The 72,089-nt window shown below is 33.4% G+C and overlaps 1 protein-coding gene across 2 annotated transcripts; it reads right to left on the bottom strand.

The window, feature by feature from the left end:
• Nucleotides 1–37,022: 37,022 nt before the first annotated feature.
• On the bottom strand, nucleotides 37,023–59,465 carry LOC107887131 (nuclear exosome regulator NRDE2). 2 transcript variants are annotated; one of them, XM_041096433.1, is made up of 10 exons: nucleotides 58,706–59,465; nucleotides 57,678–58,446; nucleotides 56,390–57,008; nucleotides 54,214–54,385; nucleotides 52,706–53,066; nucleotides 51,152–51,262; nucleotides 50,086–50,437; nucleotides 39,052–39,277; nucleotides 38,121–38,342; nucleotides 37,023–37,455 (listed from the first exon to the last, which is right to left on the bottom strand). In XM_041096433.1, exons 1-10 carry the CDS (start codon nucleotides 59,194–59,196, stop codon nucleotides 37,302–37,304), a joined length of 3,477 nt encoding a protein of 1,158 aa, XP_040952367.1. In that variant the 5' UTR covers nucleotides 59,197–59,465; the 3' UTR covers nucleotides 37,023–37,301. The 2 variants fall into 2 exon arrangements, with proteins under 2 accessions (XP_040952367.1, XP_040952368.1); XM_041096434.1 differs by having other exon boundaries at nucleotides 56,390–56,925; nucleotides 57,733–58,446; nucleotides 58,706–59,408.
• Between the last annotated feature and the right edge of the window lie 12,624 nt (nucleotides 59,466–72,089).

The raw sequence follows: 72,089 nt of genomic DNA, 5'->3' as shown, positions 1-72,089 counted from the left end.
AAGATTGTAGGTGATTTTCTCGCCCATTTTTAGTAATTTTTATATTTTTGAGCTCGTATTAACTTAATCTAGCTAACCCAAGGACTAATTTGTAAAACTTTCACACGTTTTGAATTATTCGATCGATGAGTTTGGATTATTCTTGAATTTTTTGATAGATTCCTAAACTTGGTTGTTAGATAGGACTATTTTGTAAAGTGGTTTTTGATTATTTTAATGTTTAATGACTAAATTATTAAAAGTGATTAAATTACTTGTACTTGATGTGAAATAATTGAAAATGTGGGCTTTAGAGAAGTCCTTGAATAATCAGCTAAGCTTATATTTGAATAAAAAGGGTTAAATTGCATGTTTTGGACTTAAGGACTAAATTGTAGAAAAGTAAAATACTGGGGGTAAATTTGTAAAATTTTATAAAAGGATCGAATAGTGTAAAATGAGTGATTTTTTTTGTTAGAATTAGTTAATTGAATGGAATTATTATTATAGATCAAGAACGAGCTAAGAATCGTGGAAAAGAGAAAGTTACAAAATAGACCTTGTACTTTGGTTGTTACTACAAATCAATATGGTAAGTTCGTTTGGTTTAATTAATATATGTATTTAAATGTATATTAGATGAATTAAATTTCTTTGGCTTGAAATTATGATAAAGCTATGTATATGAGAATCAAAGTAATGGATCGTTATGGCACTGATTATTGATGAAATGATTATAGCCGGATGAACATAAGATAGAGTACGATTGGCATGCCAATAAGTTATTTTGCACACAGTATGGGGTTGATATGAGAAGTGGAGATGATTTCTGTATATTCTATGTCCGTTGGATATGCCGAAGTCCAACATTTGTTGCAGACTTTCGTGTTATATTACAATGTTATTTGGTGTGTTGGTTGGTTTGGCTTATACGAGCATCTGGTGTGCTGGATGGTTAACTGTGTACTTGTATCCACTTATTTTTAATTGGCTATGTTTATCGGTCTCTGAAATTTATTCAAATGTTGAATTGTTCTGTACTATTTTACTGAGCATTACTCACCTGTTGTGAGCTATGATTGACGGGAACTCTGTTTTTTAATCTTGATATATGAATTTTTATGTTTAATTCGGTAAGATTTATTATTTAATTGGTGAACTTACTAAGCTTTATGTAAGCTTATGTCTGCCTTATCTTTCCTTTTTAGATTTCATTTTTATGGAACTAAGAGATTGGATCAACTCGAGAAGATCACACTATCTAGACCCTTTTTGATAGATTTTGATTTAAATTTGGCTTATATGGCATGTAATAGGATAATTTGGCTATGTTTGTAATGGTTCATAAGTTTTTGTGGTGTGTATGTGTTATGCTTTTGATATGGTTTTGAACAATTATATAAAGTATGCATGGGTGATTCAAGATTGATGCTTAAGTAGCTTAACACGAAATGATAATTGTCATGTTCAAGATATGGTGTGGTGAGAAGGAATAGGTTAGTTGTCTATATGATATATGGCTTGTAGGTAATAGCTATGATAATGTAGGATATGTGCATTTTATTAAGTTCCATGTATGATACATTGGTTTGATCTAGTGAATGAAATTGACATGTTTTCATTATTCTTAAGTGGGATTATAGTCTTGTGATCATGTGTTATGAATTGGTTTAGATACCTACACAATTGGATGAAAAATAAGCATGATTTAGGTCACTTTGGGGCACACATGACCTGGGACACAGGTTGTCACACGGCCATGTGTCACACAAGGGTAGCCCACACGGGCGTGTTGTAACACCTCTAACTCGTATCCGTCGTCGGACTAGGGTTAAAGGCGTTACCGGAACATTGGAAACATTTTACATATAATTCACATACATTATCCACAATCATAATCAAGCATGATCATAAAGTCCCATATATAGGTCATCGAGACCTTAAACATGCTTTAGAAAGGGGTCGAGACTAAACCGAGCTCATACAAAATTTTTTGATATTTAAACATTTTTCAAAGTTTTACAGGTCACACGCCCGTGTGAACAGGCTGTGTGCCTCACACGGCTTTAGATATGCGCATGTGTCTAGATTATGTCAAAACAGGGCATACATACTGACTAATCCACACGGCCACAAGACACGCCCGTGTGCCAGGCCGTGTGAAAATTAGGGAGGCTACTGACTTGGGTCACACGGCCAGTCACATGCCCGTGTGTCTAGCCCGTGGTCGAAACTGACTTGGCCACATGGCCTAGCACACGCCTGTGTGTGCGACATTATGTTCTTTCCAAGCTCATTTCGAAATGGCCCTTGAGCAACACGGCTGAGACACATGCCCGTGTCCCTGCCCGTGTGGGCAAAAATAGGCGATTTACAAGGCCAACTTGCCACCCATTTTGAGTCATACCTACAAGCATAAAACCAAACACATTTGCACTATAATTTCAGCCAATTTCAAACCCAAATCATGCATCTTCCATGCCATTTCATTATCAACAATTTCACACTTGTAACACATATCAAAACATATCATTCTATAAGCCAAATACATACCAAAACAAATGATTTATAACCTTGATATTCACATTCAATTTCACACCACATTCTTACCAATTCCACAATTAAGCACATGCCAAACTTACCATTTCTCTTAGCTATTCATGAATACATCAAACATACCACAATTGCATCACATAGCATATACCAAAATCAAACCATAAGTTCAAACACAAACTAGCCATATCACATGGCTAAATATATATTCATTACAAAACATATCCAAATATTTCTAGCCTATACATGTCATACTTTAATATGTACACTTTCAAAAGGTGCCAAATTATAGTTCAATGGTGTGGTGATGATCCGTGATGATCCCCAAGCTCCCGGTAGCTACGATATCTATAAAACAATGCAAACACACACAAAGTAAGCTTTCAAAAGCTTAGTAAGCCATATGCAAATAAACTTATCATTTAAAGCATAAGAACATCATCTAAATACATATACTCCATAGTTAAATACTATCACAATCCACATAATTCATGTACATTTCTCATATACTCCATTCATTTCAACAATTAACTTACTTTCTCATACTTATATCACATATCATAACTTGTACACATACTTACCTTTGTTCTCAAACATATTAAACATTTCAAACGTACCTGAATCGGATATACATCTCATATATTCATTTGTTTCTCAGAATGCCCGTTGAACCGTTCGGAATCATAAGGATACGTAGATAACTCGAAAAACTCATAAACGCCAACGTCCCAGACGTGGTCTTACATGTAATCAAATATCGATGCCACTGTCCCAGACAGGGTCTTACACGGAATCAAATACGATCCCAACGTCCCAGACGTGGTCTTACACGCAAATCATAAGTCGATGCCAACGTCCCAGACGTGGTTTTACACGATAACACATATCGGATCCTATGTCATGACATATGTATCCTAACTATTCCTAAGGTTCGTACGGGGCTTTTCGAATGTCAGAACTTTGTCAGAACTTCCTCGGACATCTCATAATCAGCTCTCATATTATCATTCATCACAATACAATGACATATATACATGAATAAATCAATTCAAACACATTTATTTGTATATCGACTTACCTTGTACGGATTCAGATAGACGGAATCGGCTACTCAACGACTTTCGACTGTCTCCGATCTAATTTCGTTTTCTTTTGTTCTTGATCTATATAAATTCAAATTTAGCCCTTTTATTCACAAAACCATTCAAATCAATCGATAAACACATATTTAGGGCATTTTAAAAATTATCCCTCACATTTTCACATTTTGACAATTTAGTCCCTAATCAAAAAAATCACAAAATTTAGTCCCTATTCCGGCTACAGAAACGGGTTATGGTGTTATATCAATACACTCGATCCACCACTATACTCTCACCCAAAGAACTCATAATTGTCACACCCATACTAATAACTTCTACAATCGTACCTAATTCACTAGCCAAGTCATTCAAAATATACGAATGAGTAGATCATGAATCATCCGGCAAAAATAAGGAAATAGATTGCAGCATGAATGTACCAGCAATCATGTCAGTCGATTCATAATCCTTCGACTTCCAAACTGCATAAACACGTGTTGAACCTCTAAACTCAATTAGTGTAGCTATAGCATGAGCGACAATCCTCTAACCCATCGGTCTCTCATTAACACTACGACCTCGACCACAGCTTCTAGCAAGTGTGGTAGTCTGAGCCAACTAAACCCTCCTCAACCAGTCTCATAGATGGTGCTCCACATCATAAACATGCCCCAGATACTTTCCAACATACTCCCTGGTGTCTACATCCACAATGCTCACAAGATTTTACCTCATTCGATCCACCTATAGTAACCACTACGTTGCTCTGCTATTTAGACTAACTCAATTAAAAACCATGTCGAGCATTCCTCCCGAACTTTTGAGAATCACAGCCTCTCTTACTCCACCTCCTTAAACCAACTAACTGATCAGAACCCCTCCTTCCGGACTTAGATACCACTGGTCTCGATGTCTCGATTAGGGTCTCCTCAACAACCTTAGCTTTCTCAACCAAATCGTCGAAGGCCACAATACTCTATGCCATTAACTACACACAGATATCCCAGTTTAGTCCATACCAAAACCTCTTACACTTATCCTTCTCAAGTTGAACCATATCTGGAGCATATTGGCTGAGCTACAAAAACTCCAACTCATAATCCACCACTGTTATACCTCCCTGAACAAAGTTAAGAAACTCTCTCTTCCTCGTACCCAGATACTGGTCAACCAAATACTTCCTCTAGAATAAGTTAAAGAAGAAATCCCAAGTCAATCAATCAGCTTTGGTCCCTCTCCTCACTGTGTTCCACCATCGATGAGCTTCATTGTTAAGTAAGGAACTGTGCAACCAAACTTCTCCTCATCCGAGAAACTAATCCACTCAAGGATCCACTCCAAACTCTCCAACCAGTACACAGCAACGGTCAGATCAATTCCTTCGCACCATGAAATTCCTTACCACCCAAGGCTCGAAGACATTCAAGTGGCAAACTTTTGTTAGCTAGGGCATGGTTTCCGCCTGCTATCCTTTCAAACACCCCAATTATTGCTTGCATCAGGGGTTCGACACCAACTTCGGGTGCAGCTTGTCTCGAAGAAGGCTCATCCGACACATGAACAGTTGAATGCCCATCTCTAAGAGGCATTTTAATATACTATAAACATAAAATTAAACAATACGAGAAAGTGTGATACAATGCAATTCCTGTAAAGAAAACATTTTAAAGAAGGTAATTTGTTCCCATTCCTACTCCACAAACAAGTAATTTCATACAAGGGTATTTTCATCCAAGAATTAAATATTCCCAATTCTATTTCAAAATCAAATCATTCACAAATATTTAATGCTTTTAAAAAAAACTGGGAATTAATAAACAACTTGACAAAACCTGTGGCTCTGCCCCGTTTTTTACGAAACTTAGCTCTAATACCACCAAATGTGGTGCCCCAAACCCGTTCAGGACGATCCTACCCAAATTTCGAATGTTACATTAGCCACTGAAGTGACTTTCCAATCAACAATCACCAAACACACCAACCAACCTATCACACCTCACAATTATTTAATCCTTATATAAAAATCCTACAATCATACTTCTGTAATTAAATTTATCACATATTAATCAAAATCCTTCAGATGTACAATAGTTTCACTAACATGCTTTGCATGCATCAATCGAGTTCGCTCGACTCTTCACAAAGTCAACCCACACATAAGGCAACAAACATAGTGAAATACACACAACGTAAAACAATTTAGTTCCGTCGAGCTCCTAAAGTCTAACATTTTTAGGCTCGCAAGTTGGCAAGGTTTGCACGTTGCAAACTCTAACTTCTCGTCTGCCACTTTGAAGATGACATTTGGCGAACTCTACAGAAGTCTGTTTTGTGAACACCCATGAGAAAGAAAACATGCGAACCCTTTTTAACAAACAATGCATTAAACATATAACTGGCATATTGTCTCACGTACAATCTATAGCGAACCACCATTTTCTCATGCTAACCCTATACTAGCGAACTGTATCCCTCGCATATTTCATTTTTACTTTACAAATTATTTAATGCTTCTACATGACAACCCTTTTATCATTTTACGAAACCTTTACTCTTACGACCCCTAACATGTTTATACCTTCTCATTCATTCATCAATTAGACAGCTTGTAGGCATCAATAATTTCACGCAACAAGTCAAAATTTATCTCTCATGCATACCAAGCATCAGATTGTCTCAAACATACTTAAACAATTTGGGGACATACCTCAATGCCCAGCAAGCTCTTCTAACTACAATTACATGTTAGTCAAACAATCAAACATACAAGCTATCACGCATTTATAATTTCAGCATTCAAACATTCATCCAAAAATTTATAAAAGTTCTAAAAAAAGAAACAAAATTTAAACAGCCCATAATGTCAATTTACAACCCATCAAATTTATTTAAAATCTAATTCTAAATCTAATATAATCCCTTGGAATAGTCCCACATTGCCTTCACCATTTGGGGTTGAAAAACACCTCAACATATTCAAATTTCCTTATGATGGGTCACTTGGAAGGTTCAATTTGTCACTTCTTCCACGAACTATTTTTCTAACACACGTTATTAAACAGTTCGCATACATTCTCATATGGTCATAGCATGTAAATAAACAATTCGCATAACCTTTAAAAAACCTAATAACATACTGTAACTTAGAAGCATATATATAGTATAGTACATGTCATACTCATAACGCATTATACTGATATATTAGCAATTTGTGATGGTGAAACATAATCATAAATCATATGCATTAGATAAACAGATGTCCAAACACACTAAATGACTCAAAGAGTCCTACTTTATCTCCAATAAGTGTAACACTAGTGCTAACACTCTCCAAACACACCACACTATCTTCAACGAATAGAGCTTAACTCTACATTCCCTTGTCTCTCTAATGCTATCTTTGGGCCACAATGCCCTATGACAACAATAAAGGTGAGTACTCACAATCCTATGGCATACCAATGATATCCAACAGTTTCAAGGGTTCACAATGCCAACATATCACTTTTAACTCATTCACAATTCGTAATTAATATAGCTCGCAACTTAGTAAAGCTTGTAAAATGGCACAGTTTACAGTGTATAGCTCGCATTACATATAGTTAGCAATAAGGCATAGTTTGCAATACACATAGCTCGCAATACATATACCTCACATATAATGGTTCGCATATAGCATAAATAGCACAATAACATAGCTTGCATAAATAAAACACAGTTCGCATAATCATAGTAGAGCTCGCACAGTATAGTTCTCATATTATCATAGCTCACATAGACATAAACACTTACTCTAGGAACTTAGTATAAGTGTTTAGACTACTTATGCCTCCCTTATCACGTGAACTCGTGCTTAATTGCAACACTCATGACCACTCACCTTTACTATTTTGCTTCTTGCTATTGAACCTAGGTAAGCTTTTGCTTGCCTCTGTCTTTACTTGATGAGGCTTCTCCTTAATTTGTCACTTAATTTGAAGATTTCCACGATTTTTAGATTGATTTAAGAAAAAAAATGTCTTAAGAAATTATAGAAAATTGAAAGAGAAAAGATGAGTTTCTTTCGAAATTGGAGAAGAAAAATGTGTTTGGATGCTTAGAAAATCAAGATGGTTAAGAGAATTTTGAGAGAAAGCTTCTAATTTGGATCTAATGAAAATTTTCAAATGAGTAGAAATATGGAGGAAAAGGACTATGGGTGTTCTTATATAGCCAACAAATTTTCAAAAACTAGTTTATTTCCCTTGACGTCCCTCCCTATTCTCTCCCTTTCTTTACTCCCATTTTAATTAAAACTCATTATTTTCACATTTGACCTCTAATTTAAAATCCATTTCAATTTAATCCATACTAATATTTATTTATTTTTAACCCTATTAATTTTTTTAATTACTTCAACTCTAATTTTAATATCTCACTCGAGCTCGTGACTTAATTACCCAATTTTACTAACCCAATTTTTAGGGTGTGACAACAATTGTCTCAAAATTATCGGATGATGTGAAAGTCTACACAATCATCAACAAGTAATAAAGTAGTAAGTATAGAGTATCATCTCCATAAGAACTGTATATGAAAGGCAAATATTGTGAAATTTATCATATGGCAAGTTGGTGATAGAAAATAGGAAATGTGAATTGAGTGAACTATTAACCTAAATGAAATTACTCAGTATGCCAAAACAAATGAAAGTGTAACATAGAATAACAAGCAGCAAATCACAATATTAAACTAAAATGACATGAAGGAGCTCGATTAATTTCTTTCCTTAACTTAAAATTATTAAAATCAAAGTCAATGAAGTTACGACAGAACCATGGCAATTTGGCTTTTTACTAACCCATAATTTATAAGTTATAAAGTAATACTTATTTTTAACTTTTAAGTTTCTTTAGCATACTTCTATATTTAGTCAACTTCAAAGTTTCATAAGCAGACATCATATAGGGGTTATACAAGGTAATAATATTGCTAAATATCATTACTAATTTAATCATTAAGACATACACCATTCAAATATTGTGTCTACTACATACCATCTTGTTTGGATTAAAAAACTAGCTCATATGCTTCCCCACATTAATTATGCATGAGTAATCATGTTCATGATTTGATTTGAATGAATAAACAACCAAAGCACATAGCAACATCAATAGAGTATTAATAGATAGGCCAAGGGATTGTAATCAATATAGCATCAACAAAATTAAGTCATTATCATTAAATTCAAAGCAAAAGAGTAAATGCAATCATGTTTATCAACTTTGGACAAAATAAATTTTTAAATGGAAAGAAATTAGAACCGATTCCAGTGATTTTTTTGTGGCACTGCTCATGTTGTTTTTCCTCTCTTCTTCTCCTTTGCTCTTATGTACAAATACTCGCAAAGTTTTGAACTTGGTTGCTCTAAAAAAACCTCTGAATTGCTCTCTCAAACTTGTGTTTTGCTCTCTCAAATATGGTGTGAGTGGATGATACATGAATGAATAATTGATGAGTGATTAAACCCAAATGCTTAACCCTATGTATACTTGTTTAACCCCTTTATTTTTAGCATGCCATCCTTTGATTTTCTCCATATAGGTGGTCGGCCCTTGATTTGAGGAGGAGGAGTGGATGACATGCTTGTTTCAAGGGGACTAAGTTGCTTGAATTGTGGAGTGAGGTGGAAATTGGCTTGATTTGTGGAGAAAGGAGATCCTTAATTCCCTCAAAGCTGATTTGTTGGATAAATTAGGTGCATACCAAGTCTCATGGACGATTTGGGCACCTCAAGTGGACGGTTGGGCTCCTTCCTCCCTTAGTGGATAGTTTAGGCACCTCAAGTGGACGGTTAGGCTCCTTCCTTCCTTAGTGGGCTGTCCAAATTTGTTAACTGTAACAGCCCAATTTTGGGCTTAGTCGGAACAGTGATTTCGGGACCACAAATCTGACGCAAAAAAATTTATTTTTATTATATTTTTATGGTCTACAGTTTTATGAAATGATTCTATGAAAATTTCATTCGAAAATTTTGACGTTTGAGCACTCAATTTAGTTAAAAGGACTAAATTACAAAATGTGTAAAACTTAAGTTCTATATGCTAGAGGTGTCTAATTTCTATGAAATTTTAAATTGAATGCCCTTAGATGTTAATTAGACCATTTATTAAGTTAGTTAACAAAAATAGGCATGAGGTAAGAGAAATTTTATGTTTTAAGAAAAAGGCATTTTGGTCATTTAGTAATTAAATGAATAAAAATCCAAAATAAAGCCAAAATTTGTCCATCTTCTTCCTCCCATAACCAAAAATTTGAAGGGGACACCATAGCTAGGGTTTGGCCACTTCCAAGCTTGATTGTAAGTCCGTTTCTATCTCATTTTTAATGTTCTTTACATTTTTGAAGTTGTTGACAATCTATCTATTTCTACCACTAATTTGAGAGATTATTAAGGTCTAGGGTTTGACCCATATTAGACATGTGTGTATTTTGATGTTTAATGGTAGATTATGCAAGTTTGATGTTAGATAAACAAGTTTTGCTAAGTGATTTTTTTTAACCTATTTTTAAAAAGTTATAAAATGAGTAGTAAAAATGTGAAAGAATGAAAAATGTGGGCTGTTATAAGCATGAAAGAGATTTGGCTAGGCTTGGGGATCGAAGAAATTGAATCCATTTCATTTTACGAGCCTAGGGACCAAAATGTAAAAATGTTAAAGTTTAGGGGAAAAAATGAAATTTTTTCAAAATGTAAGTTTTGGGCTAAATTGAATAATGTGAATATTAAATGAGTTAAATTTTCTATTATAGATCAAGAGAAACGAGGTTCGGACTTAGATCGGGGGAAAAACAAAGTGTTTGACGAATAGGCCTCATTTCTACTATTTTTGTACCGAGGTAAGTTCGTCTGCAAATAATGCATTGTTTTAATTATGTTTTGAATGCTTTATTATTGTATGAATTGTGATTTACCCTTGGACATATTCGAAAAAGTTCTGACAAGCGTAAAATCCCAGTTGAACCTTAGGAATAGATAGGATACAAATGTCATGACATTAGGGTCACTGAGATTTGCGTGTAAGACTATATCTGGAATATGGCATCGATATGAGACTTCGTGTAAGACCATAGTTGGTCTATTGGCATCGATACAAGATTAAATGTAAGACCATATCTGGGATATGGCATTGGTACGGTACTGTGTGTATGAGATTCTCGAGTATCCTTTAGTATTCCAAGTGGTTCAACTGGTAATTTAATAAGTGTGTCAAAGGTGAATTGCATGTAAATCCATTTCGAGATGACTCAAATATGCACGTAAGACTCATACGTAATGAGCTCAATATGTGATGAGCCCTCAATAAGGTTATGATTGAGTAAGTAATGGTTACGAGATCTTAATGATATTTATGCCAATTATTATCATGTTAATTGTGTGTTAAATGTTTAGTTATGACGCTTATTATTTGCATAGGAACTTACTAAGCTATATAGCTTACTCCCATTTTCTTTCCCTTGTCTTATAGTGTCACCAAGCTAGCTCGGGGATTGGAGACTGTCGGAGATCCACTTACACTATCAACAATTATTTTGGTACCAATGATTTCAACATTTTGAGTTATGGCATGTATAGGGGACTTGGTCATTTTGTTATGTGTCATAATTGATTTGGCCAATGTGTTGGTTTATATTAGTTGAAAGTTCATTTTGTATAAGGCCACTTGAAATTGGCTACCATTGGTTTAAGCAATCTATATGGTGATGTCATTTATGGATGTGGCATTTTACTTGTTTTAAATTGATAAATATGTGATGTTTGTGTATGATAGATGGTAGCATGTGAATGATGTGTTGATGTCTTGATTGTGGCTGAATTGGTTGTATGTAAATGCTTTAATTGGAGCTATGTTGTGTTGTGTAGGTGTGTGCAACAAAGGGTGGCAAAATGGCTTGGTAAATAGCCTTATTTTTGTCCACATAGGTAGACACACGGGCGTGTGTCTAGGTCATGTGTGACATAAGGTCTGCCCCATGGGCATGTTGTTCGGTCATGTGTGCCCTGCACCCTAATTTTTACAAAATAGAATGCTCGGGATTGAGCACACGGGTAGAGACACGGGCGTGTGCCATGGGCTTGACATGTCTGCACCTATTTTATGAAAAATCAAAATAATTAAATTGACCACATGGACTAGCATACGGGCTTGTGACTTGGCCATGTGTCTTAAATTTGTTCTTGGGTGAAAAACAGAAAGTTACACGGGTTTGGGACACGGACGTGTGTGACCACACGGCCTGCCCACACGGGCATGTCCCAAGCCACACTGGCGTGTGACCCCTGTTAGTGGAAAAATTTTCTAAGTGTTGTAAAATTTTCTAAAGTATCCGATTTAGCCCCGAACCGCTTCCAATGTATGTTTTGGGCCTCATAGGCTCGTAATGGGACATTGTGATTGAATGTGAATGGTTTTAAAATTTGACTAGAATTTATGGCTCAAAAATTTATGTTTGTTTTTGTTTAAGTCTGGTAATGCCTCGTACCCTGTTCTGGCATCTGATACGAGCGAGGGGTGTTACATTAACCCACTTTAAATTTTGGTAAGAAGGAATTTTGAGGTTCAATAAGCATCTTTGGGGCATCCAAAGATGGCACCACATCAGCCCAATCTCATAGGGCTTTTTCTGTAGATATGTTGCAACACTAAGCATCCATAAGTGAGTTTCAAATCCAAATTTCCTTTCAGTACTCCAAATGTCTTCAAAACTGTAAAAATCATGTGCCTAGCATATAATATGATCACGATAACAAATTTACCTTAATATTATCCAACAGGAAAGAATTATAATAAAAACTACGAAGTTTTTTACCAACCACTCAAATTTTGCTCTAATTATTAGTCTAAAAGTATTGAAGATAACTCTAAATTCTAAATTTATCACACTCAAAACTTAATTCATTGCTCGTCCCAAGTGATAACACTTGATAGAGGCGTTTTCTTGTTATGCACGATATATAGAATAATTGCATGTTATTTGATATTCTTGAATTTATATTTTCATGTAAATATTTTGTTGACTGGACTGGGTGAGGAGTATTACATTTAGTGGTATCAAAATTACGATTTAGTTGATTCTAGGACTAAATGTAGTATGTATTGAGTCAAGAAATACATGCCACATTAACCTGGGATAGTGCGATCCAATATGATCTGATCTAACCCTATTTTCTTTTATTTATATTATGTTGACTAAGTCTAGTCGTGTAGTATCAGATAAGGTAAATGGTAATGTTTTTGCTTCTGCTCAAGGAGCTATTCATAGTCTGCCTGTAACGCCCCGTACCCGAGACCGTTGCCGGAGTCGAACACGAGGATCCAGTAACCGTTCTGGCCCTATTTCATGAAAACTTAAACATCTCATAAAATACGGCTCATATGGTAGTTTTGCTTCTTCCATATGAAAATAGACTCATCAAGGTTTGATTACATAATTTATTCATTATTTAATTACATTCCTACTATTTTTAGTGAATTTTCAAACTCACATCACTGCTGCTGTTAGCATCTATTTTAAGGTAAATTTCACCTATTTCATAGTTTCCATGATTCAACTAGCCATTTGACATACATAGCACCAAATATGATCGTGATTAACCATTCCAATAGCTAATCATTGCCAAGCATTTCCACACCTCTCAATAACCATATATATACAAAATGATTTTAATACTATGCTCAAATATTTAAGCCATTTTCGCATGGCTATCCGAATATATACACATTACCAAAGGTACTTGATTAACAACAAAGTTTAGTCCTATACATGCCATTATCAACGTTTAACTAAAAGAGTACCAAAAGGGCTTAGATAGTGTGGACGACTTCGACTTCGACAATCCCGAGTCTGATAGCTGACGAACAAAAATCTATAAAACAGAGAATTAAAGAAACGGAATAAGCATTTAATGCTTAGTAAGTTTTGAGTAACGAAATTATTTACGACTAAAGTATAGCGTTCATATGACTAAATGAATAATTTCATATATGCACATTCTCAAAATCATGATTTCTTCACGCTTCAACCAATATATTCATACACAGGGTATCAAACCTAACTAGAGGCCGGAAGCTCGTTAATCAATTGAGCGAGTACTATTTGAAAGGAATCAACCCTTCCGATGCATATACGAAACATACCTCCTCGTTTGTATTTTATGAGCGTATTAATTGAAATTATTACAGCAAGATGCTCGCTTCCAAACCCAAGTATCTTCGGGATTTAGCCGGATATAGCAACTCGCACAAATGCCTTCGGGTCTTAGCCCGAATATAGTCACTAGCATGAATGCCTTCGGGACTTAGCCCGGATATAGTCACTAGCATGAATGCCTTCGGGACTTAGCCCGGATATAGTAACTTGCACAAATGCCTCCGGGACTTAGCCCGGATATCATCCGAATAATCAAGCACATATACCAATAAATCATGACACATCCATATTTCATTATCATAACTAGAATTCAAACACAAGACGCTTATCAACCATTACCATTTTCGGCTCAATAGCCACATACAAAGAGCATGATTTTGATTTGCTTTATAACATGATCTCTATACACATTCGGCTACCCATCATAGGTATAAACTAATCACCTCAATATACAATTCAAGTAGAATCATTATATCACCGTTTATTTGTTATGCTTATATGTCATGACTTAATCAAATCATAAACTAAGTTTCATTACTCGAAAACTTACCTCGGATGTTGTCGAACGATTTCAACGGCTATTCGACCACTTTTTCCTTCCCCTTATCCAACTTTGATCCTCCAAGCTCTTGAACTAAATCAAACAATTTACTTCCCAATCAAACACAATCATACGGCATCCATATACATTTTAGAACCATTCTTAACATACTTACTACTCATTTACAAAACAAAATACTCATATCACATTTATAAAACTACAAGCCGAATATACCTATACTTACCTTACTTAAACAACAACCCTCAATTTCTTTGACATAGCACATTCCCGAAAATGATAAGGCAATATAACAGCCTTTAATCCAACTTATAATTCATACATATCACATTCCAAGCATTCGCTCTATTCTATCACTTAACATACAAACATTACTCAATAACTTTCTAGTTCAAATTCGGCAATTACACCAATTCACTAGATGATTTATTATTATTATTGTTCATTTATTCAAACTACTTACAAATACCTTAAACTATCTCAATTAACAACCATTTTCTACCCGTCACGTTTACTCTACTTGAACCGAATGCACATAAAGTCCTTGGCCGAAACTCACTAAACACAAATCAGCCATAATATTGTATTTAACTTGAGCATAACCTTATTTACCTTCCAAAAATCATAAAAATATCAAACTCTTAATATTTATGTGCAAAGCCGAATCTTAATATGATCCAACCACCAACTCATTCATTTCAATCACTCACACGGCATTTGTTCAATTCATTAGACAAATTTATGTTTGGCCATTGTACTCATGAACATTAGAATTTATCATTTGACTAACTAAAACCCTTCTCTTCAACAATTCTCCATAAAACATAAAAACCATAACCCAATATCATCCTTTAATAACTAAAACCTAATGCTCAAACCATCACCAAGATTTTCATAATTTTGACATGGGTTATGTAAGAAACTAGCTAATTAACTAGAAACAAGCTTAAAGTTTAAAGAAAATCTAACACAAATGACTAACCTCCCTTAAGCTCCAAGTGACCGAACCTCCTCTTCTTTCTTCCTTCAATTCACGGCAATGGAGGAGCATGGATGAAACAACTTTGTTTTCATCACCCCTCCCTTTTCATTACTTTATTACCAACCTTTTATTCTATTATTTTTAACATAACACATTAACACAAAATGTTTATAATATGTTTAACCCATTGCATGGCCGGCCACTACCTAAAGTTTTGGGTAATTTGACATGCAAGGACAAGCATTTTCTAACATGCATCAATAGGCCACTTTAACATTTGCCTAGCACATTTCTAAATTTTCTCACACAAGTTCTATTTAATAAAATTCACTTACAATTAACAAAATTCAAACATGAAATTTTCACACATGCATATATACATATAATAAGCATCAAATATGACGGTTAATTATTTTTATGACTCAATTTTATGGTCCCGAAACCACTTTCCGACTAGGGTCACATTTGGGCTGTCACAGTGCCCATTCCGCAAAGGCCAAATAGTAAAATACGAAATGTTTTCTGTTGAAAGATAAACTAATAGTTCTTAGAGTTTATATGAGCAAAGCCACACCCCTGATTGTGTCTCTCACGACACCCTTTGTCCCCAAAATTTGATAAATGTTAACAAACCTCCAATTAAAAACGATTCAAAAAAGTGGTGTTGAATAATTCAGAGGTAAAATTGATGAAAATTTGATCAGTATTGAACAATAACTGGAAAATACTCAATGAGTTTTGATGAAATGCTATGTTCATCTAAAGACAATCTAAGATACGCCATGTCACTTTTTGAAAGATGAAGCTTATCATTGATGGACAACTTTAAGAGTAGCTGATTCTGATAATAGAGCAAATTGGAATTTCTTTTAATTAGAGCTCAAAAAGATATACATCAATAGATTGTACCTAAAAAAGGATAAAGAGAATTTCTAGAGTTGAAACTACGAGACTGCTATAAATAGAGTATGACTAGATTGTTTCTGACTCCTCCACAGAAGAAGTCAAAAGATATTTATAGTTGTTTCACTTCTCCGTCAGGATTTTCGAGAAAAGCGTAAGCTGAAATTGAGTAACTTGAGATCCCAAACTACACCAGTAGCCAATGTTGGTAGTGTCTATATAATGGATAAATCGATTTGTGCTCATTATGGAAAAACTCATCGAGGTGAGTACCGACTAAAAAAGTGGGACTGGTATTTTGTGTGGTTTCTAGGAACATTGGAAATGAGATTGACCAAACTGGGCGGATTGCAACAGAGAATAGAACGTAAAATCTATAGTTATTCCTCAAAACGTAGACCACTGGGAAATAGTGGTAATGTGGGAAACAACTGAGTTGACACTAAAGATATGGTGTTAGATATGAAGATCAAAAGCCTATAACAACCTGATTTTGGGTCTAGCAGAACAGTGGTTTCGGGACGAAAAATCTAACATAGTAAAGTTCACTTTTATTATATCTTTATAGTCTACAACTTAACGGAAAAATTTCGTGAAAATTTCGTTTGAAAACTTAGTCAAAAAGACTAAATTGTAAAAGAGTGCAAAAGTTGAGTTCTACATCTTAGAGGTGTCCAATTGTTATGAAATTTTAAATTAGAGGTCTTTAAAAGGTAATTAGACCATTGGTTAATTTTTTGGACAAAAATGGACATGAAATAAGTGAAATAGAATATTTTTAAGTTAAGGGCATTTTAGTAATTTGGTAATTAAATGAATTAAAAAGCCAAATTAAAAGCCAATTTTTGCTCATCTTCAACCCCTTGGCCAAATTTCACATGAGGAAGACATAGCTAGGTTTTTCAAGCTTCCAAGTCGATTATAAGTCTGTTTTAGCCCCGTTTTTAATGTTCTTTACATTTTTTAAAACCTCGTAGCTCGGTTTAGTTATTTCCACCATTATCTTGATCTAGGGTTTGTGTTTAGAAATTTACCCATGGATGACATGCATGTGTTTTGATGTTTTATGGAATAATATGAAAGTTTGGAGTGTGATAAACAACTTTTACTAAGTGATTTTTGATGAAATTGCATAAAAGGACGTATTTGTAAAAGTTGTAAAATTATGTGTAGAAAATGTGATTTAGTGAAAAATGTGAGCTTCTATAAGAGGGAATATGAACCGGCTAAGCTTAGGATTTGAGAAAAATAAGTGTTTTTCATCTTACAAGCCTAGGGGCAAAATTGTAAATATGTGAAACTTTAGGGGCAAAAATGTAATTTTTCTATAGTGTGATTTTTGGACTAAATTGAATAATGTGAGTATTAAATGAGTTTAATATGTTATTATAGATCAAGAAAGATGAGGAATTAACCTTGATAAGGGAAAAGAAAAGGTTGTAGACTAAATTGCAAATTCATCATATTTTGCACCGAGATAAGTTTGTATATAAATAATGCATCGTTTTGTATATAAATAATGCATCATTTTTACTTACGTTATCACATTTTATTATGTTTTATGAAATGTGCCTGAATATTGAGTGAAATTGACAAGTATCGAAAAGTGAGAAATTTCTCGGTTGAACATTAGGAGTAGAATAGGATACAAGTGACATGTCACTAGTGACTCAAGTGTGGTACTATGTGAAGGCTACTTTGTGAAGAAGGTAGCTTTGACCACGAATATGGTACTATGTGCAGGCCACCGGATATCCGTTATTATTCCAAAGTGTTCAACGGGAAATAACTAGGTGTAATTGAATGTGACTATGTGATGAATAAGTGCAGGTACGTATGTGTAAATTTATGAGCAATGTGCTCGATAAGTGATCGAACTTTGGTAAGATTAATATGGAGTAAGTGTTACAATGAAAGTACAAAGAAAACATGAAAGAGTGAAATTTAGTAATAAAACAGTTTTGGACAACAGCAGTTGTGTGACTTTGAAAAATCACAAAAAATGGTGGAAATCGAATTAGAGGTTGAATAAGATATGAAATTAAATTTTATTGAGTCTATTTTTATATAAAGGAAACGGCGTAAGCAAAATAATTTCATATTATGAGATATTTTAATTTTTTTAAGACAGAGTCAGAATGATTTTAAAATCCCCTGTTTTGAATTGGGAAAATCATTAAAAACTGTAAAAATATAATTATGGGTTATAATTTATATTCTTAAAATAATAAATGAGTCTATTTTCAAAAGAAACAAACAAAAACATCATCCAAATCTCCTATAAGGAGATAATTAAATTTTAGTGAAGAGGGGTCGAAACTGTCAGACAGCGAACAGGGGTGATTTTTAAAAAATAAAATGTACTTACTAGCTAAACCAAAAATTCTCAATATTTTATCGTAAGAATATATGTGAGTCTAGTTTCTAAAAAATTATCGGATCTTAATTTGGAGTTCCATAGCTCCAGATATAAAAATTAGTGAAAAGACAGTTTGTTTTGAACTTGAGTAAATAGTGGATCTATGTGTAGTTATGATTGTATTATCTTGAAAACATATTTTGAGGATTTATAAAAGCATGTTAATAATTTATTTATTATTTACGTACCTACTTACTAAGCTATATGCTTACTCCCCTCTCTTTTCCCTCGTTTTATAGTGTCACCAAGCTTGCTCGAGGTAAGGAGATTGTTGAAGATCCATCCACACTATCATCATTCTTTTGGTATTTTGAAATTCATATTTTGAATTATGGCATGTATAGAGGACTTGGTTATTTTGTTATATGTTATAATTGATTTGGCCTAAAATTTTGGTCTCTCATATTTGATAACTCATTTTCTATAAGGCCATCGATGTTGGCTAATATGAGTTCAGTTATATGTTATGATGATGCATTTTGTGAGAAGCATGACTTGGTTGAATGAGTGTGTAATGACAAAGTATAGAAAATGTGGCATGTGAATGGTTGTGTGAAGGACACAGCCTTGGACACGAGCGTATGCCCCTATTTTCAAGAAATTTTCCAATATTTTCCAAAGTTCTCAGTTTAGTCCTGGACCGCTTCCATAGTATGTTTTGGGCCTTGTAGATCCATATTAGAAACTTAGTGATGAAAATTGAAAATTTTAATTTGGATTTAAAAATTATGTCTCAGTTTTTTATGATTGCATGTGTATGTTCTGATAATGCCTCGTACCCTGTTCCGACATCGAACACGGGTTAGGGGTGTTACAAAGCCTGCTACCTATTTGAAAATTGTGAGGAGACTGCTACTCCTGATGTTCATACTGGTAATTTTATTTAATTTGATATTTCCATATATAGTTTATTGATTTTAAATCATTGCATTCGTAACCTAAAGAAATTGTTAATAGTGTTGATTGAATATGATGTTAGAGTAACAAACCTGTTAAGTCAATATTTTATCACTATTAAGATAGGAAGAAAATGTCCATTGGCAATTTGAAACTGTGAATTCTTTGTTAATCTAATGTTATTGCCATTTATAAATTTGATATTATTCTTTATATGAATTGATTAACTTTGTACGATATGTTAAAAACTACAAACAAAACCGAATTGGACTGATGTCAGAAGAATGAATCGATTAATGTTAGTGATTAATAAATCTGAATGTTCCACCAATATAATGGTAGTGTTATCTACTCAAATACTAATCAAAGAAGGTCTTGCATTTTAGATACAGAATATAGAGATTAAAGATAAAACAAGTCCAATGGATAATGTATTCTTTAATGTATTCTCGAAGATTTACCAAAGTTTTTGCCCAAAAGAAAAGCTGAATTTGTTATTGAATTAGCACTAGATACTGCTTCAAAATATGTTATTTTGTACTGATGACATCCTGATTTACTCGAGGAAGGGAAACGAACATGATCAACATTTGAGATCTCTACTGCAGACTTTACAGAAAAGCAATTGTATGCAAATTTTATCTACTATGAATTTTGACTCCCAGAAGCAAGATTACTGGAACATGTAATACCAGCAAAAGGTATTCATATTGAACCGAAAAAAAGATCATTAGATCTAGTTTATAAATATTTGAAGAATATATAGAAGTGCATAGTTTTCTGAGACTAGTTGAGAATTTCAGACAGTTTGTTTAAGGCTTCTCGACTATCGTATTATCGATAACGAAGTTGTTGCATCAAAATGTTAGTTTCAATGAGATAGAAAGGAATTGAGAGAGTTTCAATCAATAGAATACTATATTAACAGAAGCTTCAATGTTGACTCAGCCTAAAATTGAATAGGAAATTGTTGTTTTCAGTGATATTCTGCATAACAGTCTAGGTTGTATATTAATGTAGTAAGGAAAGGCCTTATTCCTCTCGACTATTTAAACCGCACGAACAAAATTTCTCTACACATAATCTAAAAGTATCTACTGTTATGAATTTCCATTGACTATAGAATGTAACTATATATTTCTGAGCACTTGAAAACTAAATCAATATTTCTACATCAAATTCAAGAATTTTGGGAAGTTGATATAGAGTTATTAGCTAAACGAAGACTTGTTAAAAATAATCTAACTTCAGAGCATCCAATCAGCCAGAAAGTTGCAACCCGAATCATCAGGTGACAATTTCTACAAACTTTATAGACTAACACATACTGACCTAAAGGATTTGTTACTTTGATCACAAATTTAGTTGACTCATAAGGTATTTTCTTATCCGACACTAAATTTGTGCATATATATGAGTGCATTAACCCTAGGTCAATCAAAACATTAACATTAGTATCAAAGATAGAAATTGTACTGTAATTACATCAGGTGTCGAAGCTTTCTCACGAGCTCGAATCACATAAGCCCTAGCTGGTGCTCAAACCTCAGATCTAACGGTAGAATCTTTCATTCCACTTCGACTATTACCCGTATTTCCACTTTTTCTGGATGGTCTCCTTCTTGCAGCCTAGTGTTTTGAGCATTCTCTCTATTAGATCTTTCAGGGCAGTCTCTAATGAAATGGTCATAGGAACCACATTTGAAGCACAACCCATCTCTCAATTTGCATTCCCCGAAATGTCGTCTATTGCACTGTTGACATTCAGGTTTATTATCTCAAACACTACCGACACTCGCTACAGAAGTAGCCTGAGGTCTAGAATTTGAGTGTTGCTTTCCTTTATCTCTTCCCAAGAATCCTATTGAAGATCATGTACGACTGTGAAATTCCTTTGATTTCTTCGATGAAGACGAAAATGATTTTCCCATAGGCCATTTACCAGTGTCACGAACCTTGAAATCTACCTTTCTTTTAGTTTTACTAAGTTCTTTGACTTTATGTGCTCAATCCACCAAAATCACGAATTCTTTCAATTCCATAATCCTAACTAATAATTTGATATCTTCGTTTAATCATCTTCAAATCGAGTACACATAATAGCCTCTGATGGTATACATTCCCGAGCATAATTGTTGAGTCACATGAATTCTCTTTCGTACTCGGCTACAGTAATATGGCCCTGTTTTAACTCAAGAAACTCTTTTCGCTTCTTGTCAAGATATTGCTGAATAACATATTTCTTCTTGAATTCAGTCTGAAAGAAATCCCAATTCACATGGTCCTTCGGTACCACAGCAATCAAAGTATTCCACCACAGTTACGCTGAGCCTTTCAACAAAGATACTACACACCTTAAACAACCAATGAAAATGCAAACAGTTTACCAAAAACCCTCATAGTATTTTCTAACCAAAATTTGGCTTTTTTAGGGTCGTCTTTAGCTATTCCTTGAAACTCTTCAACCCCATACTTACGAATTTTATCAACCAGAGGCTTGCTTAAACGTACTTGTTCCAAACCTTGAGGAATAATGGGGACAGGTTGGGCCACGAGAGGGGGTGGAGGTCATTAAGCCATCAGGTTCGTTCTAACAAACACAGAGAACCACTCTAACACCATTTAGAAGAATGCTTTTTTTGCCTCGCTTCCCCGGCCCTCAGCTACAGGCCTACTGCTAGTTTCTCTATGTACGGAGGTTTGCACATTACTTTCAACCTCATCAGAATCGAGTCGGTTGGATGACATCTTTTATGTATATAAAAACATAATTCAATTTGAGTTAGAACATATCACACTACCAATGGTTATATAATGGCATGTCTTTTTAGACTCCATACATGCTACGTTCAACCAGAGAACCGACTAAACCTAGCTCTGATACCACTAAATGGAACACCCCTAACCCGTCTCCGTCGTCAGATTACATTTATCATTGTAACATTTGAATAATAAATCTCAATCAAAATCACATCAAACATATGCATTTGGTCCCTAAATCGAGCCTTCAAGGTCCTAAAAATAGCTTCGAAGCAATTTGAGACTAAATCGAAATAAAACAGAAGTTTTAAGAAAAAGATACAAAAAACTGAAAACAAAGGTCACATTACTGTGTGGCCAGGCCGTGTAACAACTGCCAGTGTAATGCCTCTAACCCGTATCCGACACTGTAGTAGGGTTACGAGGTATTACCGATCAATACACAATATATAGCATACATTTATCATCCATAAAGCATTCATTCTCATAAATCATTCAACATAATCACATTGTCCCTTATAAGGGCCTACAAGGCCTTAAACATGCTTTAGAAGTGGTTCGAGACTAAACTGATATCATACAAAAATTTTGGAAACTTAGTAAAATTTCAACCATACAGGGGTCACACGCCTGTGTGAACAGGCCGTGTGCCTCATACGGCTCCAGACACGTCCGTGTCTGAGGCCGTGTGGAAACAAGGCATACATACTGACTTGTATCACACGGCCGAGGACACGTCCATGTGTCAGACTCTTTGAAAACTGGAGGGTATACTGACTTATGCAACACGGCCATGTCACACGCCCGTGTGCTAGGTTGAGTGCCAATTAAGGGTATACTAACTTGTACCACATGGTCAGTCACACACTCATGTGTGAGACCGTGTGGGGCATACTGACTTCATTTTAATAACAACACCAGGGGACACACGGTCGTATAACATGACCGTGTGTCGCATACGGCCGAGACACACGTCCGTGTCTCTGCCCATGTGGACAAAAAAAGGCCATTTGCAAGGCCAATTTGCCACCCCAACTCATGTTCACCTAAACAACCAAAATGGTGCCATTTCATCATTCAATTAGACAGCCAAAATCATCAACCAAAAGCACAATTCATATAATATTCATTTCAACCAAATTCAATACTCAATTCAATGCCATTTACCTAATCAAATACTTATCAAATCAACTTCTAAAATCATACTTCATCAAACCATTCCTCAAGCATTTATACTCTACAAAACAATTACCCATATTCATACCAAACATGCCAAAATACGCCATTTCTATTAGCCAAACATACATCAATATTAACATCATTTACAAGCCAACTCTCATGGCTATAATCACAACCAAAATATCACATCTAGCCTATACATGTCATATACCATATATACACAACTCAAAAGTATCAAATAGATGTCTGATAGTACAGTGATGTTCCCGAAAACTTCCGGATCCTAGCTAGCCTTGATTCACTATAAAACATAGAAAATTAACACGAAATAAGCTTCATAGCTTAGTAAGATCGTATGTAAATAACTTAATTCATTTTCACATTAACCACTAACCTTTCTCATGTCTTAAAACATGACTAAATACCATCTCATTGAACTTTCTCTATTTGATACTCAAATAGGTTATGTACATACATGTATCGCCTCGTACTAACCTCTTTCTCAACCTCATCATTCGTTTACCTATTGAAATATTTAGAACAAAAATTGGATACTCAGTAGTCTCATACGATAAGTACCTATACCATGGCCTGTAGCCAAATCAAGGTAACTTATCCGAAGAACAATTATCATCGTCGAAGTGCTAATATCATGGCCCAAAGCCAACTCAACTTAATTATCATCTAGTAACATGACACTAGTATCCAAATATATTCCTAAAGTTCAACCGAGCTTTCACATTTTCCATTTCTATCATCGAATGCATTCGTAGAGTCGTTTTCACAATTCGAACATTATCCATAATCTCATAATCACATTTTATGCAATATCACAGCTTTTAACATAGTTTTATAATGAAATTATCACATACGAACTTACCTCGTATTCGGAATAGACAAATCGGATCGAATACTCGATAACCTTGTTTTTCCCCCGATCTAATTTCGGATTCCTATTTTCTTGATCTAAATATATTCAAAATAAACTTATTAAATCAACCATTCATTCAATTTATTCCAAGACATACATTTAGGCCTATTTGCACATTAGCCCCTAAACTTTCACATTTAATCAATTTAATCCCTAATTCACAAATACACAAAATTCACATAATTTCACTAAACCCAAGCTTGGAAAAATTATTCATAGGTCCCTAGTAGCCCAAAACATTCATTTATTTCACATTTTAACCACTCAGTTTGTACATTTCAAATTTAATCCCTATTATGTATTTTCATCAAAAATTACTTTACAAAACATAAAAATCTATCATCAAAAATTCATATTTCAACATTAAACATCAAAGAACACATAGGTTCAACATTGAAAACTCTCAAAATCTATAACAGTTTTGAAATCTAAGGTAAGGGCTAGCTAGATTGAGCTGCAACGTTTACAAAAACATAGAAATCATCAAAAATGGAACAAAATAAACTTACAATTGAGCTAAGCGATGTCCGAACCCTTCAAAACCTAAAATGGTACTCTTTCCTCTTGAAGTTTGGCAATTGAAGAAGATGAAAGCAATTAAAGTTTGTTTGTTTTATTTATTATCATATTAATAATCAAATTACGTAAATAACCTTTAATAAAACATTTAAAAAGACCTAATCATATGTCTATATAAGTCCACTAATGTTTCAAATGGTTTAATTACTATTTAAGGCCATCATATTTAAAATCCAAAGCTATTTGACACCTTTAACAAGTAGAATGCAACTTTTTCATTTTACGCGATTTAGTCCTTTATCTTAAATTAACCAATTAAATGATAAAATTAGCTCACGAAATTCTCACACATATCAAATAATATGCTGTAAATACCAAAAATAATATTAAAATAATTTTTTAACTTCCAAAACCATTGTTTTGATTTAGCTAAAATCGGGCTGTTACACCCAGGCTATGTAACAATCGAATAAGGGACACACGGCAGTGTCCCAGCTTGTGTATTCATCCGTATAACTCACTTAGTAAGGTTACACGGCCGTGTGCTAGGCTGTTTAACTCACTGACTTAAAACACTAGGAAATTTCAAATGACACACAGTCGTGTAGCCAGGCCGTGTGTGTCACACGTCATGTGACTCCCAAAAATTTACCTAACCAACCATTCTATTTGAGCACACATTCAAGGGATTCAAACATCATTCAAACACACCTAAACATGTCATTTCAAACATATCTAACCAATATGCCATTCAAAGGCACCACAATTGTATCAAAACATCATGGATCAAACCAAAGCAATTCAAGCATATAATCTAGTTCAATTATCTACCAAGTCATATCACAAATGACCATTTTCTAAGCCATTACAACATATCAAAATACCATGCATTTTCATTACCTAAAGGTGGTCAAGATGATCTAACTTAATAAGCATTACAAGTCCATCAACCAAACATAAACTTCAAAGGCATAAACATACTAAATCCACCATTTACACATCCATGAACTACCATTACAAAAGGTCCTATACATTCCATATATAACCTTAGCCAAAAGATTCAAAAACTACCGAAATGGTTGTTTGGATAGTGTGATAGATCTCCGACGAGCTTCCAACCGATCGAGTTTTCAATAGTCTATAAAACAAAGGAAAGTAACAATGTAAGCAACGAATGCTTAATAAGCTCGAATAAACTTAAACATAACTCACCATCTCATTAGCATAATTTATAAAATAAGCATAATATGATTACCAAGGCCAATAGCTTACTAAAAGCCTATTCAAGCACCATCAAACTCACAAGTTAGTAGGTTCATCCATAATACATATATATTCATTTATAACATAAAAAGATTTCATAAGATACATCATTTTTTTGTCAACCTTTTCATAAGATCATGAACCATTCCATTTCCTTTACTTACCATGCCATTCCTTTTCTTACCCGTTGAACTATTTAGAATTGCATCAGATACTAGGGAATACTCACACATAAAGTGTGTCTTTCTATATAACTGTAACCTTTCCTTTTCAATATTGTTCACACGAGTTGTAGGTCAGAATGTGAGCTACACAACGCTACTCACATGAGTTATGGAGAATCCGCAACAAATGCAGGACCTCAGCCATCAATAGGACATTCAAGACCAGCACTCAAAACATGAAATCCTAATGACATGTCATTCGTATCCTAAGAATTCTTAAGGTTCAAATGGGACTTGTTAACTGGTAATCATTTATACATTGATACATATATGATTTCAAATCTGTTATTATTAAAACAAAATAACAAATAATCAATTTAGCTAACATTAATACGATCATAATTCATACGCACTTACTTCAATAACTAGGGTCGTAGAAGTAGAGTTGAACACTAATTGGAAGCTTTAGCATTTCCTCTATTTAAATTTGGTTATTGTTTATCTTGATCTAAATAGGTAATTTCATTCAATTAAGTACTTCTAGTGTTCAATTTAATCCATAATTTATATTTATGTAAAATTACAAATTTACCGCTAACATTTTAACTTTACACAATTTAATCCTTAAGCTCCTAATTTAAAATTTAACCATTTTAATCTAAATCCATATTAACCAAAGCTACAAGGGACCTTGGAACAACCCATAATTATTAACAATTCACAATAAAACCCATGGATTTTCACTTCCAACAATTTAATCCCTATTTCAAAATTCATTAAGAGTCAATTATCAAAACATGTTTATTTAACAACTAGAGTTAATAATCTATCAACTAACATCAAAATAATTCAAAACAAAACCATGGAAAGTCCTTCAACCTTTAACAATTTTGCAAATTAACCCCCAAGCTAGCTAGATTAAGCTAAAACAAACTCAAAAACATAAAAATTATTAAAAATGGGGCTTGAATTAACTTACATGCATAAAAAGAAGCTTGGCCAAATATTTCTTCTTCTCTAATGGATTTTAGGGTTTGAAACAAAAATGAAGAAGATATCATCTTTATTTTGTGTTTCAGTTGCTTAGTTTTTCTTTTATTTACCAATTTACTACTTTACCCTTATTATTAATAAAAAGCTTCACTAAAACCTATCCATAAACATTCACTAACTTAAATATGGTACATTTACTATGCAAGTCCATTAGCTTTCCTTTCCATATCCATTTATCCCTTTTAACTAATAGAATTTAACTTTTACACCATTTACAATTTAGTCCTTTTTACCTAATTAACCATTTAAACTTTAAAATTTCTTAACGAAACTCTAGTACGACCTTAAAATAATCTCGTAGGCATTAAATAAATATTAAAATAATAGCTCACTCATCCAAATTGTGAAACCACTGTTTTCAACACCACTGAAAAGAGGTTGTTACATAAATGGTGTCATATAAAGCTTTATATAGTTGTAATTGTAGAACTTCGTTATACTGGTCAGAATTGAGTGAAAGTTTTATGGTATAGTCATGATGTTGAGAAAGCTATGTAGGCTCTGGAAGAATCAATGAAATCTCAGTATTTGAACATGTTCTCAGGTAAAAATTTCGAGGACGAAATTCTTAAGGAGAGAGAACTGTAACAACCTATTTTCAATTATGTCGAAAATAATGGTTTTGATACCCAAATTTTGACGAATGAGTCTGTAAATATTATTATTTAATATTTATGAGTCAATATTAGTGTTATATTGAATTTTGATCTGATAAATTTGCTAATTGGACAATTAGTTAAAGCACAAGTGGTTTAACCCTAAACTCAGTAGTTTTTGAAATAAGGTATTGTGACCTTATTTTCCGTAAATTGAGCCCATAAATATTTTTATTAAATATTTACAAAGTTTTTATATAGGTGAATTGAATTCTGGTTTGAAAATTTTAGGGATTGGATGGTTAATGAGGGTATAAGGATTAAATCATAAAAATCATAAAAGTCAATCACTATTGATTTTTATTAGTTAAAAGGGCTTAAAGGTTAAATGTTTAAGGATTTAAGTGACAATTAATCACTTTTAAAAGGTAGTGGACGATAGGGACACTAATTAATTGAAAAATATGTTAAATACTGTTTAATTAAAATAAGGTAAAAAGTGTTAAAAAGTGTTAAAAAGTGTAACAAGTGTTTTCTTCATTATTTTTCTTCTTCTCATCACCATTTATTTATTAAGTGAAACTAGGAAAGCCATTGTTAATGCTCATACTTTCAGCCATTGCATGTAACTCCTAAACAAGTCAATTTTTTATAATTATTATATTTTTGAGATCGTTGTAGCTTAATCTAGCTATCCCGAGTACTAAATCATAACACTGTCAAAGGTTTTAACAGTTTTCATTGATTATTTTTTAGGTTTTTTATGTTTAATGGTAGGATTTGAAGCTTTGAAATGTAATAGGACTAATTTGTAAAATAAAATTCGTTAGTTTTGAGTTTAGGAACTAAAATTAAAATATTTCAAAATTGACATGAAACTTCTATAATTGTGAATTTAGACGGATATAAAGGTATGAAATTGATATCATAATGAAAAACAGGGCTTAAATGTGAAATTTATGATAGTTTTGGTTTTAGGGACTAAATTGAATAAAATAAAAAACTTTAGGAAAATTGTGTAGAATAAAATTAAGTTATCATATACCTTGAATACAATGTTATAAGGTAATTGGCACTGAGAATTAGCAATGAATTATTATAGATCGGGATTTAAATCAATCGAAAGTTAATCAAGAAATAGGAGAAATTACATATTTGTCCCTAACACTTTGTAGTTGGCGTTTTCCATGTAAGTTCATATGGGATTTATTTCATTAATCCATAATATGTTTGTGTTATATTGTGTAATTTTCTAGTTGTATTATTGTGATTATAATGTTTGGCATCAAATGGACTCAACTGTAAAATATAAATTAAATGATAAATTTAAATAAGTATAAGTTATTGAATTGATGTGATCAGCTATGTAATTGAATGGTATGTATGTGATGGTGTTATAAAGTTTAAAATGTATATGGATTTTATTCAATATATGAAAAGTGTGTATACAGTTACAAGATTGAAATGATACAGAAACTATAACTGTGCCTAAATGAATTTAGTAAATTATTAGAATATGAATAGCATACCATTAAGGTTCAAAAGGTAACCAAGCGTTGGTCAGGGATTTCTTTATCGATGGCTAAGATTCAGCATGTGCTGTAGATTCTCGACAATTTGATTAAGCAGCATCAAATAAAGTTTGTAAAAGTAAACCTAACCTACAGCTTGTGTGAGCAACTCAAATATCACAGCTTGTGTGAGCAAATTCAAGTATCACAACTTGTGTAAGAAAACCAAATTGTTATTTATCAATGGCTGAGATCCAACACATATTGTAAATTCTCGACAACTTGAGTGAGCAACATTGAATAAAGTTTGTACAAGCAAATCAACTCTACAATTTGTGGAATTAAATCAGTTTTGCGTATCCGAGTTCAATATTCTTTAATTCTCCGAGCGAAAATAGAAAGTGAAATGAAAAATGAAATGGATTAAATTGTGGTACATGAATGGAAATAAATATACATATATATGTTTGCAAATAAGTTATGAAATGGCTATTACATGTTATGAAATGAGTTGTTAAAACATTCATTTGATTATGTATTAAATTCATATCATGTAAACTCCAGAGCTCACACTATCCAGCTTTTGACTTAGTAGACTTTTGAATCATTTTGACTCAGCAGACTTTTGAATCATTCTAGAACTAGTTATGCGGCATGTGTCTAGGTTTTAATGTGAATAAGCGTCTATTTTGGGATGATAGTGAAATGATTCATATACATATAATGTTTGTCTTGAATGTGCATATGATATGTATATAGTTTTGATATGTATAAGAGTTTACTTGGAATGAGGATGACTTTGATCCTTAACAGACATTTGAATTGAATGCTCAGTTGGTATGTTATAATTGAATGCAAAGGTAATATGGTAAGTTATGATTAAAGAATTTGAATTGTTAAATGTGTTTGTACAAATGGTAATAATGAAATGGGAATGATACCTAATTGTTTGATAGTTTGTTTTGATTTAAATGATCATTGTGCATTGATGCTATTGAGGCATATTGGTTAATTGATTTGGAAGTTGATATATGATATGTTTAAGTGCATGATGAATATTTTGAGTCTTACTAAGTCTATGAGATTACATGGATGTGGTAGCTTTAAGCTTGGATAATGCTTGCATCTAGATGGTTTTAGTGAATATGTGCATTAATGGTATTGTATCAAGACAAGTGTTAAGATATTGAATTGCATCAATTAAATGGGATCTTGGTTGAATTTTGGAATGTTAAAGATGATTGATAAGTAATGCTTGAGTAATTGATGAATTCTTAGGTTGTTATGATTCGTAAAATGATCATTTCATGTGAAATAGCTTGAATGGTCTTGCGGTTGGTTAAATGGATGTTATGGTATGTGTTTAGATTGATTTTGTGCAGGTTGAATGGCCTTATATGTATCGTTTGAGCCTTTGGTTTGTCTTGACAAGAAATAGGCACATAATGGCATATTTTGTACCATACGGCCTGTCCACACGGCCATGTGTCCACTAAAAATTAGGAAGCATTGAACCCACACAGTTCCCAATTGTCACACGAGCTGACCACATGCCCGTGTGAGTATTGTAGATTTTGTCATTTAATTTCACACTACTTCAGAGAGTTACAAGGCCACACGATCGTGTGACCCCTGTTTTGCATGATTACCTTTAACTTTTGAAAATGTTGTACATTGATCCTTGATTGTTCTCGGGTCAATTTTAGAGCTTTCATAAGCTCAACTTAAACTCAATTTTGTTTGTTATGCATTATATATGTAATAATTGCATGTTTTTTGATATTTTTGAATTTATTTTTCATGTAAATGTTTTGTTAATTGTTGTAGCATTCCTATAGCTTGGGTTTGGCGACAGAACTGGGTGAGGGATGTTACAAGAGGAGTCAATCGTTGTGGTTAAAAAATCACTTGTCACTCTCCTAAAATACAAATACGCTAGTGAAGAAGTCGGCCATTGTGGTCAAAACGCCACTTTCGTCACTCTCTCACTATACAAATTCTCTTAGTAGAGAAATCGATTGTGGTGGTCAAAACATTATTTCCATCATTCTCCCAAAATACAAATACCCTAGCGAAGAAGTCAACCATTTTGGTCAAAGAGCCAATTTCATCACTCTCTTAGAATATAAATTCTTTTAATGAAGAATTTTATTATTGTGGTCAAACCTCACTTCTGTCACTCTCTCAAAATATAAATACCATAGCAAATAGGTCAATTGTTATGGTCAAAACATTACTTTTATGGCTCTCTCGAAATATAAATTATTTTGATGGAAAAGTCGACTGTTGTGGTCAAAACATCACTTCTGCCACTATCCCAAAATACAAATACTCAGTAGAGAAGTGACCATTGTGGCCAAAACACTACTTTAGTCACTCTTTCAAAATACAAATTCTATTAATAAAAAATTCAACTATTATGGTCAAATTTCTTTTAATGGATAAGTAGACTACTGTGGTCAACACATCACTTTCGTCACTATCCCAAGATAGAAATACTCTAGCAGAGAAGTTGACTGTTGTGGCCAATGCATCACTTCTGCCATTCTTCCAAATACATATCCTCTTAGTGTAGAAATTGATTGATGTGGCTAAGTCATCACTTTCATTACTCTACCAAAATACAAATTATCTTAATAAAGAATTTGATTGCCGAAGACAATGTGTCAATTCCATCACTCTCTTATGTGCAAGTACATTTAATGGAAGAGTCGACCATAATGGTCAAAACGCCACTTCCTAACTCCCCAAATTACAAATTCTTGCACAAGAAAGTTGACCATTGTGGTTAATGTGCCACTTCTATTACTCTCTCTAGATACAAATTCTCTTAATGGGGAAGTTGATTGTTGTGGTCGAAGCACCACTCTTACACTCTACCATAAACAAATCAAGTCATGTAATGTGAGACAAAGGTAATCAAAGTAAAAGGCCTAAAGGTTAGTTTAAATCTCCTTTTACCTCTAATGAGGTGAAATGGTAGGGCCAAACATCATTTTGCTTCCCTTTGGATAGCAATGGTGTGGTATAATTGAGTAAACACACCCATAATTTTTAACTGGTGCTTTTAGGTCCTGTGAAAATATTCATAATGAGTGGGCTTTTTCATATCCATTATAACCTCAGATTTATCTTTTTCTTTTCTTTTCTTTTCTTTTTTTATCATTCATCTTTTAATCTTAACTTTTTTATCCATGTTACAAAAATAAGTTGATGACTATATTTTTTCTTTCTTTCTTCTAATTATAATAATTTTAAACTTATTTATTTTAATGTTTTCACTTACAATATCATTACAATATTTATTCTTAATTCAAATAATATTTAATATTTTATTAATTCTATGATTATATTTATAAATACAATAAAAACATAATTTAATTTATATAATAAATCACATATACTAAAAATTATAATACATATAAATTTTAGTCTAATATCTTCAATAGTCATTTTAAATTCTCACATTACAGCTATAGTTCTGTTTGAATCAAAAAAATATGCTATACCATAGGTTTTAATCTCATTGCTATAGTACTTAATTTCATCTCTACCATCATGAACGCTACAAAAATTCATTGCGTTAGCCGATAATTCCCCGGTTACTTTTTACTAGTATTATTTATTGTGAAGTTATGGTAGCTTAAGGTAAATCCAAAATTTTTAGTCGTTAAAAAGATATGTGATGAGAACAATCCTAATCTCGCAAGGTATTTTTGTTTCACTTTCTTTTCAGTTTAATATTCAAAAATGGGAGTTAACATGGTTTTTCTTCTTTGGCCTTTTCTTAATTAAAAGAGGTTGCGAATAATTTTGACATTAATTACAGAGGCTTTTCACAGTACATCTCTCAATTGCTATACACCTTTATAAATTTATATATGCCTTCTGTTGTGGATGGTGAGGAAAAAAGTGCAAGAGAAATTATTTATTTTTTATTAGGGTTAAATTGTTTTATTTCCTATTTTTATTTACATGTATTGAAGAATCTATTGAAGAATAAAAACATAAGTAGAATTTTCATCTATTTTTTCAAGAGTTCTAGGTCTCTCTCTAAATGAGATTTAAAGGTTTTAGTCTCCCTTCCACAAGCCAATTATCAATCAGCATAGATTGTTCTAGGAATAGTGATAAAGGGAAGGCAATCACTTCCTGTAATATCGCTAAAACCCCCTGAGTCAAAAATAATGTTAGTACAAATTGCCATGTGTAAGAATTTTCAAAAGAAATTATATAAGAATTATTAGTGTTAGTATAGAAGGCAATTAGATACCGGAAGAAATTGAAAAGAATTGGGTATTGAGAGAAATAAATTCGAGGTATTGATTAAATTGTAAAAAATATGAAAAGTTTTAAGGGTTAAAGTGTAAATATTCAAAAGTTAAGAGATTAGAATGTAAGTATAAAAAAATTGAAGGACCAAAAGTGAAAATAATCCAAAGTTTCTTGTAACACGAAATTGGTAAGCAAGGATCAAATTGAAAGTGGGGAAACATAGGGGACTATATCAAAAATTTACCAAATAAAGTAGTGATTCAAGAAAAGAATTGTAGAAAATGATTAGGGGTAAAATAGTCATTTCTCAAATAGAATAATTATCATGATAGTTATGGGCTAGGTATTAAGATTTGATTAGATAAAATTATTTAATATTATTTTATTAATATATTAATTAATTAAGTGAATATAAAAAGAATAAAGATAAAGAAAGTTCTTCATCTTTCCCATTTGTTTCCAACGTGCATAAGAAATGAAGAAGAGAAACTTTTTTTTTCTACAATTTAATCTTTTTCCATAAAATTTACCTTTTTCACTCAAAAATCTTGAGAATTTCCATACCAACCAAAAAGGAAAAGTGAAATAGAGACCTTGGAGAGTTAGAAAATCATCTTGGAAGAAAGAAATTGGAAGTGAAAGTAGAGAAAGTTGTGGAAAAAGTGAAGAGATTAAAGAGACAAGATGAGAAATTCAAGTATTTCTGATAGAATTTATGTTTAATTGAAGTAGAGACATAAGAAAGTAATTTTAGTGTGAGTTTTGATTCTGTATTTGATGTATTCATGAAGTAGAAAAAGAGGAGAAATAATGGAAGTATTGGAAACAAAGCGAAGATGGTGACAAAAGTAAGGAAGGAAGGGAATTAAAGGCAAAATAGTGAAATCCTAACAAAAAATTGTGTGATTTATCTAAAAACATTTGTATTATTATTTAATTTGAAATTAATTAAAGTATAGTGAAAATATCAATTTAATTTAAATTTCAAAGTAAACTGATGTTGTGTAAAGAAAGTATGGAACAAGGGACTAAATTGAAAAGTGTAAACAAATTTGTGTAAAATGAAATAATAGAATAAAGAGTTTAAATGAAGTGTTAGGTGTGAGTGAGTAAATACAAAGTAATATTGAAGAGATATTATAGTGGTTATGAAATTTCATATGACTAAGAACTAAATTGTAAAATATTCGAAATTGTAAAATATTGTAATAAATATGTGTGAAGCAATTATGGCAGTGAAATAATATAGAAGTGAAAATAAAATGATTATTAAATTATATGTTAGCAAGGACTAAATTGGAAAGATTGTAAAGTCAAGTAAAGTCAAATAAATGCAAAGAAGATTAAATAGCAAAGTGACAAAATTTGATATATGTAATAAAATATTAATGGAGAATTTTAATTAAGTGTTTATAGTAGTAAGTTTCAATGCTAAGTGAAATTAAAGTGACATGTCAGTAAATATTAAATTTTTTGAAATTAAGCATTAAATTGTAAATGTGTAAAAGTGACATGGAAAATATAACAACACTTTGGTAGTAGATAGGAATATTATAAGTCTATTATATATTCCATGAGCCAAAGAAACAGTACTATAGTGTTTATTGAAATTCTATAATAATGACTTAATTAAAAAGAATGCAAAAGTATATAAGTTATGTTCTTAAATGTAAAAGTGAAGATAATTTTGATATATTTTCCCAAGTAGATAAGATATGAACTAGTAAGATATAGATGGCATTGAACTAAGAATCTTTCAACACGCAAATTGAAATTGAAATTTCTGTGCAATTGATCATGGCACTCCGGTGCAACTGACAGAGGCACTCCGGTGCAATTGAAAGTGACACTTCAGTGCAAATTAGTAATTGTTTTGCATATCCTATATGTTCTATTGAGTCTATTGTAGGCAAAACGAAAAATGTTAAGTAAAATTGATCATAGTGAATCAATAAGTGAAATGTGGTAAGATTGTAAGTGAAAATATATGTTTAATGATTATTTAGATAAACTCGTTGTGTTATATTTAAATTATCGATATATTAAATTTAATAAAGGTAATTGTAAGTTTAATACTTGATGTACTTACTAAACGTTTATAAGCTTATTGCGTTATTTTTCAATGCATATGTAGTAGAAGCTTGAATTGAAGCTTTAGAGTGAAGATACAATCTTATCTCATCATATCACATCTAAAGGCTTGGAGGTGGGGTATGTTTTTGATATTTTAGTAATAGATTATGGCATTTACATATGTTAAAACAAAGTATGTGCGTAAGATTTCTAGTGAAAATATTTGATAAATTTTGATTAAATTATATGTTGAATTATATGAGGCTAAAGGTTGAAAATGGGCATATGAGAATGATACATTAGCCGTATTGATTGAAATGTGGTATATGAACATTTTTTAGGGTGTTGTGAATTAATACATATGAATTTCATGAAAACAGAATTTACGTCACGACGTCAGATCCTTAACGTCGCGACAAGAAATGGATAGTGAATGACATCGTGACCTAAAACCCTCGAAGTTGCAATGTCAAATCGATAGTTTATTAAATTTTACACTTTAATCCTTAATCGATTTTAGGTAATTAAAAGAACTTCTGTAAGCCCACATAAAATTTGGATATGATTACAAAGCATATTGTAAATGCACAATGATTTTAACATGTATAGATTATTGAAAAATAAAAATAATTACTTGTAGTTTTTTCGATAATGAATGTTACATATTATAACTCGATCCCAACAATAAAATGAGACATAGGGTGTTACACTTCCAATGTTCCCGTTAATTGCCTAATAACTCCTTATTTGAGGTTTAAATTCCTGTCTTAAAATCTAAATTACACAAATTTCTGTCATTTCATTAAAAAAAAAAATTTGAATGCTGTATCGCCTTGGGTTTAGGTCTTCTTTTTCTAGGATGTGGGGTCTTTCATTTAAAATCACTCATATTTGATCATAAAATCTAAAAACTCGAAGTATAATGACATATTTACTGGGTGTTCATCCTATGAAGGAATAATGGACTCTAACTTTCTAATGTACGAAATTTAATATATAATAACAACCGTACAAATTCATTGTATTGGAGTTGTAATCGTGTAAGGTTGATTTGCACAAGAAACCGTGTATCCAAACACCTGAAGAGTTTAGGTGATTTTCTTAATTACTAAAGACTTGTTGAAGATCGCCTATATAGTAACACTTTTGAATTCATTGAAATACCAGTTTAATCATCAAGAATGTCAGCTATTTACTAATAAAACTCAAGAAATAGTTATGATTTAAGAAACCAAATCATAAGTGACCACAGAATGCGGCACTTGGGCACCCCTAAAATACAAAGACCGACATTCCATGAATCCATTCTAGCCATACATAATAATTCAAAGAGTTTTTATATCTACATACGTACAACATAATATTTTCAGAGTTACAGATATATATAACCTGGGATGGCGTGCAAGCAGGCATCATGACAGTATCTCATCTTGTAAAAGAATTTCATAAATATCTGTCCTTAAATTCAACTCCTTTTCCCTCATTACTTCTTGAAGATCTGACAGCTCTTTTGCGGTTAAGATGGAGTTCAATTTGAGAAAACCATCAAGCCAAAGCTTTTTTGACCTGCCAATTATTATTACATGTTATGGAACGATAGTTAACACAGATAAATGAACCTACATCATATCAAGTTTAAAATGTATTCAAAGTTGCAATTAAGAAATGCAAGCCAAAACATTTAGTTGGTAAGTTTAAACAACATTGTAACAAAATATGTCATACAACTCAACAACTTTGTTCCTTCTTTCTGACGTGCCTGATACATACCCACCCAAAACATGTAAGCCAACTTCTTGCAGCAATTATCAGACCTATTTTTCCTGATATATATACTATATTCCCAGGCAAGCCTCATATAAATGTTCGTGCATACCCATTTATGGTAACTACCCATAGTGATGTTCATTTATTCCAAATCGAAAGAATTTTTTTCTAGTATTTTACCGAAAAATAATCAGAACCTAGTAACAAGCACAAACCCTACATCTTCCGCCAACTCTCCTAGTAAAATTCTTTGTTTATTGGCCCTCTCTTTTCATACCATATTACTGCTAGTTTACTCATAAATTGGAGAAACTACAAAATCACTAAAGCAGATTAACTGCATTAATTTCAGATTTTGGTTCCTAAACCTATCTCACAAATGGTATCCATTTAATAGGTTAATTACAATTATAGCTTGTTCTTTCAATTTGATTTATCAGGACATCAAGCGAAAAGTCACTTACCATGGACAGGCATGAATAGCACGAAAAAATATTCGCCTCGCTGCAGATGGATTGTGAACAACGTTAATCTCATATGCGACATACAATCGCCAGAGTATAACTGAATTATGAAATTTATCGATAGCTAGTGCCCTCTCAAACAATCCATGGATCCTATGCGGCGAGCCACTCCGACTTATCTCAAATATTAAAGCAAAAAGCCAAACAACTACTGATGGTTTCCTGAAAATATTTACAGAATAACAGTCAATGTAAGCCATGAAATTTCTTGATAAAACCCAAAAGTAAAATGCTAAATCCTTAAAGAAAAAACTTGCTCAAAAATTCCTCGTTAAGTCATTTATAGAGAGAGAAATGGAACGTAAAAATAGAATATACATGTTTAAGTATGTAATTTCACTCATTTATTATGAGTGATCAACAATAAATACACTAAAAAGATTTGAAAATAACATTAAAATTACTGAATGAAGCTGGCAGTCAAAAGGTATAAAAAGGAAAAAGAATATATATAACTATCTCAAATAACAGAGAATATTTAACATACAATTTGATTTTAAGGTCCAGTTGTGGATGCCTACAGGTACTAGTTAACAAATATTTAATTGCACTTTTAACAATATAGCATTTAATGAACAGCTTGTCAAATTTAAGAAAAAGTAGTGCATTAATTGCACTTTTTCCCTATAAAAATATAGCATTTAATGCACTAGTTATCACTTCCCATAATTTTAAACAGCTTTCAGAAGAAGTAAACCTCCAGTAAAAATAGGTCCAATGCAAAAGGTAAAAACTTATAAAAAATTAAATTAAATTGAAAAGCTTGGCTAAAACAAGAACATATATAGATGTCTAGCATATGGATTTTACTCCCTAAAACAAAAAGCACAACCCTGAACACTTTGAAGAGATATAAGGAAGATGATCTTACTTGTGACAGTGCTCATCAAACATCCACCGTAATTTATTAGGAGTTGTGTAAAGACAGCTGATCTCCACCAAAGCTTTAAAGAGCTCTGGGCTAGATGGATATATTTGCAGTCCGCGTGTGACAGCATCCCAAGCTTTGGACAAAGTAAATTGCTCGCGATGTCTTTGAAGTATCCTAACATAATAGTTTAGTAGATATTCTAGATGGTGACTTTGGCTTCTTCTTTCTGTAAAACACAAGAATTTAGTTTATTGTATTAAACAAACCATGTAATACTATCAATCAAAATGACAGGGAAAACCTTTGGGCCAACTGCTTCAGTGACAATTTATCTCTATGAATGAAGCACAGAAGAGTTTAGCTGATTATCTTAAATAGGCCAAGTAGCACTATGAATCAACCTTTATATAGCAAGATAATCCCACATTTAGTTTAGGAAAAAGAACAAAGAAAGCCAAGTTGTTGAGAATCTTTGATTATTTAATAACACTGAATAGCATATCTTTAGAGATTACGGTTGCTTTTTAGGGATTCTAATTAGAGATATTTTTTCCTTAACTGATTCAATGTTTCATCTATATATAGTTGTACATATTTTTAAGAAATACATACTTTTGAGAGAGTTTTTCCTCAATATATTAGAGTATTCATCTCTAATTTCATCATGGTATCAGATTTTTTATCCGATTAGCAGGATAATATTTTCTGATTTTCAAAGTTTGTTCAAAAAAAAAAAAACCCTTAGAAACACAAAATTGGTACCTTCCACCCTAGCCTTATTTTTTTCTCTCACCGCCCCTACCATTGGAGTCGGTATCAACTGACCAACGAAACCCTAGAATCCGATGACCAGAAGACCCGCGCGTGAGCCTCACACTCCATTGCAAGTTACAGTCCCTTGTTTCACATGCCACGCGTGACCTTCACCTGCTGCCGCCGTGTTTTTTCCAACGCCATTGCTGTGCTCACTGCTCATTCTCTTCTAAGTGGTGGTGTTTCTTTGGCTTAGTTTTTTTGTGTGGGATCTCTTTTGTGTTCTTTTGGGTTGTTTTTTTTCTAATTTTTTCCAAGCAAATTTTTTGGTATTAGATGTTTTTTCCAGCATTATGTCTAAGAACAAGAAGCTTGTGATTCAAACCAATCATCAAGATTTTTCAGGCGACTTGAACCAATGATGCTGAAAAAATTCAAAAGATGGTGGAAAAAGAGCGTGTTTTTTATTTCTTAGCTGGGTTGAATAATGAGTATGATCATATTCGAGTTCCAAGTTCTTGGCAAAACTCCGTTTCCTTCTCTTCATAAAGCAAACTCCTATGTACAACAGGAGGAGAGTCATCGTGTTGTCATGCTCTATAATCCACCTCTTGACAAAGCTAGTCTCATTGATAACCAGGATGGTCCATCAAGTGGTAAGTCTAACAAGGATCACTTAACGTGTGACTAATGTGGTAAACCTTGGCGCACTAAAGATTCGTGCTAGAAGTTGCATGGTCACCCCACTTGAGGTCGTGGTGGAAAACGAAAGGTAATTCTCAGTCTCAAGCAAATTTGTCAGACTCCGTGACAATAGAGGACAAATCCACTTCTGCTAGGCGTTTTACCTCAAACGAGATTCAACATTTCCAATGCCTCTTTTCTCAATTGGACTCTACCTCAATTGCTAAGTCTAATCGTGCAAAATCAGGTTCTGTTTTAAATGCTTCATCTAGTTCTAAATCTTGGATTATTAATTCCAGTTTGAATAGACAAATGGTCAAACAAAAGTTTATTTAACTATACTAGTTGTCCATCTAAAGATAGCGTATGAATAGCCGATGACTCCCTTCCTCCATCTCTAAAACAGGTTCTGTTGTTTGTACTCCCAATATCACTTTATCTTCTATCCTCCATGTCCCTAAATTCTCGATTAACCTTTTATCTGTTAGTACTATCACTAAAGCCTTAAATTGTAAACTTGAATTCTTTCTCGATCACTGTGCCTTTTAGGAACTCCAAATAGAGAAGATTGGCAGTGATAGATTGTGTGATGGATTATATGTTTTGGATCGTTCAATATGTCTCGAGCCTTAATTGGAAATAATAAAAATATCAACCAGGAGATAATTCAGTGGCATAGGTGGTTAGGACATCCATCATTTATTGTTCTTGCCAAGATGTTTCCTATTTTGTTTTCAAGTCTATTTAGTTTGTGATACCTGTCAGTTTGCTAAGCATACAAGAAACAATTATCTTTTATGTGATAATAGAAGTACTGTTCCTTTTGAGATTATTCATTCGGATGTTTGGGGCCCTACTCGCCTTACTTCTTTATCTGGTAATCGTTGGTTTCTTACATTTATTAACTGTTGCACTCGGATGACATGGGTATTTTTGTTAAAGTCCAAAATTGATGTTTTCTCGTGTTTTCGTTCTTTCGTAAATTGATTACTGCTAGTTTGATGCTAAGGTTAAGATTTTGCGAACTAATAATTGAACCGAGTATAACTTTAATGATTATTTAGAATCATATGAGATTTTGCATTAAACCAATTGTCCAAGTACAAGTGCTCAAAATGGTATTGCCGAAAGAAAAAATCGGCATCTTTTGGAGGTTGCTAGATCACTTATGTTCCCTATGAAACTCCCAAAGCCTTACTGGGGCAATGGAATTTTGGTTGCTGTTTATCTCATTAATCAGATGCCTCTTTGGGTCCTTAATTTTAAAAGTCTCGTAGAAACCTTACATGACAAGACAGATTACCTAGTTTCACCAAAGGTCTTTGATTGTGTTTGCTTCATTCATCTTCGACATAGGAGCAAAGTGGATCCTCGAGCAGTCAAATGTGTTTTCATTAGATACTGTCAGATTTCAGTTTCCTAATTAAGGGATATTTGAGTATATTAAATAGAATTCTGTAAATATTTTATCCCTAACTTTAAGACTGTTTTTTAGGTACAGCATCCCTAGAATTAGTCTGTTTCCTAGTGTAAAGTTTCCTAAGTTAGGCTCACCATGTGTATAAATATTTATCTAATTTCTTGTGAAATATATAATCGAAATAGCCTGTTTTTAACATGGTATCAGAGCTTTTTTAGCCTCATTTTTGAGATTTTTTTCTTTGTCTGGCGATTTTTTTCCTGACTCCATCCAGCCCTCAAGCCTGTAGAATTTGTTCAAACGAAACATGACTGAAACTGTCAAGATTAGTAACACTGGGGATGTCTCAGAAGTTTCTGTGAACAACTCAAACCCAACAAGTGAGTTTCAAAACATCCAAGTAGCCTACAGGCTAAATGGGAAAAATTACGTGAAGTAGTCTCAACTGGTTCGTACATTCTCAACTGGTTCGTACATTCTTGAAGGGAAGAGGAAAACTGAGTCACTCGGAACTGGACCTAAAGAAGGAGATCCTAAGCTTGATGCTTGGAATGAACAAGACAAATAGTAATGTCTTGGTTATGGAACTCTATGATGCCAGAAATTAGTGATACATGCATGTTTCTTTAACACATCCAAAGAAATATGAGAAGCTGTGAAACAGACTTATTCTAAAGTTCGAGATGCTGCTCAAATCTATGAAATCAAGACTAAGATTTCATCTACCAAGCAAGGAAGTCGATCTATCACGAAGTATTCCAATCTATTGCAAAGTTTATGTCAGATGAAGTGCAGTGAAGATACAGCACTCCTGAAAAGGTTTGTTGAAAAGGATCCAATTTATGATTTTCTTGCTGGACTAAATGTTGAGTTTGATGCAGTAAGATTTCAAATAATTGGAAAAAAGAAACTACCATCACTAAATGAGACAATTGCAATTGTTCGTGCTAAGGAAGGAAGAAGAGGAGTTATGGTTGAGAACAGACAAGTGGATAGTTCAGCCTTGGTTACAAAAGCTATAAGTGAGAAGAGATTTGGCCTGGAGCAGCCAACTAGTGAAGATAATAGACAGACAAAACAAACAAAGCCTATTAACAGGGATTCCGTATGGTGCACCTACTATAAAAAGGCCCGTTACACTAAAGAAAGATGCTGGAAACTCCATGGGAAGCCATAAACAACAAACAAAAATTTTTCAGAAAAAGGTAGACAACAAAAGGGACAAGGGCGAGCATATAAAGCAAGACAGCTGGATGGAAAAAATAATTGTCAGGAATCACCTGTTGAATTCAATAAAGAAGAAATTGAGAAGTTAAAAAATTCGCTGGGATCATTGGAAAAATCTTCTTCAACAGGTACTTGTAGTTTGGCTTTTTCAGGTATATCCTCTTCTCAAGATTCTAAAGTCTCAGATACAGTCACCAAAAGTTCTTGGGTTATTGACTCAGGAGCTACGGACCACATGACCCACTCCTCACAAAAATTTGTTTCACATATACCTTGCCCTAGTAGTAGAAAAATAATAGTAGCCGATGGTTCTGTGATCACAGTGGCTGGTCAGGGTGATATTGTTATAAACAAAACCCTTACTCTTAAAAATGTCCTTCATGTTCCAAAACTATTTACCAATCTTTTATCCATTCAAAGAATTACCAAAGACTTTAACTATAAAGTGGTTTTCTATCACAATCGATGTCTTTTTCAGGAACAGAATACGAGGAGGATGATTGGACATGCTAAGGAAGTAAATGGCCTATACTATCTTGAAGAATCCAGTGGAGAAGTTAGTGCTTTGAATTCCTCACCTTCATCTTTCATATCTGAATCTATTAAAACCAATAAAGACCAAATTTGGCTCTATCACCTTCACCTTGGTCATATATCATTTAGAGTTCTTAAAATTATGTTTCCTTCATCATTATTCAAAGGATTGACTGATGAAAAATTTCATTGTGATATCTGTGAACTTGCAAAACATAAACGTACCTCTTTTCCAGTAAGCAATAAAAGAACATCCACTCCTTTTACTCTTATTCATAGTGATGTTTGGGGGCCATCCACTATTTCAAATATTTCTAGGGCTTGGTGGTTTGTATCCTTTATTGATGATTGTACTCGTGTGTCTTGGATATTTCTTTTAAAACAAAAATCTGATGTAAGGTCTGTCTTTCCAACCTTTTACAACATGATCAAAACACAATTTGAAGCTGAAATAAAAAGATTTAGGTCAGACAATGCCAAGGATTATTTCAATCAATTTCTCTCAACATATTTCCAAGAAAGAAGCATTATACATGAATCATCTTGTGTTAGTACACCACAACAAAATGGTGTTGCCGAAAGAAAGAATGGTCACATTTTAGCTATTACAAGAGCCCTTTTGTTCCAAAAAAAAGTCCCTAAACAATATTGGGGGGAGACTGTTTTAACTGCTACTCATTTGATAAATAGATTGCCTACAAAAGTCCTTGAATCTCAAAGTCCTATTCAAGTTCTAGCAAAATTCTTTCTTGATTTCAATACTTCAAGTAACCTTACTCCCAAAATATTTGGCTGTGTTGCCTTTGTACATGTTCATTCTCAAAATAAAGGAAAATTTGATCCACGAGCTGTCAAGTGTGTCTTTCTTGGTTATTCTTCCATTCAAAAAGGGTACAAATGCTATCATCTAGCCACAAAAAAAATTTTTGTAACAGCGGATGTTACTTTTGCAGAACAAGAGAATTTCTTTACTCGTCCTTATCTTCAGGAGGAGATCTTATTCACAGAAGGACAAAAAATTCTTTCTTCTTGAGATTCTAGCTCCTTTCCAGCAACCAAACACTCACATTCTAGCTCCTGTCCAACAACCAAACACTCCCACTCAGTCCTTGCCTACTAACCAACCTGCCCAACTTGAAACAATGGCCCTTATACAACCTGAAACAGAGCCTAACACACCCAAATCACCAAGAGGAATTCAGGACACTACTCGTCCTTTACTGGTTTATTCAAGGAAGAAGGCACCGGTGCAAGTTCAATCATCTTCTTCTCCTATACGACCTGAGGTAATTGCTGAACCTACTTTGAATTCTAATACTGCAAATTTAGATGATTTTCCCATTGCTATTAGAAAGGGGACTAGAACCTGTACAAAACATCCCTTGTACCTATTCATGTCTTACAAAAACTTGTCCCATAACCACAAAACCTTTCTTACTAGCCTAAATTCTATCTCCATTCCCAAAACTGTATCCGAGGCATTAGAAGATGAGAATTGGAAAAATGCCATGAAAGTTGAAATGGAAGCTCTTGAAAAAAATAAGACATGGGACTTAGTGAAATTACCGAGAGGAAAGAAACCAGTGGGATGTCGCTGGGTGTACACAGTGAAATATAAGTTAAATGGTTCTTTGGAGAGGTACAAAGCAAGATTGGTTGCTAAAGGGTACACTCAAATGTATGGAATAGACTACCCTGAGACATTTGCCCCTGTTGCAAAGATGAACACTGTAAGAGTGTTGTTGTCACTAGCTGCCAACCGAGGCTGGAAATTACAGCAATTTGACATCAAAAATGCCTTTTTACACGGTGATCTTGAGGAGGAAGTCTATATGGATGTTCCTCCAGGATTCAGTCCAAATACAGGACAGGTAGTTTGCAGACTAAAAAAGGCTTTGTACGGACTAAAACAGTCCCTGAGGGCTTGGTTTGGAAGATTTACCAAAGTAATGCTCAAGTTGGGGTATAAACAGAGTCAAGGAGATCACACTCTGTAAAACACTCATCTTCAAAGGGAGTGACTGCTTTATTAGTTTATGTTGATGACATTATAGTGACTGGTGATGATCTAGAAGGAATGGAGAATTTAAAGAAATGCCTAGTAAAAGAATTTGAAGTCAAAGAGCTCAGTAAGTTAAAATATTTCCTTGGTATTGAAGTGGCACACTCTCGGGAAGGAATATTCATATCTCAGCAAAAATACATAGTTGATTTGTTGACAGAGACGGGCAAGTTGGGCTGTAAACCAGCAGAGACACACATAGAGGTGAACCACAAACTTGGAAATGCACTAGAAGATGCAACAGTTGATAAAAGGTCATATCAAAGACTTGTGGAGAAGCTCATTTACTTGTCTCATACCATACCAGATATTGCCTATGCAGTAGGTGTTGTAAGTCAGTTTATGCACAATCCCAAAGAATCACATCTTAGAGCCGTATATCAGATTCTACAGTACTTAAAGGGCACGCCAGGCAAAGGAATCCTATTTAAAAATAGAGAGAATTTAACCCTTGAAGCCTATACTGATGCAGATTATGCAAGATCTATGGTTGATAGAAGATCAACCTCGGGCTATTGTACTTTCCTAGGAGGCAACCCTGTGACTTGGAGGAGTAAAAAACAAAATGTTGTGGCTAGATCTAGTGCAGAAGCTGAATTTAGGGCGATGGCTCTTGGAGTTTGTGAGTTGTTATGGCTAAAAATTATTTTGGAAGATTTGAAAATCAAGTGGGAAGGTCCAATGAAGTTGTATTGCGATAATAAATCTGCTATCAATATTGCACATAATCCAGTTCAACATGATCGAACGAAGCACGTTGAGGTTGACAGACATTTTATAAAGGAAAAATTGGACAGTGCTTATTTTGCACTCCATTTGTGTCCACTGATGGTCAACTAGCAGACATACTTACCAAAGGATTGTCTAGGAAGTTTTCAAAAATTAGTAAGCAAGTTGAGAATGGATGATATCCACTTCCCAGTTTGAGGGGGAGTGTCACATTTCAGTTTCCTAATTAAGGAATATTTGAGTGTATCAAATAGAATTCTGTAAATATTTTATCCCTAACTTTAAGGCTATTTTTTAGGTACAACATCCCTAGAATTAGTCTGTTTCCTAGTGTAAAGTTTCCTAAGTTAGGCTCACTATGTGTATAAATATTTATGTAATTTCTTGTGAAATATATAATCGAAATAGCCTGTTTTTAACAGATACTCTCCCACATAAAAGGGTTACAAATGTTATCATCCGCCATCTAAAAGTATTATGTAAATATGGATGTAACATTTCGTGAGGATGAATCCTACTTTTCTTCATCATAACCACCTCTTCAGGGGAAGGTTATTGAAACGAAAAGATGACATCTTATTTTGTTACTCTTCCGAGAAAAAATTTAGTTCCAACAAACTTTGGTTCAAGAAAAGACTAGTGGACAGTTGTTGGATAGGCCTAATTTAAGGACATAAACTAGATAAAGCAAAAAAGAAGATGTCATTATACAATCTACTTTATGCCCTAACTCTTTACTGTCAAGTGGATCTACTTTACCTGAGCTTGCTACTGACTTAAAATTACCAATAGCCCAACAAAAAGGTGTTAGAACTTGCACTTTACATCCTATTTCTGACTGTCTCTTATGATTTCTTATCCCCATCCTATAGAGCTTTTGCTTTGTCTTTATTCTCTATGTTTGTTCCATAGGACTAAAGAGAAGCTATTACTAATCCAAGATGGAAGAAGGCTATAATTGAAGAAATGAGACGTGAGAACTGGTTAATCCTCCTGAAGGGTAAAAAATGGTTGGCTACAAATAGGTATTTACTATCAAGTATATGGCTAATGGTTCAATTGAAATACTCAAAGCCAAATTAGTAGCGCAAAGATTTACTCAGACATATGGAGTGCACTATCAAGAAACATTTGCTCCAGTTGCTAAATTGAACACGATTAGGATCTTTTTATCATATGCAGCAAATCTCGACTGGAACTTACAGCAGTTTGAGTAAAGAATGTCCTCTTACATGGAGAACTAGAAGATGAAAAAGTATATATGAAAGTTCCTCCACGATTCGAGGATACTCAATAAAAGGTATGTAGACTAAAAAAGACCCTATATAGGCTAAAGCAATCTCTCAGAGCTTGGTTTGACAAGTTTAGTAAGGTATCGTTTGGCTATCGACAAAGTAATGCTGATCATACTCTTTTTATAAAACATCACAAGGGTAAATTACTCACCTTATAGTTTATGTTAATGACATAATTATGACAGGAGATGACAAGGAAGAAATGGCCTGGCTTAAGAAACAATTGGCTTGAAATTCGAAATCAAAACTTGGGAAAGTTACAATACTTCCTCGGAATAGAAGTGGCCAAATCGAAAAAGGGAATCTTTATTTCCCAAAGAAAGTATGTCTTAGATCTTCTGACAGAGATTGGCATGTTAGGTTGCAAACCAGCAAAATCACCTATTGAGAGTAATCAAAAGTTACAAGCAAGGATTGGTGAAATGGTGGATAAAGGGAGATATCAAAGACTCATCAGACGATTGATTTATCTCACTCATACTCGACCTGATATAGCTTATGCAGTTAATTTGGTAAGCCAGTTTATGCATGATCCTCGGGAAGCTCATATGCAGGCAGTATTGCGAATTGTGTTATTTGAAGTCTACACCGGGCAAAAGTATTTTCTTCTCCAAAATAGTCTTCTCAAAATAGAAGTATTTACACATGCAAATTGGGCTGCCTCTCTTGATGACAGAAGGTTTACAACAGGTTATTGTACTCTTGTGGGAGAAAACTTAAGTCACTTGGAGAAGCAAGAAACAAAGTGTTGTGGCTCGACCAAGTGCAGAGGCTGAATATAGGGTCATGGCTCAAGGTATTTGTGAGCTTTTATGGGTGGAAAAGGTATTAGAAGACTAAAGTCGTTGAATGAAAATGGATCAACCTTGTACTGTGACAACAAAGTGGCCATCAGCATAACTTAAAATCCAATGCAGCAAGATAAAACCAAGCACATCAAAATAGATCATCATTTTATCAAGGAAAAAGTAGTCAATGGTGCCTTAAGTCTATCTTATCTAGCATCCAAAAAATAGTTAGCTGATGTTTTTACTAAAGGGCTCAATTGTAAGACTTATCATAATCTTCTTTGCAAGTTAAGCATGCGAGACATCTATGCACCAGCTTGAGAGGGAGTGTTGAGAATCTTTGATTATTTGATAGCAATGAATAGCATATCTTTAGAGATTACAGCTGATTTTTAGGGATTCTGATTAGAGATTCTTTCCTTATTTGATTCAATGCTTCATGCATATATAGCTGTACATATTTCTAAGAAAAACATTCTTTTGAGAGTGTTTTTCCTCAATACATTAGAGTATTCATCTCTAATTTCATCACAAGTTTAATGGAATTTTGGCTTTCTCATTTCACCCTATTTTTTCCAAAAATTATAACACTTAGAAATAAAAAGAGTGGACAAAAAATTGTATATAAAAAGGCTACAGAAAACTGCATATAGTCAGGCAGGATACAAATCTGCCTTTTTTCTCCATCATTCTTCAGGTTTTTTTCTTTTTTCTTTTTCCAGTTCATCTCTCCTTTCAGACTCTAGCATAGAGCTGCTGGCGAACCAAGCCATTAGGAACATGGCACAGGTAAGCAACATGGTTGCAATTATTTTAAAACTATAGCATTTTTTTTTTTTGCTTACCCAAGTTATGTATTTTATAAAGTTAATTTGTATATTCATCTAATAATATATGCACATCTACTAATTTTCAGAACAGAATAAGGGAATATATCAGGACTTGGAATTTAATTTTAGTCCAAAGATATAAGAAAATATGGGGTAAAATATAGGAAATTCTTTCTAAATAGGCCACTTCCCAAACAAGATTTGAAAGAAATACATATAATTTCAAAAAGGAGGAAACAATTAATCTTCATAGTTCATATTTCCTGTGTTCATTTGCATGTTAGTTTTGGAAATTCTTCTCTAAATAGGTCCTTTCCAAACAATATCTAAAAGAAAAATCTCCAATCAAGCCTAAAACAAACAAATACAGATTTGGATTATTCAGGCCCTAAGTATTCCACTGAAACTGTATTGTATAAAACATGCAGTCCCAAAGAAACGGTTAGAGAACAATCATATATCCAATTGCCAAATGCCAAAATCTAAAGTCTAAAACACCTTATATTCGAGATCCTAACCCTAAATTTAAGGCCAAAAAAATCACACAACTTTACCATTACCTCTTTTGTTACTTGTAAACATAACAGTAAAAAAAGGAGGAGGAAGAAGACAGTAACACGGATAAATCAGCTAAGTTACTAAGAAAAAGTAAAGGCCCCTAGAGCAGTCAACCAAATGAAGATAGGAAAAGGGAGAAAAAAGTAAAGAATACCTGGAAGCACCATTGTAAAAACATTATCTATAATTTCAATACCAGCAGCCCATCCAGCAGCCAAGTCTTCAAACAAAGCCGCCGCACAAACTAGGGCAACTGACTGATCATCAATGAAACCTCGCACCCATTTTGATCTTAATGAGTTTATTTTTTCTTTAAACCCTTGCCGTGCTCTCAGTAGTTGCAAGCTTGATAGATGAGACTTGAATGGACCATATGTCGCACTACTTCCTAGGCAAGAGAGAATATGCATTGCACGTGACAATGAATCTGATTTACTCCCATTACTGTTTCCAAGCTCAGCCTCAGCATACCATAAATATAGAAGAGAAGGATTAGACTGTAGATCCTGCTCATGTAAATAAGAGTATATCATTACACTGAAAAAACTCAAAGATGATTGAACTATTACATTTAAGCACACATAAAATGAGTAAAAAGGTTCAGATGTCAGATCTCATGTTATTTGAACTCAGGCACTAGTGTTATGCTCAATTTTTTGCAAACTTTTCCATGTATTTGGAAGGTCCTTGGAAGCTTATATCCCTATATCCATGTCCAACTATGAACCAGATGCAAGAACTTCAAGAAGAGTAAAGAGTCGGATATATTGTAAACTTCAAGCATTTCTTTTTGCACAAACGGGAGGAAAGTGAATCAGAGAAATAAACACATCAAGAAACAGTTTAGAACAGCCAATTACCATAGAAAGATCACTGGAAAAGAAATAGAGTCCACTTTGGGTATAATGTGTAACCATAAAAGCATCAAACAATCTATGGTACAAAACATGAACATCATATTTATTAAAACCATATGGCATATTGTCAAACAGCTGCATAAATTAAAAATCAAGCAAAACCTAGATTGAATATAAAGCAATGTATAAGAAATAGTGTCCACTTTAGGTATTAATGGAAGTAAAAAACATAATTCTTGAGCTAGATGAAACTTGAAAAAAAAAAATTTGTTAAAAACATAATTCTTTTGTCCATGGAAAGCAGAGGTCAGCTTCAACATTCAACCTATTGGGTTAACAGTCATCAGAGAACTAAGAGCTCACCAATGAAACCCCAGCAAGTGACAGCAATGCCATGTCAAACACTCTTCTGGCATTATCCATATTCCCATAAAAAGCCTCTCTACGTGCATAAATTCCACAAAGCAAGAGATCCTACAATCACAAAGTACTAAAGCTTCATATTGCAATGGAGAAAGTCGGAAACACAAAATTACATATACATATTCATTTCAATTTAGAAGATTCACACAATGTCAGGCTATAAACATGTTAAAACTTTACAATATGCTCCCTCATAATCCTGAACTTTTTCCAGTATTGCTTTCTGTTTGTTTTAATAGCTAGACTCAATCAAATTATGAACAAGTTGATCTTTAAATTCCACAAAGCAAGAGATCCTACAATCACAAAGTATTAAAGCTTCATATTGCAACGGAGAAAGTTGAAACACGACATTACATGTACATATTCATTTCAATTTAGAAGATTCACACAATGTCAGGCTATAAACATGTTAAAACTTTACAATGCTCCCTCATAATCCTGAACTTGTTCCAGTATTGCTTTCTATTTGTTTTAATAGCTAGACTCAATCAAATTATGAACACGTTAATCTTTAAATTGCTCCATCATTCCTAAACTTGTTCCAGAATTACTTTCTACTTATTTTACAATGCTAGCCTTAATGAAATGCACGTATATTTATTTAGACATCATTTGATTGTTGTTTTTACTACTTGATTATTTTCTCTTTGCTTTTGCTTCCTAGAAAATTGCTAAACAGAAAAAGCAATTGGAAAAACAAAAACCTTATTGATTGAAAATTAACACACAACTATAATGCAATATCAATTGAACCAGCTATACAAAAAATAAAAGGAAAAACATGCACTATGTTCTCCAAAAAATTATAATGTTAATTTTAAATTGTCCAACTAAATTATTTTCTTTATTAACAAATATATTTCCTTATGAAAGCGAAAAATTAGTAGCCAAAGCTATATAAAAAAATGAATTTAAAAGGTCAGAATGAGAAAGGGAAAGAGAAGTCATGAATAATTTGAAGTAAAACCATCCCAATCTATAGTAGAAATAGCTTAAAAAGAATATTTCCCTATATTGAGTAAAGCAACAAAATACAAAACATAAAAATTGACACCACTAATAAAGTAGCGGCTACACAATTTAGCATTTATAAGTGGATAAAGACTAATTATTCCACTGAGCACCACATAAACTTAGCAATCTAAGATTACATTCAAACAAAAGAAATAACTTGAGAAATAACTATAAAAACTTGGAAGCAAAGTTTTATCCTCTGACCAAGTGAAGGAACTCAGATGGAAACTTAAATTTCTATAAGCAACTGCATTATTTCTTCCTAATTACTGAGGAAACCTTACAGACACTCATGGGTAACATCACTACTGCTAGTGGTTAAGGGAAACAATATAAACTTTTACTTAGGCTCATGGTAAATGAAAAAATAAATCAGACATTTCATGTTAATAAATAAAAAATATTTGCTAAGCAAGTACAGGATCCAATCTGCATGTATATGTACACCTTTAGGCAGGTAGAACAAATAAAAAATACCTGCCGATCATGTTTTAGAAGGCGCTTCGCCAAAGATTGACACGGAGCACCTGAACAGCTAGAAGAGTTCATTCTTGTCACAAAGAGCTCTTCCGCCAAGAGAGCAGCTTCTTCCAATATATGGTTACGGGGGAAAGCAGTTAAACAAAGTAACGCAGCATTACGAAGAAATTTCATCATTTCAGTCCTCTGAGGGATGCCTCTGGCACCATCCAAAAGGGATTCAAAACTGAATTCACCAGACATACTCTGTGATTTGTTTAACTCATCCTGCAGTCTTCTCATATTTTGCCAAATACAATCTGGTAACTCCTCCAGGCTAAGAATTTTCTCGGTCCAACTGGAACTGTTGGTACAAACCCTAGAAGAGGAGGAAGGAAGTTAGTTATATGACATTAACTCAAAAAACATGAAACCATTAAAATATTAATGCACACATCATGGTGTTAGATTTTAACACTCCCATGCAGCCCTCCTCCTTAAACAGCCTAAAACCAGGTCACTGTTGCATTAACTCTAATATGGAGCATCATGCCTTCACAAGCTTAAACAAAAACCAATAGAATAGAGACCCATCAGTTCTTATATAAAATTTTGGCCAGCTTTATAGACTTGGAAAATGCAACTTCCAGTTGGCTTTTTCCCACATGGAAGCATCCTGAGAAAGAACTATGACAATCCTACCCTCCTAAATAGATGGAAAATTCTACAAAATAAATGATCAGCCTAATCATTTCATCTACTTTCCAGGTAAAATTGTTTTCCTTCAACAAATAGAATTATTTGACATTCAACTATTTTAGCTAGATTAGAGCTTCTAAGAAACAAGTTCCAACTCAATACATGTTTGGAAAGTTGTCAAAGTGGAATACATAATTATATATAACTTAAAATCCAGTGAAGGCTCAAAAAACTCTAAACGAATTTCCAAGACTGAAAACATAAAAACAAATTAAATAAATTCATGGGCTTTCCACATTTTTAATTACAGAACAATGAACACATATTATTTCGCTTTAGTAACATAGATAAGCCTATTCATTATAGAAGCACTCTTTCTTAAATACAATAGAACTCTAATGGTTCTCTGTTGTTAGATTACTAATCTCCAACCATTTGGGGGTCCAAATCAGAAAACATATATGCAAAATTATCAGTAACAAGCTATATTACCATTACACATTCTGTATTCCTAAGCATACCATACCGTAATTTTATGATATATATTTGAGAAAGTTATTCCATAACGGATAAAGGTACTTTGAACGAAAAAGAAAATTCAGAACGCATGTAAATACTTGGTACGAAGCATCAAGTATCCACATATTTCAGCCACACATGAGAACCAAATTTTTAATTATTTGTTATGCGTGATTTACATATGCAAGTTAAGAAATAGACAAACAGACAAGATGGGTCAATCAAAGCCCAGTGAGAGAGCAAAACAGAATAAGAAGATTTGACACAAAACTGCACCATTATAAAATGGTGAATAAGGTGAAACTTACCAAGAGGATATTTTCCCACCATAAAAGTCAATGAACTGGAATACTAGAGATAAGCGAGCCTCAGTAGAGCTCAATGAGAACAAGTATTCGCATACATCTTCATATAATATCTCTCTCATAAATTCCTCATCCACTTCTTCATTAGGTTCCTCATAAAAATTAGTGACTGCACCTGTTTTTCAACCAATAACTTAACCTGTCATTAGTTATTTCAGATAACTGTAAATCACAATCTATGCATAAAATGTTTAATATGTAAAAGAACATGTTTGTTAGTAAAACATTAGATTGACAAAACAAATTTTCCTTCATCATATTGCAAAATTGACATTTTAATTTTTCTTATAGTATGATTTACTCATTCTATAAATAAGAATAATAATTCCATTGAAAGACTTCCATCAAGTGGCTTTATTTGATAAATAACAAAAATTGTAAGTTCACATTTAAGTACTTTAACTTCTAAGTTCTCATTTTACATTGATGAAAAGCCACAAACTTTATGCTAATCTGATAGATACTGAACATGTAATAAATTTTCATGTTAAGGCAAATGTTAATTAATACAAACTATTGTAGTTTCACTTATTTGTACAATATGCAACTCTATCTTTAATATTATTATTATTTTAGAAATAGATTAATAAAAGTATTACCTTTAATACACATAATAACAAATATTAATACATATAATGTGTATAAACCCTTTTATTATAGAAAGAGACCTTATATCAATTATATTTTGATATTTCCATAAATTAGGAATTTTCCATTTTGAAATGCTTCCTTAGAGTTCTAATTCAAAATAAACTTAAGTAAAAGAAAATTATTCAAGCTCCAACAGAAACTGCAAACAAAAATTAGGGTAGGAGGAGATTTATTCAAGATTGAAGAATCTTTAATAGAACTTCCATTTAACTATTAATGTAATAACATACACAAGACTTTTATAACTATTTTTTTTTTTGGGGGGGGGGGGGGCATTGGCTTCAAATCAGCAAAACTTTTTCCTTTTTTTCATTTTCTTCGATGGTAAGTTGAAATTATCATTTGGTCAAAGAAATTGGTGAAGCTACTAGTCCTTCATACTTCATCCTTGATAAGTACTACAGGGATAAATGAACAACAAAATAGAACCATAAATTTTATTATTAAATTTTGCATAAAAAATAAAACAAAATTGCTTAAAGCATGTAAAACTAATTCTGAGACAAACCAAAAGGAAGGTACATCCTTAGAGCCAAATATAGCATCCAGATGACAGCGGAGGTTTCTTGGTCATTAGAATGAGAATAATCAAATCAACTAAATCAATGATAAGAGGATAATAAATAGATTACAATTTCCTAAAACATTAAAATAAAATAAAAGCTAGAGAGCAAAAAAAAAATTTAAATTATAGGCTCTCAACATATTTCCAAAAAATTTTAGAATTGACATAAACTCCAATATTTAGTTAAGAATGGAGTGTATGAGACAAGCCAATGCTTGAATAATTTTAGATTGATGCTTATGTTTTATATTGTTACAGTCCCAACTAAAGGATCTTGTCACCAGACGATTCACCGACGAACTATTTGTTTTAGGCAAGGTTCTTTCCCTGATTTTTACTTCTTCCTCGCAAATGACCTATGATGAATAAGTGGAACTCGTCGAAGGGAATTCCAGAACTTAGACTTGTTAAGAGAGTATTAAACCTCTTAATATAGAAATAAATTTTGATTTAATTTTATTGCTACCAATTAGTCTCTTAAGTAGATGTTACATAGGTTTACTTATTTGAAACAAAGACTCTAAAACCCTAATACCATAAAGATACTTTCAATTGAACTCCTAATACTTCTACTAATAAAATAAGTAATAAATTAATCTAAATAATTAATTTGACTTCTAACATAAAACCTTTCACCTAGATGAAATGAAGTATTTCAACTCTTCACAGAAATCACAAAATATGATGTAAACCTCAAATGCATTAGAGAGAGAGAGAAAGAGAGAGAATTGAACTCCTAATACCTCTCCTAATAAAATAAGTAATAAAATAATATAAAATAATTAATTTGACTTCTAGCATAAAACCTTTCACCTAGATGAAATGAAGTATTTCAACTCTTCACAGAAATCACAAAATATGATGTAAACCTCAAACGCATCAGAAAGAGAGAGAAAGAGAGACCAGATTTTGCACGAACAGGCATCCATTGAGCAGAGTCTCTTGAGGACTCTTCTTCTGACCACCTAGCCCATGTCAAAGTGTCTTTAACCTCGCCATCAACCCCGGCATCAACATCAATTCCTAGCTGTTTTAGCAATGATTCTGTATCATCTTCTTGCTTAATATCTTCATTCTCGATTTTCTCATGGAAATCCTCAACTGCTGCATCATCATGGGCAACATTTTCAAGACTTGTGCTAGATTCCTTACATTTGGATAATGGTTCTGACCAACCAGTCCAACCACCCTCATCACTCTTATCTGAACTCTCTTCTTTCATAACTCTCTGTCTATTTTCTTCTTCCTTTTCCAACCATACAGACCAACCAAGAGCCCCTTCTTCTCCAACTCTTGCACCATCACTATCCCAGAAGTGCTTAAACAGTCTCTGTTTACTATGCTCATTCAACGATAGAGAAGGACAAAACAAACTAAATTCAATTTCAGCTTGAAATAAAGCAGTGGCCAATTCCTGGTGACCAGCCTGCCACTCAAGCCTACAAAGAGAGAGAAAAATATCAACCAGACCAAGCTCTAGATGGACCATAGCACTATCAGTGGGTTTACTAGTTTGATGAATCTGCAAGAAATTGACCATCCATAAACACTAAGATAAAGAAACTTTTCTAACTTTGAAAGTTTTTTGCAATCTCAAAGTCCATATAATGTAAAAGACAGGAAGGGAGTGGAAACCAAATGCTGATTAAAGATCTGTAGTTCATATCAACCAACAATATCAACATAAGCCTGAACAACAGCAACAAAATAGTCATAGACGAACAACTTCTAATATCAATTATCATGTAATTTGACATACTGAAAGCCTTCACCTCCAAGTACAAACAAGTTATTCCGTCTGTAATTTCTACAATATTAAGGTTATTAATAAGTTCAAAGATAAAAACTCCTAGACGTCAACTTATCAATTATGCTTAAACATATCAGTATAAATAGATAGAACCAAATAATGTCCTATTATTTTGTACTGAATTAATCATCTACTGGCGTTATCAGTTCAGAAGACATGATGGAGTCATAATCATACTAATAAAACAGCAAACTTTGACACCATAAATGCAATGCAGTAATAAACATATGTTCACATAACTTCACAACATACATGCACCAGGCATTACTTGACTAGTTTAAATGAAAAATACATGACAAAGAAAATATCACCAGTAATACCAGAGACACCCAAGTAATAAATAAATAAATAAATGAAACTAAAATGCACTAAATTAAGAACCTGTCTAAACTGCTTATTGCAGGCAGCAGACAGAGCTTGAATCGCATGTGCATACATTTTTCTCACATCTGAAACTTTAAATCTGGAGAACTCCCCTTGAACAACATGCAAGAATTCTCTCCACAACACATAACTCCCCGAATGCTGCATAAGCACGTTTTCCCATCTCCCAATTAGCACATCAGTGTTATCCCTTTTCTGATAAGCCCTCATTAGACAAAGCAAGATTTGTTCGTTATCAGGATTAAGCTCAGTTGCCTTCTCAAGTATGCTAATTTTCTTTTCAAGAGTCTGCAAGCGAACACCTTTCTGTCGTTGCATACTTGCAACCTTGTCCTGGAACTCTGCAAAGTCTACCCATGCTTTTTCGTCATGGGGATGCTCCCTGGTCAATTTGTTGAACTCCCTTGTTCTACGTAGCACTTCATCCTCGCAAGATTCTTCAATGACAGAATTGTTTGAGATTGAACTTTCATCACCACGATGAGGTGATGATTCAATATCAGATAAAGGAATGAAATCAGCAGGAACTGCGTGTGAAGAATTTTTTCGGGGGTAACGACGAAGTCGCTTTAAGTTCTTATGATGTTCGAGTGCAGCATTGTTGGGAGACCAGTATCGACCAGAAGACTTTAGCTTGGTATCCAAAGCATCAAAATCAGCATCCTTATCATATGTTGAAAACCTGTGAGTCCGACCATAAAAACCTTGGGACATATATCCAGATAATTGTTCAGGATTTTTAAGTTTATAGCGTGGAACATCCATCCTGCAGTGGAAAAATGTCGGACAATCAATTTAGAATGTTTCGGCAAGAGGTGATAGCAGAAACAATTAAGTCAAAAAATGAAATGCGAAATATGCAGAGATTAAGGCAATTTCCAATTTTCGTTTTATTTATACATTCTCAGAATTAAAAATATCTGTGCGGTAATTTCTTAGCCAAAGGGAAAACGTCATATCAACCTGAGAAATAACTAAGTGATCAAGATACAAAAACCAAAGAATAAATGAAAGGAAAAAAAAACCTGTAGAGAGAGCCGTAGGCCAAGTTATCATGATCTGGATGAGAATCAAAATAATAATCATTGGAATGAATGGATTTGGATTTGGAATCACCGATTTCTTTCGAAATCTTTTTCTTCTTGTTTCTCCTCTTACTTCTTTTCTTCCTTTTTCTCTTGCCGTACTTGTCTCCATCAGAATCTTCTTCTTCTTCTTGTTCTTCTTCCTCCTCCTCAAGTAGCTCGTAAGAATGGGGGAGCTTCTCCTGCTGCTGTTGCTTGGCTTCGTTTTCTTCTTCCTCTTGGGCATCTTCTTCTTCTTGTACGTCGTCGAGGGAGCGGGGAAGAGAGGAAACGGCGTCGTTGATGAGGGAAAGGTCGGTGGTGAAGCTAGGATTGGAAAGCCATTGAGAGATGCCGCTAGTACTAGTAACTGTAGAAGCGGCAGCAGGAAAGAGAGGAAATAGAGAGGGATTTGGGTGTTGGTCGTCCACTGCGTCGCCGTTTCCATCCATTCTTATCGTTCCTATTCCTATTCCTATTCTTATTCTCGTCTCTTGTCACCTCCGCTTTTAAACATTTTGCTCAGGGATACCGGGCCGTGGTAATAAGAAGATAGGTAATTATGCTGGTAATGCAATAGAAGAAAAATTTTAATCTATCACGATTCGAAAAAATTAGAATCTAGTTTTTAAATGATTTCGATTTTGAGAATCTGGCTGTTAAAATTTGTTAGGAATTCGATTCTCTAAATTTACTGTTTTAGCTATTCTGAACACGAGTTCAGTCTCTAGTTTTTCATATAACACAACATAGATAAATAGCTTTTCTCATCCTTTTATTCTCTAATTTTTTTAAGAATTGAATCTATAGTGATTTCATCAGTTTTTTTTTAGTTTATTTTCTGATCAGATGTTCGACCGATTGCTTTTGTTTTTTCGATTTCGATTCCTTTCGAAAAGATTAATACTAATTGTGTTCCACCTTCTTTATTCGGGTATATCAAGGTGAATTTGCTTCTAAGGCAGTGGTTCTTTTACAGCGCAGTGATTGCCTTATTTATTTACACTTGGTTTGGTTTCTTGTCAATGCTAAAGGTTTTATTTTTGCAGTTGTATATTTTTAACAATTTAGAAACAAATTTATACTACTGTTTAAACATGAGAATCGTTTTTGTTTCCCAATACTGGAACCAATGAAGGCTTTTACAAGCAATGAGATAGAATACACTGGAGGGTCGTTGGAGCAAATGAAGTGTCCTATTAAGCCAATTGATTTGAGGGCACTTGAGTAGTGCAAGAGTGTGCCTAAGTAGTGTTGGAGCGGTTGCAAGCTTCATCTGTGTTTGTCAATGGGTCGTTGTGATCAAAATGGGCTTGGAAAGCCTAACGAGATTGAGTATGTCCGAAAACCCTTGAGTTCGATATAAGTCGAAGGTTCTTTCAGTTTGAATGGGTCCAAAAACCCTAGAGTTTGAGTTGGTCAGAATACCAAAAGCGGATCGTTGGATCCTTGTATTTGGGATAGGGCTTAAAATGTCATTATTCATGATAAGCTATTAATACAAGACATTTGTAGAGCCAGTCTAAGCGTCACTGAGTTTTTAACCAAAGTAAACTGGAGGATTATCAAGTCCGAGAGCTTGAACAAGAGAACTAGTGGGGGATGTCTTGTTCACGTAACCTATGAGATTGTGCAGAGAAAGGAGCGACGTGACAGAGTTTACGTGAATGAGAATTAAAGTCTGAAATTGATATTGAGATCAACCTAGTTCAATGGTGTCACATGTTGCAGTTGGCCAAGATGGCCATACCCAATGGGGTGATCATAGAGGGGTCGAGAGGGCCTAAGTTGGGGATGGCCAATGTGTCTAAATTTTTCATGTTGAGAACTTATGTGTTAATGCTACAAGAGACGGTTGGTATAAACCACGTCCAGAAGGACACATCCAACGGGATGCCGTAAAAGTGCAGTTGGTGCCACATCTAGAAGGATGTTTTTTTTAGTATCAAAGACATGGTAATATTCGGTCAATAAAGGGCCACACCATTAAGGGTTCCTCAAGGTTGTAACCTAATAATTATGTGTTGTGACATTGAGTCCGAGTGTTTGGTGGAGGAATGGACATAGACAAGGCTACACCAATGATTGAGATGAGACTAATTTCGAGTCTATGTCCAATAAGGGTTGAATGGATCATAACATTTGGCTTTGAAGGCCTATATAGACTTGAAACTAAAATGTCAACTCGATGCAACAAAGTTACTAAAAGTGTGGTTTCATGTGGATGAAGGCATCGACATAGTAAGTGGGAGAGTGTCATGGTCCGCAATTTACTATGCTAGTTATTAAGGTTGAACTTTCCCCAAATTGTCTTGATTGAAATTAAAGTACAATAATTTGGAAGTTGGAATTTGTTGGACACTCTACAGTCCTAAAGGGATGCTATGATGTAAACTAGGTAACTGGTAAAGTTAGCTTTACAAGTGGGTATATCCTTACTTTGGGTGGAGCAACTATTTCTTGAAAGTCTACTAAACAGACTTGCATTGCTCGCTCCACGATGAAACCAGAGTTTATAACTCTTGATTGAGTCAAGCAAGAGGCCGAGTGGCTTAGGAATCTACTTGTAGAGATTTCTTCATAAGAGAATGGAATACTTACTTTAGAGTACGTAAGGTCTGAAAAGAACCTAGTTGATCCGCTAACCAAAAGGTTAAATAGGAAAATGGTTCTTGATTTGTCAAAGGGGGATAAGTCTTAAAGCCTAGTGGTTGAGGAACTCATGATGAATACCCAGCTTAGTTCTCTAAGTTCAATCTGGTCAAACGAAACCATGGAAATACTTATAGTGTGCATTCTACCTATCCCTATGGCGAACAATGTACATGCATAAGATTGAGTTCTCACTCTTAATGAATTCATATCCTAGGATTTGGGTGGTCCTATTAAAACAGATTTGATATATTCACCAACATGTGAGATTGAATTTATTTCTCTTAATGAGTTCATATCCCAAAGTTTGGGTGGTCCTATTGAGATGAACTTGATATATTCACCAATATGTGAGATTGAATTTATTACTCTTAATGAGTTCATATCCCAGAGTTTGGGTAGTCCTATTGAGATGGACTTGATGAATTCACTGAATTCAAATTTGAGAGGCCGAGCTTAATAAATGCTCTTAATGATTTCATAGTTCTGATTCGGGTGATCTATATTGAGATAAACTTGATGAAATCACCTACATAAGTATGAACTATCCACCTTCTATGAAAGACATTGGGCAGTCTTTCTGGAGAACTTACCAGCATCACGAGGTGCTTTGACTAAAACTTGTTGATCTATCACTAAACATCAATTGGATCCGAGATTAGTCGTGTGTCATGAGTTAACCCCTATCTCAATAAGTTCAAGATTTATTCACTTGTTAAAAAGAAAAATCACTTATTTCACTACATACTAGTTCAAATTCACAAGATACTAGTGTTTAAGTAACTAATTTCGCTGTTGCTCTTCTCACGTTTTACCTTTTTTCTCATGTTTACAAAAATTACTTTGCATTAATAGGGGAATGTTGGTAATGCAAAAAAAAATTGAAAAAAATTATTTTTAAACAATTACAATTTAACAAAATCAGAATCTAGCTTCTAAACAGTTACAATTTGATAGAATTAGATTTTGGATGTTAAGATTTTTTAGGAAACTGACTATGCAAATTTATCGTTTTGCCCATTTAGAAAACAATATAAATAGGTCATTCTCCTCATTTTTCATTTAGAACACAATAAGAGAAAAATAACTTCTTTCATCCTTCTAGTCTCTAAATTATGGTGTTCTGTAAAATTACACGAGAGAGAAATTCTGTCTAGGAGATTGGACTTTAAGTGGGACCATCTATAACCCCTCAAATCTTTCCTGGGAATTGAACCTAGTATGATTTCACCGATTTCTTCCAGTTTATTTTCCAATCAGATTTTCAACCAATTGCTTTTGTTTTTTTAGTTTCGATTCCTTCTGAGAAGAGTAATACCAATTGTGTTCTACCTTCTTTATTCTGGTGAATGAATATTGAAGTACTGTATTAGCATTGGGAAGCGACGTCCACTATACGATTATACCGATCAGGGCGAATTTGCTTCTAAGACAGTGGTTCTTTCACGGCACAATGATTGCTTTATTTATTCACACCCAGTTTGATTTTTTGTGAGCGCTAATGGTTTTGTTTTGCAGTAGTATATTTCCAACAAATTACACTCATAGTGTCCTAATGTCACTGCCACCACTTACTTTGGATGGGCGATAAGTTTGCCCTGATGAGGCAATAAGATTAATTACGATAAGAATGTATGTTTAAATTCAAACACACCTTTAACGAATAGAGAATAAAAAATATCATTGTAGATATTAAATTAAAATGTGTATGCATATATAATAAAAATAATAGGGTCATATTTACATTAATATAATATAATTAAAAGTAAATAGTTTAAAACTTTAGAAATCAAGGAGTCATAATTGGATATAGTTTTTCTACATATATAGTTTAACGATAGTTGTAGTATTAAAAAATATTAATTATGCATAATAAAATTATTAATACATATCATTTATTTATTTTTATTTTATAATAAAATTATTTAACTATTTGTTATCAAATTTTTGAAATAATGGCAGTATAGTTGCACGATAAAATAGAAAAACAACAAACGAAATCTTTGTATGCTTCATTGGAAGAGTATTTTTTCCGACAGAAGTGCGATATTTCAGTAACACGTTTGGTTCAATATTTGAAATAGAGTTGTAATAAGATAGAATAGAATTGTAATCAGTAGTTCAATTATTTGGTTGAATGGAATAGAGTTATAATAGCATAAGAAAAAAATTTGAAATGACCAAAGTACTCTCAGGAGATTTTTTTTTAAATAGGTGATTATTGTTATTGTTATTAAATTTTAATAGGTCTATTATTAAATACAAATTAATTAAAATCAAAATAAACAATTTAATAACATTCTTAATATAAATATTTTTAAAATATAAACTAATAAAAATAAAAATATATAATATTAGAAAAATAATATATAGCAAAATAAATAATTTAATTATCCTCAAAACTAAAAAACAAAAGATTCGAAGGAATAAATAGCTTGAGAATTATATTTTACGTCCAAACATAATGTTCATACATTAACAAAAAGTTGCGTGATGTCATTAGCTTATATGTTAAATTTTATAGGATAAAAAAGTTACAATAATCCGTGGCATTCTTACTCATTCCAGTCTGTGTCATTATATCATCCAAATATTACATACACACAAAAAGTTATCAAAATATCACCAACACAATCATGATTCTTTATTGGTAGAAATAAATCTTCTCACCCATTCCAACTGCACAGAAGAAGGTAGATTGAAGAAAACGAGTATTTGCGTTGGATAGCCTGAAATTTTTCTCAACACGTGAAAGCGCTTATCCTCAGTTAATCCTTCTATCTTCACATAAGGTCTAATTAATTTTTAGGCACTTTCTTGAATGACCATTTCTAACCTTTGTTAAATTAGCACTTCAGAGGCAATGCTCCTACTTATTTCAAGGCCAACAATTTGTATGTTTTCCTCCAATAACGTGGCAGCACCAGTAAATAAAGTAGAAGAAATTTGTTCACTTATATCAAAAATCTTTTTTTTCTTTTTTAAAAATGTGGAATCATCTTAGTTTCTAAATGGTTGTGATTGTGTAGTTGAGAGATCCATCTCATCCAAAGAAACATTAGCTTCGCATTCATGGTAATTGTTTCTTTCTTCTTTGCAGTAGCTATATCCTTAGTATCTATTTCTTCAATAATATTAACTATTGTTTGAGCATCTTTCCCAGTGGCTCGATGTTTTGCATAGATAGCAGTAAGTTGGTCATAATAAGAGAAATTGCGATGTTTGAATTGATCAGCTTTTCTATGACTCTATAAAAAAGGAGAAATCCACATTAGATATAAGTTTGGTCAAAATAAGATAATAAAAACAGGAAATAATTCTTACATATATATGGGTTCCACACAACATCTTCAACAACAACAAGCTGTCTATGCTCATCCCAACCAAAGCCGCTATTGCCTTTTCCACTGAGCATGTTATAAATGATTGCCCAATACATTTTCAATGTCCTAATCCTTACTTCAAGATTAGGTTTAGCCTTCAATATGACATGGAGTAAAAATTTTTCTAACATTATTTTCAACTTATTTAAATAACCAGCCCTGAATCTCGTGTCTACATTAAAGGTTCTAATATTGTGCAAGTCGACCATACAAGCAACCAACGCAACATCTTCTTCTGGAACCCATTTCCTTTTGGTTCCTCGAGAATTGGGAAGAAACACTTGATTGCGAAAATCTTAACATAACTATCTTAAGAAAAAACACAAATTAAAATTAGGTTCTATATTATGAATCAAAAAGTCGACACGTTATAAAATTATAACACATGACGAATCAAAAGAAAATAAATTAAAGTTGTAATTCAACAAGTCCAGTGCAATACATAAAGACAATTCAAACACCACCAAAGTTTCATAAACTAGATACATGAAATAACATAAACAAATTAAATTTCTCCTATTTTTTAATAAACCTAATTAATTTCTAGATGCTTGCCATTCATAAAACATTTGGTTGGCTAATTTCATTCTCCAAGTAACCAATGCATCCGATAGACATTTATGATATTCAATTCATCACCATCTATCACATTACTAGCTAATCCTTCTCCCAAGTTCGCTTCAATAGGATCAAGACTCATATAGGTTCGAATAAAATTATAGACCAAACAACATGCCATAATGATTCTATTGTGCACCCTCATAGGTTAGAATGATGGACTCCTAAGTATTCCCCATTTAAGTTTTAATAATTCAAAGCATTTTTCAATAACATTACGCATTGAAGCGTATTTCATATTGAAAAATTATTCTAGAGTACTTGGTTGGTAACCTTGACGCCACTCATTCAAATGATATCTTTATCCTCTAAAAGGCGCAAGAAATCTCTCATGTTTTGTGTAACTAGCATCAACTAGATAATAACAACTTATAAAAAAGAAAAAAAACTATTTATCATGGTTAATTTTCCCAAAAAAATATGATCTTAAAAGTTAATTCAAATTCCTCCAATTCTACACTTTACCATGAGGAATTTTTAGCCATATCTCCTACTAATGATATCTCAAAGAACCCGTCCATCAACAATAGAACATTCCCAACCAGGAAAAACATAAACAAAATGCATATGAGGTGTACAAACACCTAACATATTTGTTGTTATGCCATCTTTTCGCGTTAAATATATAAGTTCATTAACTGTTGGAACCTTAATCTTGATGTGGGTTTCATCTAAGCACCTAAGCAATTCTACATTACATGTATAAAACCTCGGGTTAGGACACTATATTAAAATCTAAATAAACTAAATTATGTACGAGCTATATATGGAATCACTCTAATACCTTGAACCATTTCCACCTTGGGTCTGTAGAATTAGTTGTAATTGGCTCTACATTTTTAAATAACACATCTTGTAAGAGTATGACAGCATTTAAAATATTGTAAAATGATCGGCTAATGATTTTCCCAGGCCTATTAAAGTGATGCTTGATAACTCGATTTTTAAGGTGATGAGAAATGATATATAAAAACATTGTCACTTGCTCGTAAACAAGCATGTTCCTCTTCAATCCTCTTAAAGTTTGTAACATCTCTCATAGTTTAGAAAAAAGTTATTCTATTTATCCTAACTTGTTCAATACAGGTCTCATCACTATCATATACACATATTTTCACATAATCTTGTTTTGTATAAAAATATAAAATATATGATCTAGTCATTAGTCTATAAGTATGTAGGCTGTGGACGACACTTAATGTAACTAAGAACCAACTCACAACTGTATACATTTGCAACCATACTGTCAATGTAAGAGCAATTCTTTTACACCTCTCACTTTGTACTATAAAAGGCAGACGAACCATTACTGCAAGATATTAAAGTGTTACATATCTTCAAATCATAGTAAAAAGGTCACATTTATTCAATACTAATCTTAATAATAGTAAAACAAAATCAAAAAATTTAATTGCAAAAGAACTTATAATGATTCAGTGAATACAAGAGGCTCAGCTATGGGTGGAAGAAACAATCAAGTAAGCCAAAGAAGAAGAGGAAACAATAATATAATGCTAAAAAAATGAACAATACATATTAAGAATCTTTGCAAAGCACAAAATAGAAATTACAACTATCTTTGCAAGTAAAAAATCTAAAATTCATTTCTTTATCAAAATTCATTCAACAAAACCGACTCTTTATTTAGCAAATAATAATGTATTGAACAAAAATTATAGTTGTTTTAGAAATGATATTTAAAGATAACTAAATTACTTTAAAATATTTAAAGATAAAGTAAATAAGTAAAATTAAAATAACCAAAAACTAAAATATTTAATACATAGTACACTTTATGGTTATTGTTATCGATAAAAAATTGTAATATGGGACACAAATAGAATATAAAAAATTAATTCTTTTACAAATTTGGTTATTGTAATAAAACATTATTATAAAAGGTAATTGCTATAAAAAAAGATTGTACAATCAAACTAAAATTAATAAAAATATAATTATTATTATAAAATTCTTAACTAAATTGATGTTAGAGATTAATAAGACATTAATTCAATTGAAAAGTATTAAAATACCACAATCATTAGTAAAAGGAAAAGATTAATTGTGTAATTTATGTTTTTTATATAAATTTTTTCTAAAAATCCATTTTCTTAGAAAGCTTGTAACACCTCGGTTTTGGGGTTAGAAGATTTTAGCTTTGTGATAGGGTCTATGGCTAGACGGTACATTTGAGTTTTATTTCGCGTTTTGATGTTAGAACGGGCCTGCTGGTTTGGTGGTTGGTAAAGTATTAGTGTACCTTTAGGTTCTGTGTTCGAACTTTCATAGGTGTGTTTGGGGAATTATTTTTAGTAAGGTTTTATGTTGTTTTTCAAAAGTTAGTTATTTATTTTTAATTGTTAAATTATTTTATTTTTAATTGTTTTTACCAAAAATCCTCTGCAGATTTTTTTCTCTCTTCTCTTCTTCTCTTCTCACGTTAGTTTTTTTTCTTGAGTTTTCCTGCTCCGTCGTTTTGTTCCTACACCATATTAGCCTTCAATTGTTGTGGTTCATCGATAGAGTTTGGGTGCTTATCTTGCATATCAGGTGTGGGTTCGAAACTCTTCTTTTTCATTTTTGAAATTTTGTGTTGATTTTGGGAAATTTGACATAATGTGTAAGTTCGGAAACCCTGTAATTTTGATATTGAATTGCCAATTTGATTCTGTAAAATTCGAAAAATTTTGTATGTTCTGAAATTTTTCAAAATTAGTATTGTATCGTATGTTTTCGATATAATTTGGTATCTTGCTGAGTTACCAAGGGTTTGGGAACTGTTTTGGTAGTAAATGCACGTTCTGCAACCTATTCTGGTATGGTTTCATGACCACACGAGTGGCCACACGGGTGTGTGCCATACACAGGCTGTTTACACAGTCGTGTGCAGTTGGGAATTAGGGTTTTGGGTAACTTTTGGTGCCACACAGCCTAGCCACACTGCCATGTTGCTGAATTTTGGGATTTTAGTTGACTTCCACACAGCCGTGTCCTGTGGGCACACAGGCGTGTGCATTTGGGGATTTAAGGATTTGTTCTTATCTCACACGACATTTGTTTTAGACACACAGCCGTGTCTAGTGGGCACACAGGCGTGTGAGACCCTCACACGGCCGTGTTTTCCCTGTACCTTGATTTTAGCCATTTTGGACAGAAAGTTACACGGTCGGATCACACAGCCATGTCCCTACATATCATGGTCGTGTGCTTTAGTCACATGGCTGTGTGCCTCCTTTCGTAAGAGCATGTGCCCCTCCACATGGGCGTGTTGACCCCCACATGGCCTAGGCTTTTCTACACGGCTTTAGCATACGGCCATGTGGCCGTATCTCGTAAATTTTTGTACTGTATTTGTTTTTTATTTAATAATATTTCTGTGTGTCCTAACCTTTAACTAAGTCTTAGTAAGGGTGGTCGGGACTTTTTTTACTCCTAGATTTGTGCGTAATTTCGTAATCATAGCTTAAATGGATCGATTTGTTATGAGCTAATGGATGCTATGCAATAAAAGATTTTGTATCTTATCAATTGAGTATGTGCATTTCTGATTCTGTCTAACTGTCTGCAATGTGTTCATCATTTTTGTGAGATTGTTCACATACCTGCATTTGCATAAATGTTTGGATTGGGATATGAAGAGAAGGAAGTCTGATCTATAGCAGTTTTAACTGTAACACGTCTGTATAACGGTTTACCGCACAGTACGATACTTCTAGCAGCTCAGCTGCATACTGTTATTTACGTGGCTTATTTCCATATACGTGGTGGTAGGTTTAGATGGGCCTTTTGAGGTCCTATATGGTATGCATGGTTGGTTGAGCTTCTTATAGCTCATTTGTGGTGTGAATAAGGGACGGATAGGTGTTTGGCTGGATGGGTGGGATTGTTCTTCTGTATGTGCATACATATCACATTTGATCTGTCCGTAGGATTGCGTAATTAATTGCGTAAAGGTTATGTACTCTATATGTTCTGTACCTATGTGTAATGAATGATAACTTTGTAATACGTCATGCCTTTTAACTGGTTGTTGAAATGGGTTGTTTCATACACCGATTGTGTAATACCCCTTACCGTATTCGTCGTCAGAATAGGGTACGAGGTATTACTGGACTCACATCACAAACAATCATACAATTCTGAGTCATAAATTTGCGTCCAAATTAAAACCATTTGAAGTTAATCATAAAGTCCATATTATGAGCCTACGAGACCCAAAACATGCATTGGAAGTGGTCCGGGACTAAACCGAAAACTTTAAAAATTTTTACAAAACTTAGAAAATTTTTTCCACTAAACAGGGGTCACATGCCTGTGTGGATATGAGACACGCCCGTGTGATCAGGCCGTGTGGTCACACACATCCGGATCTCGACCCCGTATAACTCTCTGACTTGTAACCCATAAACAAATTGAGATCACATGGCTAAGTCACATGCCCGTGTGCTAGGCCGTGTGGAAAATTAACTTTCAATAAAATAGGTGCAGACTTCACACACCCAGGACACACGCCCGTGCCTGAGGTCGTGTCATCCACATGGTTGAGACACGCGCCCGTGTTTCTGCCCGTATGCTCAATTCTGAGCATTCTGTTTCTCAAATTTAAGGTGCAGGGGACACACGGTCGGAACACACGCCCATGGGGCAGAGCGTATGTCACACACGGCCTAGACACATGCCCGTTTGTCTACCCGTGTAGACAAAATAAAGGCTATTTACCAAGCCGTTTGTCACCCTTATTCACACCTACACATACACCAATTTAATGGCACAAAACATAATATACTTAAGCAACCAAACATCCACAAATATAACTAACACATGCCAATACAATAGCAACATCTATCATACTCACAACTTTTATTATGCCCTAAATCAATCATACAAATTTCACATTCATTAAGCCTCAATTTACTACTTTCAAAACACCTATGCCCAAATTTATCATCTGATCAATATAACACAGTTCTAAACATATCACATTCATACTATGAATCTCATTCTATCATTCACCAAGCATACCATAACCATATCACTAAAGCCATTGGCACATATATGAATTTACTTAGGCTTATAACCATGTTAGCCAAAATAAGCCAATTAGCATGACAAGGTACCAAATCAACCAATAGCTATTACAAACCATTACATTTGGCCAAATCAGATGACACATATAACAAAATGACCAAGTCCCTATACATGCCATACTTTCAAAATACTAAGATCATTAATACCCAAAATGAGAATTTGATAGTGTGATTTGAATCTTCGACGATCTCCGATCCAAGTTAGCTTGGTGACACTATAAAACATGGAAAATAAACGGAGTAAACTTTATAGCTTAGTAAGCTTGTATACAAGAAATAAGCTAACCATACCATACTTATAACATTTAAATAATATAACATGATTAAATATAAATTTACCATAGTCTCATGATCATAACTTATTCCATCACAAAACTTACCTTATATTCAACATTTCAAACATTTAATAAACGTGAGCTTTACGTACATACCTGAACCATCTCGAAATGAATTTACACAAAATCTCATATTTAACATACCCATGAACCATTCGGAATAATAATATCGGATACTCGGGATTCTTGCACACGAAGTGCCACATATGTAGCCAATGTTACCTCAATCTCATATCACATAGTTGCTCGCTCTCGAGCTATCAACAGGCCTGTTCACACAAGCTGTTAATCAAGACGTAGCTACGCGGTACTGCTCACACAAGCTGTCAAGTATCCGCAACATATGTCGGTATACTCAGCCATCAGTAGGACATACAAGACCAACACCCGGACCACATAATCACATAACAAAAACTGACCCTAGTGACATGTAGCTTGTATCCTACCCTATTCCTAAGGTTCAAACGGGATTTCTTGCTTGTCGATTCGTCTTCGGACTCGTTCATCGGATTAAGCTCATCCACATTTATCAAGCATTCAATTCATGTAATATTAAAGAAATAAAATACAATCATATTAAAGCTTATTTTTAACATACGAACTTACATCGGTACAAAAAGGCTAATAGTTCGATTTAGTCTACAACTTTGTTTTTTCCCCGATCTAGGTCAGAACCTCGTCTTTCTTGATCTATAATACCACATTTAAGTTATTCAATCATCACATTATTCAATTTAATCCCAAAAATTACATTTTTGCCCCTAAGTTTTCAACTTTTTACATTTTAGTCCCTAGGCTCGTAAAATGATTTTCATTCGATTTCTTCATTACCCAAGCCTAGACGAGTATTATAGTACTCATATCAGCCCACATGTTTCATTTATTCACATTTTTACACACACTTTACAACTTTTACAAATAGGTCACTATTTGACATTTTCATCAAAAATCACTTAGTAAATGTTGTTTATCTAACACCAAACATGCATTTTCTACCATTAGACATCAAAATACACAAATATTCAACATGGGTAAAATTTTAGACTTTGATTTTCCTTCAAATTAGTCCTTGAAATAGCTAAATCAAGTTACGACATTCATAAAAACATAAAAATCATTAAAAATGGGACAATGATGGACTTACAATCGAGCTTGGAAGTTGGCCAAACACTAGCTATGTCTTCCCCTTTTGAATTTAGGCAGTGGAGGATCAAATTAGAAAAGATGACATCTTTTATTTGGTTGATTTTGTCTTTATTAACCAAATGAC

This window comes from Gossypium hirsutum, chromosome A03, assembly GCF_007990345.1.
Source record: "Gossypium hirsutum isolate 1008001.06 chromosome A03, Gossypium_hirsutum_v2.1, whole genome shotgun sequence".
NCBI classification, from domain to species: Eukaryota; Viridiplantae; Streptophyta; class Magnoliopsida; order Malvales; family Malvaceae; genus Gossypium; species Gossypium hirsutum.
The sequence above is the reverse complement of the archived record's forward strand: the minus strand, read 5'-3'. Positions and strand labels throughout refer to the sequence as shown.

Bases quoted from the DNA above. Each gene is read 5' to 3' on its own strand.
- LOC107887131 (XM_041096433.1), bottom strand. From the start codon at position 59,196: ATGGATGGAAACGGCGACGCAGTGGACGACCAACACCCAAATCCCTCT. The intron at 54,386-56,389 runs GTCTCTCTTTCT...GTTGAAAAACAG, and splicing joins GCCTGTTCGTGCAAAATCTG to GTGCAGTCACTAATTTTTAT. The intron at 51,263-52,705 runs GTATTTTTTATT...TTGTGATTGTAG, and splicing joins TTCTAAAACATGATCGGCAG to GATCTCTTGCTTTGTGGAAT.